We start from the raw sequence: 72089 nt of genomic DNA, 5'->3' as shown, positions 1-72089 counted from the left end.
TAACACATGGCTGACCTTCTTTCAACAGCGAAAACAAAACCATAATGCAGGTCCTTACATTGATGAAAAACTGATGACTGTAGACGCTAACAAAGTAGTTAGACTGCCTCATGAAAATAGAAACTGAAATGTGATCATAAAGTTAGCATCTTGGTTTGTACAGCAATTTTGCAAAACACACTCAAATTTCAATCAATTAACCTCTCTTAAAAACATAGGTTAGAATATAAAATAAAATATTGCATTATAAATCTTGAGTGTATTATGCTGTACAGATATAAAGAAACTTGATTAAGATGATGCCTGAAAGAGAAATGAGCTGCAAGAAAAAGTGATTCACCCTGGATTTTGATACTTTCATGATAAACAATATCAATATCCTGATTGCATACATGAGAAGTAACATTTAAAAAGAACAAATACCTAAAATGGCACTTTTCAGGCAATAGTTTTACACCAGTAAAACAGAAAGAATAAAATAACTATGTACTGATAGTAACTGGAAGCCTCTGTCTCCCTGTTCTGTCAACTTGGAAATCAGCGCTCATTTGGAAAGAACTTGGGAGACCAACCAGTTATTTAGAATTCAAAGATATCTGCAAACTTTGCCACTGCTGAAGAAACAAAGCACCTGCTGAACAGTCAGGACTCAGGCTAATCTCACAGCTCGAGGTTGCTGAGAACATTAAACTGAAGTGGGCTTTAATAAAAGCAAAATGCTGCAGATGCTGGAAAGCTGAGACAAACACAGAGAATGCCAGAGGAACTCAGCAGGTATGACATCATCTGTGGAGAGAGAAACAGAGTTAAATGTTTCATGTCTGGTGTGAGTTTTCTCCTGAACTCTACTTGAAAAACACAATGTTCCAGTTCTGCAAAGTCATACCAGACTCCAAACATGAACTCACTCTCCACAGGTACTGCCAGCCCTGCTCAGACTCCAATGAGTGGAAGAGCCTTGGGAAAAGTTGATGGGCAGAGAGATCTGGGAGGGCAAGTCCATTGTACCCTGAAGGTTGCTGCACAGGTGGATAGAGTGGTCAAGAAGGCAGATAGTATGCTTGCCTTCATTGTAGCCTGTGTTTGTTGCAATTCTGCTGAGAATAGACAGCCTTGTCTCCCTCTGGTTAAACTTATTACCTATCTTTATGTGTGTGCTTGATGTCAAAGATTTATTATTCTTTTCCAGTTAGGAGGCAATAATGAAAATGAAGCTTTGTAATTTGGCTCCTTTATTTGGATCTTGATAATTATATTTCTTAAGTATATTTCCAGGATGTGTCACTGGCTAGCTCAGCATTCATTGACCAGAAGGCAGTTAAGGGTGGGTCACTTTGCTGTGTGACCAGATCAAATGTAGGCCAGACCAGGTATGGAGAGAAATTTCCTTCCTTAAAAGGACATTGGTGAATCAGATAGGTTTTACTACTCCTCCCCCCACCCCCCAGCAATCAGCATTAGACCTCTAATTTCAGATTTGTAATGATCTGCATTCTGTTCCAAGACCCTGATGTACTGATGCACCTTTGTAATGTATGATTTTCCTGTGTAGCACACAGAACAATACTTCTCGCTGTGTCTCAGTATGGGTAACAGTAATAAATAAATTTGTCAAGGTGGAATCGAACATTACCTGAGTCTCTAGTTTAATAGTCCAGCAATAACACCACTAGACCATCATCTCCGCTCAAAAAGATGATCACCTTTTTTAAAGTATAAATTGGAAAATCCTGCTTTAAACCAAGGAGACCACATACAGAGATGTTTGCTGTTTGAAAGACCATATTTCTTAGGGCTTTGACAGTTATATACACAATGTTATTCATTTCTGGGGGAACAAGGACAAAGTCAGACATTACAGTCCCTGTTGGTTTCTGAACTAAGGGACAACTGCCTGACAACAAGATTTTGATTGGTTCAAGGCATTTGACAGAACCCGTGTGTGCAAGCAATGCTGCAAAACCTCCCAACCTGCAAAGACGAAACCTCTTTCTTTCCCGTTGTGGAGAGTAGCAACAAAAAGTCTCCTGGTAGCTGTTCTTTCTTACTAATTCCTCTGAAACTGCTCTCTCTGCAAATCACCTTCTTGAAAGGAAAAAGGGAAACTCATCTTCAGGGGCACAGAGTTAATGAATGAAAGACAGCATCAGTGTGCAATCAGCAAAGGAATTGGAAAAAACTGAAAGATTATATCTTCATATCTCCGATAATATGCGGTCAGTTTTGCTATAACGTTCAGTTCTCATGCAATCCCATGTTATACCAAAATCACGTACTAGCAGTTCCATTTAAACTAGGGGGGCTGGAATCACGTTATAAGCAATAGACACCTTAAAACTTCACATTATAGAAACAGTGTCCCCAGTGCATCAATTGTGTTATAGCAAATGTGTATGAACGAAACGTGCATTCTAGGAGAACAACCTATCATAATATAAAACAAAGAACTACAGATGCAGCCGAGCCAATGTCTTGTACAATTTTAACATGACTTGCCAGCTCTTATACTCAATACCCCGTCCAATGAAGGCAAGCATACTATATGCCTTCTTAATCACTCCATCCACCTGTGCAGCAACCTTCAGGGTACAATGGACCTGCACTCCCAGATCTCTCTGCCCATCAACGTTTCCCAAGGCTCTTCCATTCATTGTATAATTTGCTCTAGAATTAGTCTTACTTAAATGCATCACCTCACATTTGTCTGAATTGAAAACCATCTGCCACTTTTCCTCCCAACTCTCCAGTCTATCTATAACCTCCTGTATTCTCTGACAGTCCCTTATGTTTTCTGCTACTCCACCAATCTTTGTGTCATCTGCAAACTTACTGATCATACCAACAGTGCCCTCTTCCAGATCATTTATGTCTATCACAAACAACAGCAGCCCCAGCACTGACCCCTGTGGAACACCACTGGTCACCTTTCTCCATTTTGAGAAACTCCCTTCAACTACTACTCTCTGTCTCCTGTTGCTCAACCAGTTCTTTATCCACCTAGCTGGAACACCCTACATACCAGGTGACTTCACTTTCTCCATTAGTCTACCATGGGGAATCTTATCAAACACCTTACTAAAGTCCATGTATGTGACATCAACAGTCCTTCCTTCATCTATCAACTTGGTCACTTCCTTGAAGAACTCTATTAAGATGGTAAGGCACAATCTTACCTGCACAAAACCATGTTGCCTATCACTGATAAGCCCATTCTTTTCTAAATATAAATAGATCCTATCCCTCAGTACCCTCTCCAGCAACTTTCCCACCATCGACGTCAGGCTCACTGGTCTATAGTTACCCGTAATATCCCTACTACCCTTCTTGTACAGGGGGACATTATGAGCAAACCTCTAGCCCTCCGGCAACTCACCTGTATTTAAGGATGCCACAAAGATATCTGTCAGGGTCCCAGCTATTTCCTCTTTTGTCTCCCTCAGCAACCTGGGATAGATCCCATCTGGTCCTGGGGATTTGTCCACCTTAATAACCTCTAGCATACCCAACACATCTTTCCCTACTTATGCCAATGTGATCCAGACTAATCAAACTTCTATCTCTAATCTCAAGATTCATCATGTTCCTCTCCTCAGTGAACACTGATGCAAAGTAATCATTCAGAATCTCACCCATTCTCTCAGGTTCAACACAAAACCTTCCTTCATTATCTTTTAGTGGACCAATCCTTTCTCCAGTTACCCACTTGCTTCTTATATAAGAATAAAATGCTTTGGGATTCTCCCTAATTCTGCTCGCTAAAGCTATTTCATGACCCCTTTTTGCCCACTTGATTCCTCATTTAAGACTTGTCCTATTCTTCCAGGGCCTGTTCTATTCTTAGCTGCCTGGACCTTATGTATACTTCTCTTTCCCTCTTGGCTAGTCGTACAATTTCTCCTGTCATCCTCGGTACATGAATCTTGCCCTTCCTATCCTTTGCCTTCAATGAGACATGCCTATCCTGCACTATCTTTGAAAGCCTCCCAATATCAAATGTGGACTTGCCTTCAAATAGCTGTGTCCGATCCATATTTCCCAGCTCCTGCCTAATTTTGGTATGATTGGCCTTGGCGCACTTTAGTACTCTTCCCTTAGGACCACTCTCATCTTTATCTGCAAGTATTCTAAAACCAACAGAATTGTGGTCATTGTTCCCAAAGAAATCCCCCACTGCAACTTCTACTGTGCGGGGGAGATTGTGCCTTACCAACTTAATAGAGTTCTTCAAGGAAGTGACCAAGTTGATAGATGAAAGAAGGACTGTTGATGTCATATACTTGGACTTTAGTAAGGCATTTGATAAGATTCCCCATTGTATTGGACCTGGTACTGGCTCGTTCCCCAGTACCAGGTCCAATATGGCCCCTTCCTTCGTTGGACTATTGACATACTGCTCTAGAAAACTCTCCTGGACGCTTCTTACAAATTCTACCCCATCCAGACCTCTGACACTAAGTGTATCCAGTCAATGTTGGGAAAATTAAAATCTCCCATCACTATGACCCTATTGCATCTACATCTTTCCATAATCTGTTTACCTATTTGTTCTTCTACCTCACGCTCACTGTTGGGAGGCCTACAATACAGCCCCAACAGTGTAACTGCTCCCTTCTTATTTCTCAGCTCCACCTATAATGCCTCACTACCCAAGACCTCCATAGTGTCCTCCTTTAGCACAGCTGTGATATCATCCCTGACCAGCAATACAGCTCCACCCCCCACTTTTACTTCCCTGCCTATCCTGTCTGAAGCGTTTGTATCCTGGAACATTTAGTTGCCAATCATGCCCTCTGGAATGGCAATAATGTCATACTCCCAGGCACCAATCCAAGCCCTAAGTTCATCTGCCTTACACACTGTATTCCTTGCATTAAAGTAGATGCATATCAGCCACCAGTTCTTTTGTGTCCATCTGCTCTCTGTCTACTCTTCCCTTTATTAATGTTAGCTTCATGATACTTACAGTCTCCAGTCTCCACCTCATGCCTACTTGTTTTCTCTTCTGGTTCCCAGTCCCCTGCCACATTAGTTTAAAATCTCAGCAACAGAAACAGCAACAGCAAAAACTCCCCCAACAACATTGGTTCTAGTCTGGTTCAGATGTAGACCGTCAGAACTTACTAAACTCCTGTACTCCTGACAGGCATCGTTGAATTGTGTTTCCCCAATTTAAGACCATAAGACATAGGAGTGGAAGTAAAGCCATTCGGCCCATTGAGTCCACTCCGCCATTCAATCATGGCTGATGGGCATTTCAACTCCACTTACCAGCATTCTCCCCGTACCCCTTAATTCCTTGTGACATCAAGAATTTATCAATCTCTGCCTTGAAGACATTTAGCATCCCGACCTCCACTGCACTCCGTGGCAATGAATTCCACAGGCCCACCACTCTCTGGCTGAAGAAATGTCTCCACATTTCTGTTCTGAATTGACCCCCTCTAATTCTAAGGCTGTGTCCACGGGTCCTAGTCTCCTCGCCTAACGGAAACAATTTCCTAGCGTCCACCCTTTCCAAGCCATGTATTATCTTGTAAGTTTCTATTAAGTCTCCCCTCAATCTTCTAAACTCCAATGAATACAATCCCGGGACCCTCAGCCTTCCTCGTATGTTAGACCAACCATTCCAGGGATCATCGGTGTGAATCTCCGCTGGACACGCTCCAGTGTCAGTATGTCCTTCCTGAGGTGTGGGGACCAAAACTGGACACAGTACTCCAAATGGGGCCTAACCAGAGCTTTATAAAGTCTCAGTAGCACAACGGTGCTTTTATATTCCAACCCTCTTGAGATAAATGACAACATTGCATTCGCTTTCTTAATCGTGGACTCAATCTGCATGTTTACTTTCGAGAATCCTCGACTAGCACTCCCAGATCCCTTTGTACTTTGGCTTTACGAATTTTTTCACCGTTTAGAAATTAGTCTATGCTTTTATTCTTTTTTCCAAAGTGCAAGACCTCGCATTTGTTCACGTTGAATTCCATCAGCCATTTCCTAGACCACTCTCCCAAACTGTCTAGATCCTTCTGCAGCCTCCCCACTTCCTCAGTACTATCTGCCTGTCCACCTAACTTCGTATCATCGGCAAACTTCACTAGAATGCCCCCAGTCCCTTCATCCAGATCATTAATATATAATGTGAACAGCTGTGGCCCCAAAACTGATCCCTGCGGGACACCGCTTGTCACCGGCTGCCATTCCAAAAAAGAACCTTTTATCCTAATTCTTTGCCTTCTATCAGACAGCCAATCCTCAATCCATACCAGTAGCTCACCTCAAACACCATGGGCCCTTACCTTGCTCAGCAGCCTCCCGTGAGGCACCTTATCAAAGGCCTTTTGGAAGTCTAGATAGACCACATCCACTGGGTTTCCCTGGTCTAACCTACTTGTTCCCTCTTCAAAGAATTCCAACAGGTTTGTCAGACACAACAGATGGACAAATTTCTTTTGTCCATCCAAATATCCACGTCTTATTTGTCGTTGTGTGCGTGTGTGTGTGAGAGAGAGTGTGTGTGCATGCGTGCGCGTGTGTGTGTATGTGTGTGAGTGTGTGTGTGTGTATATATACAGGAAAGAAGGATTTAAAAACGATAGCGCTTAAAGTGTAGACAGTTATACGTAAGCAAAACATGTTTCTTTTCTGTCATTGGATCATTTTAAACCAATCAGAATGAATAGCTGATTTCTTGCTAAGTACAAAAACCTGATGAGTGTTTTCTTTTAGCCTGAGTTCACCTTTCAGGTAATCTGGTGACCTCAGTTAGTATGAATACATTTTTAACCTTTTGTGATGAACCAGGCCAGAGGGACTTGATTTATAGCATATTATCTCCAAAGAGTTGTGATAGCTGTTTACTAAAAAAAATCATTAAAATACTTATTGTGAAGGGGTTAAAAAGAGAGGAGATGATTCCCCTTCCTCACCTCACAATCTATGCTCAGAGGAATGGAAATTTCATAATCATCATACAAGTTAAGAAATGGCAACAATTTTGCTTTGGAGTACTGTATGCAGTTCTACACATTATGAAAAGGGTATAGAGACTGAAGAGAAGGTGGGAAGAAGATTTGCAAGACTCAGACTGAGAGAACATACCGTGGAGTGCAGGTTCATAACTCCTTGAAAGTGGAGTCACAGGTAGATGGGATAGTGAAGAAGGCATTAGGAATGCTTTCCTTTTTTGGTCAGAGTATTGAGTACAGGCATTGGGAGGTCATGTTGCAGCTGTACAGGACATTGGTAAGGCCACTTTTGGAATATTAAGTTAAAAATCACACAACACCATGTTATAATCCAACAGGTTTAATTGGAAATACTACCTCCCAGAGCGCCGCTCCTTCATCAGGTGGTTGTCTTTCCTGCTTGCCTGCATTTCTGTAGAAACTTGATGTCTGTGTCGATATGTGCGATCCTCTTGGAGATCCTCTCCACTTTAAGCCGGCGGTTAGTGGTGTCGATAGTAATCATGATTTGGAGATGCTGGAGTTGGACTGGGGTGTACAAAGTTAACAATCACACAACACCAGGTTATAGTCCAACAGGTTTAATTTGAAACATTAGCTTTCAGAGCGCCACTCCAACCACCTGATGAAGGAGCGGCGCTTCGAAAACTAGTACTTCCAAATAAACCTGTTGGACTATAACCTGATGTTGCGTGATGTTTAACTTTGGAATATTGCATGCAATTCTGGTCTCCCTCCTATCAGAAGTATGTTGTGAAACTTGAAAGGGTTCAAAAAAGATTTACAAGCATGTTGCCAGGGTTGGAGGATTTGAGCTGTAGGGAGAGGTTGAATAGGCTGGAACTTCATTCCCTGGAGCATCAGAGGCTGAGGGGTGACCTTGTAGAGGTTTATAATATCATGGGTAGCATAGATAGGGTAAATAGACAAGGTATTTTCTCTGGAGTGGGGGAGTCCAGAACTAGAGGGCATAGGTTCAGGGTGAGAGGGGAAAGATATAGAAGGGACCTAAGGGGCAACTTTATCACACAGAGGGTGGTTCGTGTATTGAATGAGCTGCCAGAAGAAGTGGTGGAGGCTGGTACAATTGCAACATTTAAAAGGCATCTGGATGGATATATGAGTAGGAAGGGTTTGGAGGGATATGGGCCAGGTGCTGGCAGGTGGGACTAGATTGGGTTGGCATGGACGAGGTGGACTGAAGTGTCTGTTTCCATGCTGTATGTCTGTATGACTGGACAATTTTTCAGAAAACATTGAACAGTTGGGGCTCTTTTATTCCTGAGAAAAGAGGTGAACTTTGGGTGACCTTATAGATGTTTTTCAAACAATAGAAATATTTGAAGGATAGACATTGAGGGAATGTTTCCATGTGTATCTGAAACTAGAATCTATACATTTACTAAATCATACACAGAATTCAAGAGAAGTCTTGTCACTCAAACACTGGGGAGAATGCAGCACTCATTTCTGTCAGGAATAGTTTGATGCAGTTTGGGGGAGGAGAAACACAGAAGGGAGAGAAATTTGTTGTGAGGCTTGGCTCTAAAGGGAGATGAGGAGGCCTTTATGGAGAATAATCAATTTGGCCTGATAGTCTACTCAGGACTTATACACTGAATTGTATGGACCTGGGGAGTGTTGCTGAACAACAGACCTTGGAGTGCAGGTTCATAGCTCTTTGAAAGTGGAGTCACTGTAGATAGGATAGTGAAGAAGGCAATGTCATGTTGCTGCTGTACAGGATATTGATTAGGCCACTTCTGGAATACTGCATTCAATTCTGGTCTCCCTGCTACAGGAAAGATCTTGTTAAACTCAAAAGGGCTCAGAAAAGATCTACAAGGATGTTGCAAGGCTTGAAGGGTTTGTACTATAGGCGGACGCTCCATAAGGCTGTTTTCCCTGGAGCAGCAGAGGTTGAGGGGTGACCTGACAGAAGTTTATAAAATCATGAGGGGTATTGATAAAGTGAAAAGCCAAGATCTTTTCCCCAATGTAGGGAAGTCCAAAACTAGAGGGCATAGGTTTAGGGTGAAAGACGAAAGATATAAAAAGGAGCTAAGGGGCAACTTTTTCAAACAGAGCGTGGTGCATGTATTGAATGAGCTCCCAGAGGAAGTGGTGCAGTTGGGAACCATTACAACATTTAAAAGGCATCTGGATGGGTATATGGATAGGAAAGGTTTAGTGGGATATAGGCCAAATGCTGACAAACGGGACTAGATTAATTTAGGATATCTAGTCGGCATTGACAAGTTGGAAAGAAGTGTCTGTTCCCGTGTTGTACAAATCTATGACACTTAGTAAAGTCATGATCATTGCAATCTCTCATTACAGAGAGGTGACTGCTGGTGAGTTTAACCAGAGGGTCACCATACCGTAGATAAGGCATGAAATTGAGATGGCAGAACTTTATCATAACTTCAGCCTGTGCAGGAATTGAACTCACACTGTTAATGTCACTTTATATCATGAGTCAGTCATCCTTGAGCTGGATTTATGGAATTATGTCATATTCTTTCCATAAGACAATGATTGCTTGTGCTATTCTATCATGAGTGCAATAAATTTAGGCAGCAGATATAACATTGTCTGTGCCTTGACAATAAAAGATTATTTTTTCTGACACAATAAACTGATCGCTACTGATCTTGAATTTTGACAGAAAGCAGAAAATATTTGAGAGGATCCACACATCGATTTGAAATGATTTAATATACAAATCCACCTGGCTTTCCATGTACACTGAGTGTACGATATCCAAATAACAGGGGGATTATAAACAATTAGCTATTAATGCAGCTGTAGTATGGAAATTTAGATTGGATTCTGTACAAGCAGTTAGATCAAACACAGATCTCTAAATTGGCTTTACACACTTGGTATGGGACAGAGAGATAAGCAAAAATGTTGAGGTTCACAACAGAATACAAATCATGATTAAAAGCAGGAGTGCAGAGCAGAGTTGATTTGATTTGATTCGATTTATTGTAGTCACATGTATCTAAGTACAGTGAAAAGCTATGTTTTGTGAGCAGATTTGGCTGAGCATTACAACAAGGATATACACATCATAGACAGAGTGAGGAATACAAGGTTACGCCAGCACAGGAGGTGCACAAGGCAAAATCACCATCAGCAAGATCAGCATTATTGGTATACAGTTACAATTTGCATATAATAACCTAAAAGAACATAGAACATTACTGCTCAGTACGGGGCCTTCAGCCCTCGATGTTGTGCTGCTCTGTGAAACCAATCTGCAACCCACCTAACCTACACTACTTCATTCTTGTCCATATGATTATCCAATGACTACTTAAATGTCCGTAAAGTTGGTGAGTCTACAACTGTTGCAAGCAGTGAGTTCCACGTCCCTACTACTCTGAGTAAATAAACTACCTCTGACATCTGTCCTGTATCTATCACACCTCAATTTAAAGCTACATCCCCTTGTGTTAGCCAACATCATCCAAGGAAAAAGGGTCTCACTTTCCACCCTATCTAACCCTCTGATTATCTTATAAGTCTCAATTAAGTCACCTCTCAATGTTCTCTCTAACGAAAACAGCTTCAAGTCCCTCAACCTTTCCTGTTAACACTTTCCCTCCATACCAGGCAACTTACTATTAAATCTCTTCTGAACCCTTTCCAAAGCTTCCACAGCCATCCTATAATGTGGTGACCAGAACTGTATGCAATACTCCAAGTGCGGCTGCACCAGAGTTTTGTACAGCTGCAGCATGACCTCATGGTTCCAAACTCAATCCCTCTACTAATAAAAGCTAGCACACCAACTGCCTTCTTAACAACCCTATTAACCTGGGTGGCAACTTTAAGGAGTAAAAAGTGAGGTCTTCAGATGCTGGAGATCAGAGCTGAAAATGTGTTGCTGGTTAAAGCACAGCAGGTCAGGCAGCATCCAAGGAACAGGAAATTCGATGTTTCGGGCAAAAGCCCTTCATCAGGAACTTTAAGGAACCTATGTACATGGACAGCGAGATCTCTCTGCTCATCTACACTACCAAGAATCTTACCATTAGCCCAGTACTCTGCATTCCTGTTGCTCCTTCCAAAGTGAATCACCTCACACTTTTCTGCATTAAACTCCATTTGCTGTCTCTCAGCCCAGCTCTGCAGCTTATCTATGTCCCTCTACAATAAAAACATCCTTCGGCACTGTCCACAACTGTACCGACCTTAGTGTCATCTGCAAATTTACTAACCCATCCTTCTATGCCCTCATCCAGGTCATTTATAGAAATAACAAACCATAGTGGACCCAAAACAGATCCTTGTGGTACACTTGTAACTGAACTCCTGGATGAACATTTCCCATCAACCAGCACATTCTGTCCTCTTTCAGCTCGTCAATTTCTGATCCAAACCACTAAATCACCCTCAACCCTATGCCTCCATATTTTGTGCAGTAGCCCACCATGGGAAACCTTGCCAAACGCCTGACTGAAATAGGTAAAAACAATGACTGCAGATGCTGGAAACCAGATTCTGGATTAGTGGTGCTGGAAGAGCACAGCAGTTCAGGCAGCATCCGAAGAGCAGTAAAATAAACTCCTCCTTGCTGAAATAAATGACTTATTAAGTGGTGACTTTTAATGCTTAAATGTTGCACAGTAAAGTAATGGACATAAACAGACTTGCATTTTTACAACAGCCTTTTCGAACACAGTTCATTCATCACGCCAAGTTCTTGTGAAAACAATGTTTTAAAATTTAAGCTTTAGAACCGCCTTGGAACACCAAAGGAACTGTGCTTTTGTTAGCTATTCAAATGTTTAATTACCTTGAGCTATGGTTAATTAATCACTAGCTTTAAGCTTGCTGCAGGCTGTAGGCGGTGCTGGCGTAGTGGATCAATAGAACACAGACCTGTGGGAATGTGTGCTTGAATCCCACTTCAGCAGGGGTAAAGTTTCAATCCAGTAAATAGATGGATTGAAACAGTGGCCATTATTGTGAGAAGCTAAGTTTGTTGCAGGTCTAACTGCAATTTGATTTTGTTTGCTACCTCTCCCTTACAGTTGAAGTCTGCAATGTCCCTGAAAGGCTTTGCAGATCAATTATTCAGTTGGAAACATGGGTGATTTCCTGATGGTATTTAATAGATGAATAAAAAATACCACAGGTGATGTGGAAAAGAAACATTCAGATGTGTGTAAAGGCATTTTTAACGTTAACAAAAGTTTGTTGCAGTAACAGAAAAAAAAACCTGAATAAAAAGGAAAAAGAAAAAGCAGTTTGTTGTAGGAGATGCTCCATTGTAGATTAGTTTGTTTCGGTGCAGTGATTACATCCCGGTCTCTGAGCTAATAGGCATGGGTTCGAGTACTACCGGCTCTGAAATTGGATCATAACATGCCTGAGACAGTTGGTTTTAAAAAATAATTTTTTAAAAAAACTTAAAGTGATTTTTGCAATGTGATGCAGTGTCAACACCCATTTCTCTGAAGCAGGAAGTCCAGTTTCAAGTTGCCCATACTCCAGCTGTGTCTAATAATATCGATAGGTAAAGTAGTGTAACTTCTGAAATCATACTGATGCAAGGTAAATGAACTCACACCAGTGTATAATTGTTTCAACCAAGAGCCGAGTCAACAAGAATGAAAACTATGTGAAGGAAATATATAATTGTTTTTGTATTAGCTAAAATGTACATACAAGAATGAAATGTGCCTGTAAACAATGGTAGATGTTACAGACAAATAGGTAAGGTGCTATGAGGATGTAGGTTAAGCCAGATATGCCTGTACTAACAGTAGTTATAAGCATCTGTTTCCCACTTCTGCAAAAACAAAAAACAAACCTCAATTAAAAGGTCATAAGGCTCAATATGGTTGAGGAATGGGAGGAAATGTCACAAGTAAGGGAAACAGATGGCAGTGAAGGAGGATATACCTAACAATGGACCACAGCAGGATGTAGTGAAATGGCCGAGTAAAACTTGTACTTTGTTATGCACAAGGTCGGATAAGGCAAGAGATAAACAATAGTAATGGGCACTGGGTTTAGACTAGTGGGAGGAGAGAAGGAGAAATGAATCCTATATAAGATATGTACTTGCTAAACTCTGCGTGTCTATTTTAGGCACCATGCTTGCAAGTGTATAATAAGCACACTGATTGCTTCAGATCTTGTCTCGGACTGAAATTATTGAAGTAAGTGAACTTCGTTTCTCACATCTCTGAACAGCTGATGAGGAAAATCTCTACGTTTTCTGCATTTCTTGTTTAAGAACATTGCCGGTCCCAGCCTGTGTTTAGAAAGTTAAAATCCCCTACCATAACCACTCTATTATTTTTACAGATAACTGAGATCTCCTTACAAATTTGTTTCTCAATTTCCCACTGACTATAATTCAATCCCAATAAGGTGATCATCCCTTTCTTATTTCTCAGTTCTACCCAGATAACTTCCTTGGATGTATTCCCAGTAATATCCTCTCTAGGTTCAGCCGTAATGTTATCCCTGATCAAAAAATGCCATTCCCCCTCCTGTTATGCCACCATTTCTAACCTTCCTACATATATACTCTTGAATATTAGGCTCCCATTCCTGTTTATTCACAGAATGCAGCATTGCTGGCTAGGCCAGAAATATTGACCATCCCTAATCACCCAGAGGGCAGTTAAGAGTCAACCACATAGTTTTGGTCTGGACTCATGTAGGCAAGACTGGGTAAAGATGGCAGACTTTCTTCCTTCAAGGGCATTAGTGACCTAGATGGGTTTTCTTTTCCTGACAAACAACTCATTGTCATCATTAGGCTCTTAATTCCTAATTTTTATTGACTTCAAATTCCACCATCTGCCATAGCAGGATTCGAACCCGGGTCCCCAGAATATTACCTGGGTCTCTGGATTAAAAGTTGAGAAATCACTTATTGTCATTGACATCCTGCTGTAATGGCAGAGGTGCAACAGTGAATTTGTTTCCACAAGTTCCCACCAAACAGCAGAATGATAAATATATTTTTTTTAAAAAGTAGTCTTTGTGATATTCTTCTCAGTCAGGGAACTGAGGGGTTATGGGGAAAGAGTAGGAAAGTGGACGTGAGGAATGTTGGATCAGTTGATTCTATTGAATGGCAGCAAAGACTCAAGGGGCCGAATGGCCTTCTCCTGGCCTTACTTCTTATTGTCTCATTGTCTTATGTTGTTGAAGGGAGAAATGTTGGTCAGGGCATCACTGGGGGATCAGGGCGACATTCCCCTTAAAATATTATCATGGGGGCTTTTGTTTTCACTTAAAGCGAGCAGTCAGAGTCTAAGACTCCACATCCATATACAACAAAATCCCCGAAGAAAACTTGCAAAGATGACACATTGATCTGACTAGTATACCTCAAAGTGCATCTCCAGCACATTCATTTCCAGGTATTCCTGTTTTATTTAATAGTGCTTCCCTCTGGTATGTGTAATGAAATATTTCTGCAAGTCATAGCAGCCTTCTGCTGTTCATTCACACTGCCCTCAACACTACCTGAGAATTATTTAACATTTGTAGTTATGTTTAAATTGGGTCTAATTGGTTTGCCTTTTGGCTGTATGCAGAGTATGTTTAAACATCATTTCATTAGCTCAGCTTACTGTGAACATGAACGACAGGCTGCAGAACTAACTCATCTGATTTAATGTTTCACTGGATGATCTGAAAGTATTCTTTGTCAGCAGATTATTACCATAGTAACACACAGTACTTTCAGTTTTTTTTAGGTTGAGCCTTTGATAGGGATGAAAAACAAAATTACATTCCAGGAATTCACTCAAAGCTTCCCATCAGTGCAATATATACACCTCCAGAAGCATTGTTGAAAAAGCTGGTACAGAGTCAGAGTCATTGAGGTCTACAGCATTAAAAAAAAATCACTCTTTGGCCCCTTGCACTTGTGCCAGTCACAAGTAACCATCTAACTATTCTAATCCCATTTCCCAGCACTTGGCCCACAGCTTGGTATCTCTTGGCATGACACATGTTATGAGGGTTTCTGCCTGTCCCACCCTTACAGACAGTGAGTCCCAGATTCCTACCACCCTCTGGATGAAAAGATTTTCCTCACATTTTCTCTAAACCTTCTACTCCTCACCTTAAACCTATGTGCCCCTGTCACTGATCCCACAATCAAGGGGAAAAAGTTTATTTCTGTCCATGCTATCAATGCCCCTCGTCATTTTATGCATGTCCCCTCTCAGTCTCCTCTGCTCTCAGGAAGGTAACGCCAGTCTGTCCACTCTCTCTTCATCACTGAAACTCTCCAAACCAGGCAACATCCTGCTAACTCTCCTCTGCACTCTCTCCAGTGCAATCACATCCCTCTTATAATATAGATTCCAGAACAGCACACAACTCTCTTGCTGTGGCCTAACCAACATTTTGTGCAGTATGATTGGACCATTCCCAATTCCAAGCCTGTTAGTACCTAATTGTAATATCAAAGACAAGAGAGACATATAGAATATTAGAGTATCAGAAGTGGCCATTTAGCCCACACAAGTGTTTCAACGCTTTGGAAAGAGATAATACTCCCACTGCTCTGATTATTCCACATGGTACAGCAAAACACTACTGTTTTATCCTCGTCCTTTTTGGAAGTTAAACTGGACTTGTTTCCAGGCAACACATTCCTGAATTTCACAATTTATTGTGTAAAGAAAATGATGGATAGAGTGAAGAGGAAAAGAAGCCACTGCCTATATACATATTGACAGAAAGGAAGAAAAAACCTTATAAAATAAATGGTAATCCCAGTTTAGGGTTAGGACTCTGATGAAAGGTCACTGGATTCAAAGTGATAATTCTGCCTTTCTCTCCACAGGTGCTGTCAAGCCTGTTGAGTTTCTCCAGCATTTTCTGTTTCTGTTTCAGATCTCCAGTGGGTCTGCAGTTCTTGGTGTTAGTTTAGTCAGTCAATGGACATCCTTTCCTTTGTGGTCTTCAGAATCAGAGAAGTGTTATGGCTCAGAAGGAGGCCATTCAGCCCATCGTTTTTCCAGCCAGCTCTTCAAACCATATGTCTTGGTAAGCTTCTTTGCAAAGGCTGTGAAATGTTTGCAAACCCCATGCTGTTTACAACTCCTTTGATGGTGTCTCTCATCTGCCATGGTTTACATTGTTCTTCAATCTAGCTTCTGACTTTGTAGAACATAGAACAGTACAACACCAGAACAGACCCTTTGGCCCACCCTGTCTATGCTGACCATGATGCTATTCCAAACTAAGCACCATAATTAACTATCCCTTGTGTTTATATTTTCTAAGCAACCTGTTCAGAAATGTTAGGACTTGAATCCAAGTCTGCTAGCTCAGAGGTAGGAACACTACCACTGTTAATTACATTCCACATGATTATTTACCTTGTGAATATCTGGTTTTATTAAGCCATAAGATCTATTACTTAGGTTTCTTAATAAACACAACTTTAAAAAAAAATTAAATAAAGCTTATCCAATAAAGATGGTTAATGGAGTCAGTAATCTGGAAATATAAACAGTCATCTCTCTAAAATATCCCCCAAACACACACATATTCATGAAGGTTAAAAAAAAAGGAAAAGCAGATGACTATGCAATGATTGGCTTTGTGAAGTCAAATATTTAGGCCCATTGCTTATCTTGTGTGCAAAAGAATAAAGAGTAAGATATTTTGGAGGATGTTCCTCTGATGCTCTTGTAGATGCTGTCAAATCACTCATCAGGCAGAGTTGTCTTTGAAGTCTTTTAGACATCGCTTGCTCCTGAAATACAACCTGAAGATATTTCCTTCATCACTCTTTTAAAAAATAGTGCTTCATGCTGAAAGGTTTGTCTTTTCAGAAATGGGAGGTACCAGCTAGGCAGCATGTTCTTAGCAGGCTTTCCTCAGCTGGATGAGATAAACCCAAGCCAATAATTATTCAAACAGCTTCATCAGGTGCTGTCAGGAAATGAAGCTCGGCAATGGTTATCACTGGGCATGTTAAGAAAAAAGAACTCTAATATCCACAGTGGACTTTCAATGACCTCTTTTAAAGACAAATTTCCAGGTGCCTCCACAAAACTTGAAATAAATCTATGTTCCACAAAAAGAAAGTGAAATCCTCCGAGCAATCCAATGTATCTTCACAACAATGATCTAATGTATGAATTATCGGATATTGAATTCGATCAGTCAATTCAATATCTGAGACTTTTGTGGCATGGAAGAGGTTTAAAATGTTATAAAAAAAAATCACTGAGTTAACTCGGTCACAGGGATCTCTTGACCACATCCAGGTTATCACATTTCATGAAACCAGTGTGGATTAGAACAAAGACAATCTGAGCTGAGATTAACATTTTCCCAAAGGCAATGGGGCGACATCAAAACATTTTCATTTATTTGTTTGTCACCATCATGATGGTCTTCACATATTGGAGATAAAACATCACCTATAATTACCAAGTCTAGACACAATGAACTCAGCAGACAGATCATACAAACAAGCTGTTACTTCAAAGGTATATTGGCTCAGAAGAGGATATGGGTTTTTGACTGCCGAACTGATATAGGTCGGAGGAAACATTCTTTTCTATGTGTCTCTCAAGAAGAAAAGCATCTAGTGACAATGCAGAGTAGAAACAAACATTAGGAAATGGAGGATGTACAATATAACTGCAATATTCATGGTTGTCAATGGTCTAAGAAACCAACTCAGATTTTTGAGAAGATTTGTAGGTCAGGTTGATGGTAAGTATGTAAGTTAGCTCACTGAGCTGAGGTTATACATCAAGAGTACCCAACGACTATAATCTCCATATTCATTTATGTTGGGTATTATGACTACAACTGGGTACGACTGTAGCAGTTCAAGAGGGCAGCTCACACATTTTTAAATCCCCTTTTAACTTTGCACAGGTCATCCTGCTCTTGTGTGTGTTTCGTGAATGCAAATTCACTGTAAAGCAATTGATGAATCGGGGATGCTGTTTCTAAAGAGCAAACTTTTAAAACGTGCGTTGGCTGTAGCATGATTACATCACCAACACTTTAAGTGCTGTTTCTGACACACAATGTTTCTATAACACAGGGTTGCACAAGAACACAACCATCACATTATGAAGAACTACCTGTGTGTATTTGAGTATGTGAGGACCCAAATGATTGGATGAAGACCATATGCTTAACCCCACAAGTTCATTGTTTGTTTTGACATGAGCAATTAATAAATTTGTTCTTTCTGTAAGGAACATAGGGATATTGGAACAGGAGTAGACCATTTAGTCTCTTGAGCCTGTTCCACCTTTCAATGAGATCATGGCTGATCTGTTACCTAACTCCACATATCTGTCTTTGGCCCATATCCCTTAATACCTTTGCTTAACAAAAGATTACCTATCTCAGATTTAAAATTAACAACCGATCCAGCATCTACTACCATCTGTGGCAGAGAGTTCCAAACCTCTCCCACCCTTTGAGCATAGAAGTGTTTCCTGACATCTCTCCTGTTCCAGAATTGCCAGCTTGTGGAAATAATTTATCTACCATGTCTTTTCCTATAAATATCACAAAGACTTTCATCAAATCACCCCTTAACTTCCTAAATTTCAGGGAAAACATGTCTAACTTGTATAAAAACTGAAAGAACTGCAGATGCTGTAAGTCTAACACAAAAATAGAAATTGCTGGAAAAAGCTCAGCAGGTCTGGCATCATCTGTGGAGACGAATCAGAGTTAATGTTTCAGGTCTACTCACTCAACCTGAAATGTTAACTCTAATTTCTCTCCACAGATGTTATCAGACCTGCTGAGCTTTTCCAGCAATTTCTAAGTTGTATAATCTCTCCTCCCGGGTCGGAGACAGCGAGTGGGGATAAATAGTTCTTTTTCAGTTGACAACATGTAACTGGTGGGGTCAGTGATGGAATCACAACATATATGTTAATAACTTAGAGGAAGGAAGCGAATATATTGCTGTCAAATTTGCAGACAACAGGTTGTGAGAGGAACACAAACAATTTTCAGAGAGATGTTGTAGATTAACAACTGAAGACAGCAACCAACTATAATGTGGGAAAATGTGAAGTTGTTCATTTTGGAAGGGAGAGCAAAAGCACAGAATATTATTGAAATGGAACAAATCTGCAAGCTAGCAGATGGGAACAGTAGGTAATCAAGAAGGTTAATGGAATATTGACCCTTATTTCAAGGGGGTTGGTGGATAACAGTGGGGAGGTCTAACTGCAATTTTATAAGGTGCACATCTGGAGTGCTGTGAGCAGTTTTGGTCCCCTTAATTGAGGAGAGATATTTTATTGGGGATAGTTCACAGAAGGTTCACCAGGATGATCCCTGGTATGGAGGGATCATTTTATGAGCAAAAGCCAAACAATTTGGGACTCCGGGAATTTAATTGATATCATTGAACCATGAATGATTCTTCAGGGTTCTGACAGTACAAATGCTGAGCAGATGTTTCCCCTCATGGGAGAGTCTAGGACCAGACGGCACAGTCTTAGAATAAAGGGACACCAATTTAAGATGGAGATGAGGAAGAATTTCTTCTTTTAGAGGGTTGTGAGTCATTGGAACCCCTTACCACACAGAGCTGTGGGGGCAGAGTCCTTGTCTATATTTAAGGCTGAGATAGATAGTTTCTTGATCAGGAGGGGAATCAACAGTTACAGGTGTGGTGATTGTAACAAAGTCAGCCATAGAATATGAGATCCATGATTGGGGCTGTTAACCTGGTTCAATCAGGGAGCCCTGGCTGACAGATAGGAGCAGGGGTGTCAGAGGTTCCATTCACTCTGAGAGGATTCACCATGTATAAGTAAAAGGTGACTTGTTGATGGGGTAAGGGCCTCTGTGGTGAATGCGCAGGAAAGTGGATGTGAGAAATGTTGGATCAGCTGTGATTGTTTTGAATGATGGAGCAGGCTTGAGGGGTTGGATGGCCTATGCCTGATCCTTTTCCTTATTGCTGTATAATGTAACCCTGATGTCCAGGTATCATCTTTGTAAACTGATGTGTTACTTCCTCCATGGCCAATATATCCTTTCTACAGATCAAGAAACCTATGCTAGCTATATACACTGGGAGCCTAAGTACATTTTTATTGGGGAAAGATATATGCTCAAGCTGAAAAGAATTTAAATCTTTGTTACCACCAACTGACGAAATTGGAAAATAAAAGAGTTAGATCTTCTGGCCTGATCAGAAAAGTAGATCACTGCAATGCCTTTTTGAGGAAAATGTTTCATAAATCTATCTTTGTTCCTTGATGGTAGACTTAGCAAATTTTTCCTGAAGAATCATTCCTGAAGAAGGGCTTATGCCCGAAGCGTCGATTCTCCTGCTCCTCGGATGCTGCCTGGCCTGCTGTGTTTTTCCAGCATCACATTTTTCAACTCTGGTCTCCAGCATCTGCAGTCCTCACTTTCTCCTTTGCAAATTTTTATTATTTATTCTACCTCTAGACCAATATTTCCCAAATGAGTAGGCACAAATAAATCTTTCATTAGCAAGTGACTGAAACACAGCAGTTGAAACATTTTAATCAGTGAAAATGATGTAACATCAATGGTGAAGCATAACCAGTCTTTAATAACCAACCAGGAATGTAAACAGTTTACTTTCTACATTATTTTTGGAAATTATCTTCCAATGATTTGTGGAAAAAAGTATAAAGCTACTTTTTCATGTTATTTTGTACAAACTAAATTTAATCTTGTTTTCTTAACAGAGAAACCAAAGATATCACTCTACAATTTAATTATCAAGTTAAACAGAAACAATTCTGATAACTTAGTTGAGAATATGTATAATAAAGAGTTTCCCAAACACAATGAAATAACAGCATCATGCTCCTTCGATCTGGCATGTATGTTGGTTTTAACCACCATTTTTCCATGTAGAGCTCTCCTTTGATAGCTCATCTAGTAGAGCGGAGGACTGGAGTGTATTGCAAACCTGCCATCCTTGGGTTGCCGGTTCAAATCCGGCTTGAAAGAGTCTGCACTTCTTTGGGGTAGCACAGTATTTAGCATTGTTGCCCCCAGCACCAGGGACCCAGGTTCGATTCTACCCTTGGATTATGTGGAGTTTGCACATTCTCCCCATGTCTGAATAGGTTTTGTTTGGGAACTCCAGTTTCCTCCCACAGCCCAAAGATGGGCAGGTTAGTGGATTGGCCGTGGGAAATGCAGTGCTACAGGGATGGGGGGGGTGGGGGAAGTCTGTGTGGGATGCTCTTTGGAGGATCGGTGTGGACTCAATGGACTGAGTGGCCTGCTTCGACACTGTAGGGATTTTAGCGGTGGCACAGCAGCTCAGTGGCTAGCACTGCTGCCTTATAACGTCAGGGTCCTGGGTTTGATTCCACCTTGGGCGAATTGTGCGTGTGGAGTTTGCACATTCACCCAGTCTCTTTGTGGGTTTCCTCCCACAGTCCAAATATGTGTAGGCTGGGTGTATTTTCCATGGGGAAATGTAGAGTTACAGGAAGGAGGGTTGCAGAATGCACTTCAGAGGGTTGGTGTGGACTTGATGGACCTGCCTCTACAATGTAGAGATTCTATGAAAAGGCATGGAAACAGAGCCTCTGAATATTTTGAAGGCAGAGGTAGTTTCTGGCTAAGCAAGGGGATGAAAGCTTACTGGGGTTGATGGGGACTTTGAGTAATTATGTCAGCCGAGATCTTATTGAACAATGGAGCAGATTCAAGGGAGGGAGGAGCCCCCTCCAATTCCTAAATCATGTATCTGTACTTCCACCTCTTCCAACAAGGACATCATCCCCTTCAGTCCACAATCAGCATTCTGAAAGGATTGTTTCTCCAGGAGAGCCTGGTCTACCCCTCATTCACATCCAACCCTATCGCCTTGTTATCTCCCCAAGTACCATTCCACACAACCACAAGAGGCGTAACACCCTTTTAATTCCTCTTTCCTCATTGTCCAATGCCCAAATGTTCTTTTCTGTGCAACCTTCTACTAATCTTTCGTTGACAGTCCTATGCTTTAAAAGATGGGTTTTGTCCTGATTTCTTTCAGAGAGAGATTGGGAGATAGGTGCATGTGAGGAGATAAACAATGTGTGAAGCCTTGGGTTTATGGTTAAGTTGCAACAATAAAAGCAGCCTGAATAGGTGTAATCAAGCTCTCTCAGATAAAGGATTTTTAGCTAGCTTTCAGCAGTTGCTGTTGGAGTCTCAACAGGGTTGGAAGTGCAGTAAAGGTCACCTGGCTGCTATTCTGAGTTTTCTCTTGATGTTTTTTCTTCTGGGTTGCTGGAGTTACCTGTTAGATAAATCTATTTTCTGAATTTTGCCAAAAGGTGTGTGTATGGGATGTTACTATATTGGAACAGTTAATTAGTAAGAATTAACTAATTATTTAATTCTATTATTTTATCTATTATTCTGTTAAGTTTTCGAATAGAATAATTTACCTTTATGTTACTCTTTCTTTTGTTGTATGTTTGCTATAGTCATGATTTGGAGGAGCTGGTGTTGGACTGGAGCAGACAAACTTAAAAATCACACAACACCAGGTTATAGTCCAACAGGTTTATTTGGAAGCACTAGCTTTCAAAGCGCTTTGAAAACGACAGCTTCCAAATAGATTTGTCGAACAGTAACCTGGTGCTGTGTGATTTTCAACTTTAGATATAGTGTTTGAATAAATTGTGTTTTCCTAAATGTTGAGCAGTTTGACCAAATAAATTGCATCCAGAACACAGTACTTTATATTTTCCTTTAAAGTAAAAAGTAGTTATGGCCCAGGCTACCTTCTTAACATATTTTGAAGGGGTCTATTCTGGTCTGGACTAGAACAGCTGCCATTCTCATATTTTTGACCTCCATTTTAATTCATTCCTCCTGTGAAGACCAACAGTAGCTTGAGGAATAACAATTTATCTTCCAATTATTCACTTCACACTCTTCTGGACTAAACATTGTGGAATGCAATCTCACCACGAACTCAATACCCCATTCTGGTATTTTGTTGCTATGTGCTGGTCATTTTTTAAATTAACTCATGGAACATGGGCATTGCTGACTGGACCAGTATTTGTAGGGCATCGCTGGCTAGACCAGCATTTGTGGGGCATCGCTGGCTAGACCAGTATTTGTAGGGCATCCCTGACTGGGCCAGTATTTGTGGGGCATCGCCGAGTGGGCCAGTATTTGTAGGGCATCCCTGACTGGGCCAATATTTATTGCCTGTCCCTAGTTGCTCTTGAAAAGGTCTGAATTATGTTTGTCATGTTTCATTGTTTTTCAACAGAGCTGTTCGTCAACATATTGATAAAAATAACATACTGCTGGAAATTTGAAACTTACACAGAATGGTGGAGTATCTCAGCAAGCCTATAGCATCTGTCGAGAGAGCGAAACAGAGTTAATGCTGAGAGTCTGGTATAGAGCCACAAAGGTCCACAACACAGGAGAAAGCCCCTTTGGCCCATTGAGTCTTTGCTGGTTAAAAACAGTAAGCTAATTATTCTAATCTCATTCTCCAGCACTTGGTTCAAAGCTTTGTACGCCTAGTGTGACTCTTCTTCAAAGTTGTTCACTATTCTATCTTTCACACTCACTCTGGATAAATGCTTATGCTGTGACTATTACAACTCCCTTTGTTTTTAGGGGGTTACTGTATGGAAACAGGCCCTTCAGCCCAACTTGTCCATGCCACCCAGTTTTAATCTAGTCCTATTTGCTTGCACTTGGTCCATATCCCTCCAGGCCTATCCCATCCATGTCCCTGTCCAAATACGTATTAAATGACAATACTGTGCTCGCCTCCACCACTATGTCTGGCAGCCCATTCCAGACACTCACCAGCCTCTGCATTAAAAAATCATGACCCTTTTGCATCCCTCTTGTCTCACCTGAAACCTCTCGTTTTAGATTCCCCTACCCTGGAGAACAGCCGTTGATTAGCTACTTTATGTGTGCCTTTCATGATATTATGGCGATCACCTCTCAGTCTCCTATGTTCCAGGGAAATAAATTCCCAACCTGTCCACCCACTCCTTATAACTCAAACCTTCCAGTCCACGTAGCATCCCAGTAAATATTTGTTCAGATATCTTTGTCATTTTATCTCTCACTCTATCCCAGACCATCCCTTTAGTTTCCCCTCCTCTCCCACATTCAAAAACATAAAGCTCTGCTTTCTTTCAGTCCTGAAGAAGGACAATATTTAATTTGAAAAGGACTCTTATTTTTCTCTCTCTCACAGATGATTTTTCCAGCACTTTCTGTTTTAATGTTTCAGACTCTGTCTCCATCGATCCAGACTCTCACATTTACAACGATCATGTCGGTGAGGTTTTAGTGCATGATCTCTCAAATATTCAGAAATAGGAGTGCATTATTGTTTTAGCTTTGGAATAAAAATAACAGGTTGGATTATCAACTGGCCACTGAACATGAAACTGCCTTGGACTGCTGCCCATTATCAAAACCAAGGCAATTCAAATAAAATTAATTTAGATGGTGATAAAAGTCAGCCAGTTTCTGTAACATTCGATAAATCTGAATTTGACTTACACTCAGATTGCAATTTACAATGAATATGTGAAATACTCCTTGATCTAGTTGGGTTTTGTTCTATGTTACTTTCATTTGGTATTTCATCTGAGAGGTTGTCTTTACATGCACATATATTAACTTAGTCCATGTTTTTCAAAATCTCATCTTAGTATAATTGCTATGAGAAAGTGAGGACTGCAGATGCTGGCGATCAGAGCTGAAAATGTGTTGCTGGAAAAGCGCAGCAGGTCAGGCAGCATCCAAGGAGCAGGAGAGTCAATGTTTCAGGAAGAACGACTCATGCCCGAAACGTTGACTCTCATGCTCCTTGGATGCTGCCTGACCTGTTGCGCTTTTCCAGCAACACATTTTAAGCTATAATTGCAATGAGGCCCATTACAGCAACTTACAAAGGGCAGCTTTATCACATGAAGTTCTTCAAGACTTACCACAAAGTGAAACACTTGTAAAAATTTGTAGTCTTGCTTATGAGCAAAATTCAGGCTGGCTTGTAACTTGCTTAACTTTTTTTTATGTCTTTAATACCAATATCAACAAATAGTTAAAATTATTAGTATATGTGTAGTAAAAAAAATCCATTCCATTTTATTGATTGTGATCTGATCAAATTATACATATACCTTTTGTAATTGAAAACAAACTCATTTGGAAATCAAATATAGGCTAGCCAACAGTAAAAGCAAATACACTATGAATGCTGGAAACCTGAAAGGTACAGAATGCTGGAAAAACTCAGCATCTGTGGAGAGGGAAATAGAGTTCATGTTTTGAGTTTTGGTATGACTGTTCTTCAGAATCCTCTTCTTCTGTTCTGAAAAACAGATATAGAAATGAAGACAGTCCCAAGAAAGTTTGTTAAGCTGATCAAAGCTATGGAGGGACTGTCTTACAAGGAGAGATTGAGTAGGTTGGACCGTATTTTTTGAAACGTACAAGATTCTCAAAGGACCTGACAGTGTAGATTCAGAAAGGTCGTTTCCCCTCGTGGGAGAGTGTAAGGCCAGAGGGAGTAATCTCAGAATAAGGATCACTGATTTAAGACAGATGAGGAGGAATTTGTTCTGAGAGTAGTGAATCTACGGAAGGTTTACTGCAGAGGACTTTCATGGTTTCATTGTTTTATATATATATTCATTCATTCAAGATTGAGATAGACATTTTTAATCAGTCAAGGAATCAAGGACTGTGGGGATTTAGTCAAAAAAAAGTGCAGAGCTGGAAAAGCACAGCCAGTCAAGCTGCATCCGAGACGAAGGAGAGTCGATGTTTCCAGTGCAAGATTTTCATCAGAAATGTCAAGAAAAAGGCAGGCAACTGGAGTTGAAGATGATCAGATCAGCCATGATCGCACAGAAAAGCAGACTCAATAGGTTGAATGGCCAATTCTGCTCTTATTAGAATTAGAATTTCTACAGTGTGGAAACAGGACCTTCAGCCCAACAAGTTCCACATCAACCCTCCAAGAGTAATCCACCCAGACCCATTCCGCTACCCTATATTTACCCCTAACTAATAACCTACCCTATGGGCAATTTAGCATGACCAATTCACCTAACCTGCACATTTATGTCTTGTGGTGTTACGATCTTAACAAAAGCCATTAAAAGTGGCTCTTAACAAATATCAGATTATAGTCAAAACTGGAAGGAGACAGAACTGAACGTGACTTGAGATAAAGAGATAAATTGAAATCACATCAAACTGAGAGTGAGTACTTCTTCCAACAGGGCAGTACTGGAAGGGAAGTCGTACTGAATTAAACATTTCAACCAAACAGCAAAATACTTCACATTCTGCAAATGTGAAACAAAAGCAGGAAATCTGATTCCGTATCTTCAATGAAGCAGTTAGGGTTTGTGTTCCTATTAGCCCGCTGATAAAATGGTCACTGGGTACCTCAGTGGTTTCAATGGTAATAGTTACTGGCTGCAGTTACCACTTGTTTCAATGATGATAGCTGATCTCCTAATGATCTTCTCTTTAATCTCAGACAAGCACTCAAAGTATACTAAACTGGAAAGGACACAAATGTAAACAGACAAAAAGAGAATTTAAAAAATATACAAGCACAGAAATGGGAAGAAGGGAGAAAAAGACAGAGAGAAGAGCAGAAACTGACAGGAATGACATACAGTCCCAACAAGAAAGGGAATCATTAACAGAAAGGTTAAAAGCAACACAAAAATGGTGATGGTGGTATAAAGACACACAGACAAAAAATAAAAAGCAAAAGTATAGAGGTTAAACCCTAACATTTTGCTCTATGCTCAGATTTTCCTTTATTATCTGACGATTTATCTCTTTCTAGATATTTGGGATTTTAAATAGCATTCGGGCTAGTTTCACATTTGCAAATCCGCACACAAGAAAAAGCATCAAGGTGATATGTGGAAAAGCATTGTAAGTTATGGAAAAGTGTAACCACAAACTAGACGCGATGCCGGAGCTAAAACAAACTGTCCTGATTATCTGATATCTGGATGCTGCTGAATCTTATTATTTTTTCTGGCACCTACATATTTTCTGAACCTGAATATCATATTCCTTCCTTCACATTGTGAGTCCATTCCCCAAATCTATAGGAACTGTTTGCATTTGCAAAATCAGGTGGATACAAGTTTAGAAAAGGATAAAACTTGTTACCAAATCGTCTATTGATCACCTTAAAGTGCTTTGCTAAATTTGCTAAAGGAAGATTAGATGGTAGAAACTGTAAATATTTAAGGAACTTGCATTGCTGAAATAAATGACATTTTCTTTTGTAGTCCTTTTTTTTCATCTTTCCTCTGAACATCAACGATAACTGCATTTTACAGTTTGTTTATTTTTAAGAGCGGGCGACTTTCACTCGTCGTGTACTCGGATTCTTTAAAAAGAACAATTTGCACCATTCTAGATAGCTGGCGTTTGCCAATTAAGTCAATGTATGATTAATTATGTGGAGGGAAAAGACCGTCGGTTCCTGAAACCCAATACTTCCTGCACATGACAATTCAGAATCTTAGCAACAAGAGCTAGTTGCTGTGACCAAAGGATGGCACGTAAGCATGTTAATTAGTCCCTTACCCCTGATTCCTGACAGACAGGAACCTCCCGCGATCACTCTCGATCACTTGCTGCTGCTTGTAATGAGTATCCTCTGTGCGTTTTTTTAAAAAAAGGCTAGTCTAAAGCCCACTTTGACCAGTTCCATTGCTTCTGCAGGTAACAGCGCAGTCAGAAAGGAGGAAGCATCAGCGAAATGAACGCTTGCCGAGGTTCAGAATGGAACACTCAATGTGAAGGTGTACTCTCTATCAGTCAACATAATGTGATAAGTACAGCTCCTCCCCTCCCTCTCTATCTGCATCTGTAATCTTTCACAGGCTCCCACCCTGATGGGCTCAGCCAATCTCAGGGAGCTGATAGCAGGCAGTCGTCACTTGCTGGCTCCTCGCTCCTCTCTCTGGTGTTCCATACAGCAGGCTGTGTTGTAAAATGGAATATGATAGAGACACAGACGCCAGGCAGACCCCACTCTGCGCCTGTACTTTAAAAGTTCAGAGAACGTGAGAGACACCAGCCGATGGCCAGCACCCAACAACAGCAAGGGAAATGTGCATTGGTCCAAACATAACATTTTTCTAAACTGCAATCAAACATCATCGGGATCTTGCAGCCAATTGTCCCTTTCTTCAGATTGGAGGTACTTTTTTAAAAATATATATATTGTTCAATATGATTTGCATGTGTTGCCTAACTTTTTTTTCTGTTACTGTTATCATTGCAATAACCCTTTTGCCAATTCATCAGTTACCTCTATGCTTAGTGAGTTAAAATTTGGCTAGTCATAAAAGTTATTTTTGGAAAGGAAGCTAAATGTATACAAGAATCCACATGCAATGTTAAAAGTATTACCCACTTGCTGTGACAAGGTTAACAAAAGGTGAATTTCAGATTTGACAACTAGGTAACAAATAACAATTGTTAAATTATACTGTGTAGATTGATCAGGATGGTTTGCGCAACAAACTACTGTAGGTTAGCTGCTAACTATGTGAAATAGTTGTTAACTAATTTTAATCTGCTTGACTGTTTCAGTTTATTAGAGCTGGGGTGAATTTGGTGATGTTTATTTTCCTAGTGACACGCCCAGTCCGACGGGAATGACTCCATGTGCATCCTATGTCAAGGGCCACTGGAAGCCTGTTGAGAGATGGCCATGATGTGCTCACAGCGCCCAGTCTTCTCCTCTGTCCTCCGAGGTCTCCCCTTCACACCCCAAAGACTAGTGCTGCTGCTGCTGCTTTCTGCCTGTATGGCGGGCAATGCTTCAGGAACCTGCCCTCCAGTCTGCATCTGTGCGAGCGACATCACCACTTGTACCAACAAGAACCTGACCACTGTGCCAAGGACGCTCCACAAAGTTGTGACCAGCCTGGATGTTAGCTATAACAGCATCCGCCTCCTTGACTCTAACTGGGCCCCTGCTATTTTAGACAGACTGAAAACCCTCATTCTCAATCACAACAGCATTGATTTCCTCTCCAGAGGGGCCTTTGCTTCTACCCCCCAGCTGAGGTATCTAGACCTGTCCTCCAACAAGCTGAAAACATTAGGCAACTCATCGTTTCGAGGTTTAAACTCTCTGGAGACCCTCCTGCTTTACAATAATCAAGTGGCCCAACTTGGCGCTGGAGCTTTCGAAGGTTTGTACAAACTTCGTAAGTTATATCTCAGTCAGAACCTGATCGCCCACTTCCCTTTGCACTTGTATAAAGGGCAGTCCAGCCTTCCACTGCTCGAACTCTTAGATCTGTCCTTCAACAAGTTAACTTCTGTGCCAGTCCTCCAGGTAACTGCACTGTCTGTTCAGCTACAGAGCGGTTTGTATCTGCATGCAAACCCATTTATTTGTGATTGTTCTTTCTACACTATGGTCACTTACTGGTATCACAGGCGGTTTAGGTCTGCAGTGGATTTTAAAGATGACTACCGATGTTATTTTCAACTTGACTCCACGAGAAGTGTTAGTATTTTACTGATCCATGATGACCTTTTGAATTGCTCCAATAGTACTGTGAACGGCTCCTTTCATGCTTTAGGGCTGCGATATGAGGCTCACTTGGGGGAAAGACTGGTGATAAACTGCGACAGCAAGATACTGGATCCAAATACAAATGTTCTCTGGGTCACACCAAGGAATAATACATTGCAGCCAGGCATTCAAGATCAGGATTTGCGGGTATTATTGAATGGAAGCCTTGAGATTCAACAGGTCCGACCTGAAGATGCAGGCATCTACTCTTGTATAGCAATTAACAGCAAACGGATGTTAAACGAATCAATCGAGGTAATGCTGAAGGTGCATAACTTTACACAAACTGGGCAACGCTTGCAGACCTTTAACACTGCCTTTACCACACTCTCTGCCTGCCTTGCCAGCATTATTTTGGTCCTGATCTATCTTTATTTGACACCTTGCCGCTGTTGGTGCAAATCCAAGCAGAAGCCCAGGAAGCCGAATGGAAATAGTGCCCACTCTTCGATCCTGAGCGCCACTCCCTCCCATGAAACTGCCGGCGCAGATCGGAAAGTCAGCGCTTGCAAGCGGGTGGTTTTCCTGGAGCCGGTGAAAGAGCCTCTGAAAGGTCAGAACGGGAAAATGAGACTGCACCCCGCCAACCATGCCATGGCGGAAAAGATCCTGAGGGGCAAAAGGGGCAAAACTGACATTGACGCGATCAGTTCTGCGTTCTCAGATAAGCTCATCGTAGCATAATCTGAATATCAGGGAGATTGCTACCAATTAGACACACTGAGAATCGGCTGGAATTTCTGATAAATCCTGTTTGTGGAAAGCTGAAGGCTGGATTGAAGGATAACTTTGCTGCATTGAATGTTAATCGGGCTATGTCACCTTGGAGAAAAGTTTTACAAATCCACTCCATTCTTGGATCCTTCATGAGGGTACAAGTACACACTGCTCTACTTTCTAAATTCTGCACATTATCCTGGCTCTTTTGCTTGTCATAAGTTATAAATAAATTAAAACGCAATGAACTTGACAGACAGGTGAAATGCCATAGTGAAGTTGTTTTACAGGAATGTCTGTGCCGCATGTTTACAAGCCTTCTATCAAGTTGGCATAGCCCTTCTTTTTTAGAAGGTCTCATTGTTTTGGACTGCTGTTTTACTCAATCCTTAGAAGCCAAGAGTACAATGAAGCCTCATTTAATGGTTTTGCGTCTGCTTCATACACACCGGCAGATAATATGCAATGCTAATTTTGCTCTAATAACTAATGAAGCTGTGTGAAAAGATTAATCTTTGCCACAAAAACTCAGCACACTCTTATAATATTCAATTTGTCATGGACCTTTGCCACAAATTACATTTTTAAAAATTCCAACGACAAACCCATTATTCAGACCTGCTTGATGACAATAAACACGTACTGTATTGTTTATCTTCCTGCTGTACAAACATTGAGTAGAGGCATACATTTGTATGGTAGAGTATAAATTAAACTTTTTGTACAATGATTTAAAGCATTGCCCACATTGCTAGTTTATGCATACATTAATTTATCCCATGCGTAGGGAATTGGGAAGTTGCAATGATGTCAGTTGTCATTTCAATGTAGCATTAATAAAGTGGAAAGGTTACCAGCATTAAGATCACCAGTTCATAGGCTTCAATATTCTTGTCGATGTACTGAAAGCCTCCAACTGGAGGATTTCAGTTCGCTGACCCAGTAAAATATCAGACTTTGCAGTCGGAAAATGCAATCCGAAATTTCAGTCTCACAAGGTACTGATGTTTGTCGTTCCCTACCGTATAAGCTTCATCAGCTCAGTCTCCGCTACAAGATGCTCCAGGGACATGTTAAATGAAAACCCTCCAGTTATTTCTTTTTTTTGAAGCTCAGACATGCCTCTCAGTGCTTACAGCCAAGTTATAGTGATGATGCTGCCTGAACAGACAGTTCTGTCTAACTTAATTGAACAGGGAAAGAGGTGGAACTGTGAAAATAAATTAAATAATCGTAAAAAAAAATCTATAATACATTATGGAATAAATTATTATTTATAATCTTTGAACTGAAATTATTTAATTAAAGAATTTATTTCAAATCTAAAAATGGATGGAAAAACACTAAACATTTACTTTGAATGTGAAACAAATAGTTTTTACTGATATATTTAAGAAAAATATAAAGGACTGTAAATGTATTTTGTAGTATCAACTCACTGTAGGAGATATTTATCTTTGTTACCATTACCTTAGAGATTTTACTGTACAATGTGTATAATAACCAACATGCCCTTTGATATTCATTGTCTTAGTTTGCAATATCTGGTTCTCAGTTGTAGACTTAAAACAGAATTACGCTGAATTATTAGAAATACAAAATCAGAGAAGTAGAAGACTTCCTCACATTTGTCTCTGTTTTACCTGCTGTTAGATGTCTCTTAACTGCATTCTCCAAATAGAGATGAATGCCCAGCCCATGGTGGACTTGGTGATGGAGGGGGCATTTAATCAGTTGGGAGGATGGTGGATGGGTGCTGCCTAGATACAAACCTTGGAACAAGAGTAGGTCACTTAGGCCTTCAAGCCTGCTATGCCACTCAACAACTGCATAGAAACATAGGAGTAGTCCTTTTAGCCCTCAGTCTACCCCACCACTCCTTGTGATCATGGCTGATCATCCAACTCAGTCCCCTTTTCCTGTTTTCTGTCCAAACCCTTTGATCACTTTATCCTTAAGAATTATAATTCTGTCAGATCACGGCTGAACTGATTTTAACCCTAACTCTACATTCCAGCAGATCTTTGATAATCTTTCATCTCCCCTCACTCTCCCGCTCTGATTTAGAAACATAAAGAGGAGGAGGAGTGAGACATCCAGCCTTTCAAACCTGCTCCTCCATTCATTACAGTCATGGCTGATCATCCAACTCACTCGTTCCTATTTTTCTCGCATTTCCTTCGATCTCTTTAACCTCAAGCACTATATACAACTCCTTCTTGAAATCCAGCAATGTTTCGGCCTCTACTATTTTCTGTGACAGGGATTTCCACAGGCTCCACTCTTTGACTGAAGAAATTTCTCCTCCTCTCAGTACTAAATGATTTATTCCATATCCTTAGACTGTGGCTCCTGCTTCTATATATCCCCCATCATCGAGAATATTCTTCACACGTCTAGTTTTGATAGAATTTTATACATTTTAGGAGATAGAGTCATAGAGATGTACAGCACTGAAACAGACCCTTCAGTCCAACCCATCCATGCTGACCAGTCATCCTAGCTCAATCTAGTCCCACCTGCCAGCACCCGGCCCATATCCCTCCAAACCCTTCCTATTCATATACCCATCCAGAGTCCTTTTAAATGTTGTAATTGTACCAGCCTCCACCACTTCCTCTGGCAGCTCATTCCATACACGTACCGGCACATAAAATCCTAACTAATTCAACCTCTCCTCATACATCAGTCCTAAATCCTCGGAATAATTTCTGGTAAACCATTGCTACACCCCTCCTTCTATAGTAGGAACGTGCTTCCTCAGATAAGGAGGCAAAAGCTGCACAGTATTCCAGGTGTGGTCTCACCAAGTCTCTGTATAATTGCAGCAAGATGCCCCGCCCCTGTGCTCCGATCCTCTCGCTATGAAGGCCAGCATATCATTTACCTCCTTCACAACCTGCTGCGCATGTATGCTTACTTACAGTGACTGGTGTATGAGGACACCCATATCTAGTTGAACATTCCCCTCCCTCAACTTCTAGCCATTCAGATATTAATATGCATTCCTGTTATTGCTCCCAGAGTGCAAAACCTCACATTTATCCACACTATACTATCTATCATGCATTTGCCCACTCACTCAGCTGTCTAAGTCACATTAAGGTATCTCTGCATTCTCCTCACAGTTCACTCTCACTTCCAGCTTTGTGTTGTCTGCTATTACAATTAGTTCCCTCATCTAAATCATTAATATATATTGTGCTGATCCCTACGTACCCCACTAGTCACTGCCTGACATTCAGAAAAAAAATCTTTTATTCCTTCTCTTTGTTTCCTGTCTATCAACCAGTTTTCTGTCCATTTTTCTACCCCAATACCATATGCTTTTAAGTTTACATGCTAATCTCTGAAATACAATTTTTACCAAAGTCTTCTGAAAGTTCAACAGACCGCAACCACTGGCTCCCCCTTACCAACTCTACTAGTTACATCCTCGAAGAATTCCAGTTGATTGATCAAGCATGGTTTCCCTTTCATAAATCCATGCTGTAAACCTTCATATCAAGCTCTAGCATCGTCCTCATTATCGACATCAGACTGACTTGTCGACAATGCCCTGTTTTTCCTCTCTAACTCATTATAAACAGTGGGGTTACGTTATTTCCACGGTCACTTCCTTAAGTATAAATTATCAGTTTTTGGGGATTTTATCCACCTTCAATCTCATCAGTGTTCCCAATACCACTTCCTTAGGTCATGCGGATTTCCTTCAGTTCCTCTTTCTCACTGAACCTTCTGCTCCCCAGCCTTTCTTGTGTGTTATTTGTGTCCCGCTTTGTGAACACCGAACCAAAAGTGTCTGTTTAGTTGGTTGCCATTTCTTTATTCCCCATTCGGACTTCCCTGGTTTCTGACTGAGGGACCAACATTTGGTCCGTGCTGGGGAAAGATGGCTTTTGACCGCCCCAAAGCTAATTGTTAACCAGGCCATTTTAGGATCCGAGTCTACTGCTGCCAATATTCAGCCAACAGTGGGCAAAGGGAGTTGGGCAAAAATTCTGACAAACAATCCCTCTCCGGTTTCTGCTGGTGGTGTTGGGGCTGGGGTATTTGCACCCTGCTCAGTTCAAGGGAGAAGTCAGACTACCTTAAGTGTGAGATCTTGCACTTGCTGCTGATCCCACCCTTACCCAGGATGATCCCAACCCTGCGAACCCCTCCTGGAGACACCTTATTTGTCCGTTAGTGCGTCTGAGCCCAAGATTGCTGCATTACCAAGTCTGGCCACTACCACTCTCTGCTGGTGCTGTTGAGCAATGAAGAGCTCTGATTCATGAACAAGTGAGACATCTGCTACCAGGGACCTTGATCCAGGGAAAAAGTTTAGCTAATCCCTGGGTTATGTACCTGAGTGGCTCTCCAGATCACTTGCTACCCACATTCAAGCCTTTAGATTCTCACTGGTAGAGAGAATCCTATCTGAAATAAGCATGCCGAGCACAAATATAGTTAAAAGCATTGACCTCATTGCAATTCTGTTCCTGTAGGCTTTATACACCAACACAGCTGAGCTGACAGTGCCAGGCACAGATCAACAACGAATGCATCTGGGGATCAACATTACTTTTCTTAGGACTTGGCAAACAGCAAATGATTTATGTCTATCCAGAAGTTTCTCAAGTACCTTCTAATAAACCTTCCATTCGCCTGCCCCTTCACAAACTCAAATGGTAATTTCGAAAATATGTTCACCAGGTCATACTTTTATATTCATGTACTCATGTTTCTTTTTGTGTAATTTTGAAGACAGATTGATTGTGCGTGTGCAGAAAATAATTTGCACCAAAAACTTGATATTCTCGTCCGTTTGCTGAGAAAAAGAATAATCCAATGCTGGAAATTTCCAAAATCAAACTGATTTTATTTCCATTGAATAAAATGGTTTCCGGAGACTGACAGTAGAGGGAATATTACAAAAACTGGTCTCCGTTTTAATGGGGGGGCCAACTGGGTGGTATCAGTTTAAATGTCACCATCTTCTGGAAGATTGAGGCACAAGATATTTTAATTCTTGCTTTTATTATCTACTGTCAGCAGGGAGAAGTCAACCTCCAAGGGTTAGAGATTGCCTCATCCATTGAGGCAATCTCCAGTTCCTCCTAACTTCATAAAGGAACCATTTATTCAACTCTTTGATCTCTACTATTTCCGTTCTAGCTCCTCACCCGGTAAGTTTGATGATTAAAACTCTGTACTGTATCCCTCAAAGGTGTTCTTGTCTAAATTACTGGTGAGTCCTAAAAAATCCTAAGAGTATCATTCGGATTCTATAAAAATATGTTAAAAACATCAGCTTCCAATAGCTCCAGAAAGGGTGGAAACTTTGGGAGATCGTGTGTGGTGGCGTTTTAAATGCATGACCACCTTCCTAGTTTTGTTAAAAATCACCTTCAGAAAATAGGTCAGAACCAATTATGTTTACAGACCAGTGAGACAAGAAAGCTCAGACTTTTCTCTCTGTAGAGAAGGAGGAAGAGAAGAGACCTGATCGAGTTATACAAGGTAATGAGAAGAATAGATAGAGTTAATAGCTAGAGACTTTTCCCCAGGGCAGGATTGACTGGTATGAGGGGTCATAGTTTTATGATATATTCAGAGGTAGGTTCTTTATGCAGAGAGTTGTGAATGCATGGAATGTGTTACCAGAGGTGGTGGTGGAAGCAGAGTCATTGGGAACATTTAAGCGACCGCTCGACATGCACATGGATAGCAGTAAGTTGAGAGGAGCATAAGTTCAGTTATTATATTTTACATTAGGATTGAACCTCAGCACAACAGCGTGGGCCAAAGGGCCTGTTCTATGCTGTACTTTTCTATGTTCTATGTGGAATCCTGAAATTTGGAAAAAAACTACATCTAAACTATCAGCCCCATTTATCATGCAATTTAATTGGACCAATTTTCTCAACGAGCCTCTTATTTTAAAAACAAAGCAACTCAACTAATCAACGTGCTGATCAGCTACATAGTGGTGCTTTTCCACTCTGGTTTCCAGCATCTGCAGTCCTCACTTTTGCCTACGTATTTCATAATACAAATGTCCTTGAAGAGTTAATAATTGGCAAGTAATTTTCAAAAAATAACCCCCATCCTTAATTATTATTCATCTTACTACAATGAAAGTGCATGGACTGACCTACTTACAGGGAGCTGAACATGTCCAGACATCTTTGTTTATCTGTCCATTCAAATATTATTGGTCTTCAGTGGAGGCCAAGAGAAAATTCCACAGTGATTGATGCTGTGCCAGATCTGTCAGTCTGTTATGGTCCAGGAGGTCTCCTTGATTTATAATTATTGAGAATTCTGTCCTGCCACTTATTTGAGATCATTCTTTTGAGAGCTGTGCTGGGAGTTATTTTTACTGCTGTCCCCATCAGTCTGTGGCAGTCATCTGCACATTAATTTTGTAAAATGTCTAGAAAGGCAAAATACTAGTTGCTTTCTTTAAAAGAAAATGCCAAAGCCTCTTGCATAATCATGTATTTCATTTAAATGCTTCAGCGTTCAAACGCCTGGTATGTTTCCAAACATTGCCTTTGTAAACCTGATCTCTTAATCAAAACTATTTGCATAAACTAAAAGCCTTTTGCCCCAGATTGGCTCCCATAGTTGTGTTTATATATTGCATTGCTATTGGTCCCTACACGACAGCCATCAAAACATTCCAGGGACTGGCAGAGAAAGCAGATTGTTAATTTAGCAGAAACAACAAATGTCACAAAACAAGGAAATCAAATTGGAAGCAGAACAATTTGTTTCTGCTGACAATTACGTTCATTTGGAACACAAAAAAAAACACATAATAAATGTTTCCACTAAGCAACTGAAAAACAAAAGGTAAATATAAAAGAATGATTTATTGTGAGTTTCTATCTAAAATATTGATCCAACTTTGCCACATGTTGGATCAAGCATCATTCTCTGTTTTTAATTTCAAATTTCCAGGATTCACATTTATCCTCTTTTGCATAGCTTCCCTTCATTTGCTTAAACTGATCTCATTCAACAATTCTCAGTGTATTGACAGAGGTTGTTTATTGGAACAATTAATTTCATCTCGGAGTCCAGTTTTTCATCTCTGTGTTATACAACTAATGGAGTAACACTGCCTAAAAACAATCCACCTCTCATCAGCACTGCTGTGCCAGCTGTATTTTAAGAGTTGCTGAAATAGTCCTACTCCTTTATCTTTATAGCCTGCCAGTATTCTTTATCAAGTACATATCTGATGACCTTTTGCAAGTTTGAAGCTGTTATCACCACAGTTTCAGGCAGCATTCCAAACCATGATAATTTGTTACAGAATTTTTAAAAATCCTCTCATCTCCCTTTTGATTCTCTTGTCAATTATTTTAAAGCAATATTTTCTGGTTACCAACAAATCTACTACTGCCACATACTAGCTTCAAAAGAAATGGTAGCTAATTCTTCACTTGAGATATATTTAACATCTAATTTATGACTGTTAGTGTTTTCCAAATTTGATTCTTGTGTAGTTTTGACCTCTGTCTTTGAAGTCAATTCATTTCTATTGTCAACCGATAAATGTTACAATGAGTTTACTTACAAGTGTGGAAACAGGCCCTTCGGCCCAACAAGTCCACACCGACCTGCCGAAGCGGTACCCACCCAGACCCATTCCCCTACATTTACCCCTTCACCTAACACTATGGGAAATTTTGCATGGCCAATTCACCTAACCTGCACATCTTTGGACTGTGGGAAGAAACTGGAGCACTTGGAGGAAATCCACGCAGACACGGGGAGAATGTGCAAACTCCACACAGAGTCGCCTGAGGCAGGAATTGAACCCAGTTCCCTGGCACTGTGAGGCAGCAGTGCTAACCACTGTGCCATCGTGTCGCCCACAATAATCTGGCAAATGCATTCAAGTTTGATGACAAACTGTTACCTCTTCAGAGTTTAAAAGCAGGGAGATTACGTTGCAGCTGTGTAAGGTGCTGGGGAGGCCACACCTGGAGTACTGTGTGCAGTTTTGGTCTCCTTACTTGAGAAAGGATGTACTGGCACTGGATGATCTGCAAAGGAGGTTCACTAAGTTGGTCACAGTTGAGAGGTTTGCCTTATGAGAAGAACTTCAGTAGACTGTGACTATACTCATTGGAATTTAGTAGAATGAGAGGGAGGATCTGAGAGAAATATATGAAACGATGAAGGGGATAAATAAGATAGGGAGGTTGTTTCCACTAGCAGGTGAAACTAGAAGTAAAGGGCAAAATAAGGGGGAGCAGATTTAGGAAAAAGTGAGGACTGCAACTGCTGGACATCGGAGTCAAGAGTAGAGCTAGAAAAGCACAGCAGGTCAGGCAGCATCCAAGTTTCAGGAGAATCGACGTTTCGGACATAAGCTCTTCATCAGGAATGTTAGGACTGAGTTAAGGAGGAACTTCTTCACCCAAAGAATTGTGAGTCTGTGGAATTCCAAGCCCAGTGAAACCTTTGAAGCTGCTTCATTGAATGATTTTAAGGCAAAGATAGGTAGATTTTTGAACAGTAGAGGAATTAAGGGTCATGGTGAGAGGTTGGGTAAGTGGAACTGAGTCCATGAAAAGATCAGCGATGATCTTATTGAATGGCAGAGCAGGCTCGAAGGGCCAGACGGCCTACTCCTACTCCTGGCTCTTATATTCTTCTTCACCTAACCCTATAAATGTATCATTTTATTGTTTTCTCCCTTATTCAGATTTTCCATTAAATGCATTTGTGCTATTTTTCCCTCTCTTAGGAAGGGTCAGTTGACCCGAAACGTTAACTCGGATTTCTCTCCACAGCTGCTGCCAGACCTGCTGAGCTTTTCCAGCAGTTTCTGTTTTTGTTTCTCATTTACAGCATCCACAGTTCTTTTTGGTTTTTAGACCAACATTGGAGATTGACTCTGACTCTATCCAATAAACAATCCAAAGGCATCTCTTACCTTGTACAAGATTATGTTTGTTGCCTTTTTAATCAAGCAATTCCTGTTTGACATTGTCAGAATGGGAAATCTATGAAGCTTCATTCTTACAGATAGTAGTAACTTGTTGCTAGAAATGTTTAAAGTTCTCTACTTTTTTCTTTCAATTTTCTGTTTCTCGATCCAAATTTTCTTGCTTTCCATTTATTTCTCCTTCTGCATTCCTGAGTTGAATCCACTGTTTTTCAATCTACCTCTGATTCTCAATCTTTAAACCTCACTGGTTATAAATAGACCATTGGTTCCATCATTTGCCAAGGTATCAGGTGCCCCCTTGGTCCCAGTCACACTATTAACAATGAATTTGGGGGGTTGCAGAAGAATTGCAAGTTGAATTGGGAGGATAAAAACCTTACCAGATGCCAACATCCAGAGAAACCTGGCCCCATTACAAATCCACTGATGTGCTGCCCACATATCACGAGCTGAAAAAAAAACAGCTCTGCATCAGCACTCCCAATTTATTCCTTTTCCATCTGTGAATAATTTGGTTCTCACTGCCTCTGCACAGCCTCGAACCATATCCCAGGCCCCTGAAACCATGAACAGGGTGTAGTGGTGGAGGGAGAGATGATTTGTCCACTATGTGGATTAGAAAGCCTTTCCCTCTCAATGGGTTCACGGTTTTGTTGCATTGAGAGCGGCAGAAAATCTGTTCTCCCGTTTGGAAAGCTTTGAAAAGAAAGTGAAATCCAAAAGGCACTGGCGAAAGAAGGCAGAGACATTGGTATCTCTAGCTGAGCAAGTGGCAGTGTCCCCATGTGTCTCTGGCCCATGCCACTCTAGATGGTCGTGAGTTTGGAAAAAAAAGACAACTGAGGAGTTAGCAATGGTCCTGTTATTAAACATCACCGAATCTCAGAAATGTTGTGATGCAAAAGGAGATCATTCAACCTATTGCACCTGTACCAGCTCCTCAAACAAGCATCATCATGTAGAGCCATTTTTTAAAAATTGTGCCAATACCCTTGTGGACTACTTCTACCCCAATAACCATCCAGTGCCCTCCTGAATGCCTCAATTATAGAATCAGAGTCATACAGCGTGGAAACAGACGCTTCGGTGCAACTCATCTGCGATGACCATACACCCCAGTCTGACCAAATCCCATCTGCCAGCACTTGGCCCATATCCCTCCAAACCCTTCCTGTTCATATACCCATCCAGATGCCTTTTAAATGATGTAATTGTACCAACCTCCACCACTTCCTCTGGCAGCTCATTCCATACATGCACCACCCTCTGCATAAAAATGTTACACCTCAGGTTCTTTTTAACTCTTTCCCCTCTCACCTTAAACCTATGCCCTCTAGTTTTGGACTCCCTTACCCTGGAGAAAATACCTTGGATATTCACTCTATCTTGAAGGCAGGAAAATGAGGGTGAGGAGCATATCAGCCAAGATCAAATAGCGAAGTAGACTCAATGGGCTGAATGGCCTAATGCTGCTCCCACATCTTATGAATTTATCCGTGCTCCTCATGATTTTATAAAGTTACCCCTCACTCCCCAGGTCTCCAGGGAAAAGAATTCCCAGCCTATTCAGCCTCTTAATCTTAAATCCTTAAATACTCCAGCCCGAACAAAATCTTGTAAATTATTTCTGCATCCTCTCACATTTAACAACATTCTTCCTAAAGAAGAATTGAACTTGCCTCCAGCACATTTTCAGGCAGTTGGGAGAATGTTAGATGCTGTTATCAGTTCAAGCCTGAATGTTGCTTATGGGTACAACTGCATCGGTGTCTAAGGATTTACAGGCATAATGTGCAATCGTCAGTGAATGTCACTGCTTTGACTTTATTTTGGAGGAAGGGCATTGATGAAGCAGTTGAAAGCGGTTTGATTTAGGACACTGTCCTGAGGAATTCCAGCAGAAATACCCTGGAACACAAATGATTGCCCCAGAGCAACAATACATTCTTTGCGATAGGTAGAACTTCAACCAGCAAATAGGTAAGGGTTCAGGTTCTCTATAGGTATATCAGGGATAAAAGAATGACTAGAGAAAGATTAAGGACAGTCAAGGATAGTAGTAGGACATTGTGCATGGAGTCTGAGGAGCTAGGGGAAGCGCTAAATGAAAAATTCATCAGTATTCACACTGGAAAAAGACTATCTTGTCAAAGAGAATACGGAGATACAGATCACTAGACTAGATGGGATTGAGATTCACAAGGAGGAGGTGTTAGCAATTCTGGAAAGTGTGAAAATAAATAAATCCCCAGCGCTGTATGGGATTTACCGTAGGATTCTCTGGGAAGCCACGGAGGAGATTGCCGAGGCTTTGGCTTTATGTTGGGTCATTGTCTATAGGAATAGTGCCAGAAGACTGAAGGATAGCAAATGTTGTTCCCTTGTTCAATAAGGGGAGTAGAGACAACTCTGGTAATTATAGACCAGTGAGCCCTATTCAGTTGTGGGTAAAGTGTTGGACAAGGTGATAAAGAGAGGACTAATAATCATCTGGAGAGGAATAAGTTGATGGAAAATGTTCGTCCTAGAGTTCAGTTGTTATTGGTGTCGGGCAAGGATCTGTTTTGGGTCCACTGCTGTTTGTCATTTTTATAAATGACCTGGATGAGGGCGTAGAAGGATGGGTTAGTAAATTTGTAGATGACACCAAGGTCGGTGGAGTCGTGGACAGTGCTGAAGGATGTTGCAGGTTACAGAGGGACATAGATAAGCTGCAGAGCTGGGCTGACGATGGCAAATGGAGTTTATTGGAGAAACATGTGAGGTGATTCACTTTGGAAGGAGTAACAGGAATAAAGAGTACTGGTCGTATGGATGAACAGAGAGATCCATGTACACAGATGCCATTCAGGTTGTTAGGGTTGTTAAAAAGGCATCCGGTGTGTTAGCCTTTATTAGTAGAGGGATTGAGTTTCAGAGCCATGAGATCATGCTGCAGCTGTACAAAACTGGTGCGGCCGCACTTGGAGTATTGTGTACAGTTCTGGTCACTACATTATAGGAAGGTTATGGAAGCTTTGGAAAGGGTTCAGAGGAGATATATTAGGATGTTGCCTGGTATGGAGGGAAGGTCTTATGAGGAAAGACTGAGGTACCTAAGGCTGTTTTCATTAGAAGGTTGAGAGATGACTTAATTGAGACATATAAGATACTCAGAGGGTTAGATAGGGTGGATATGCATAGGGACGAGAATGGAATTGTGAAGGTTAGATGGGCTTCAGATTGGTTCCACAGGTCGATGCAATATCGAGGCCCGAAGGACCTGTACTGTGTTGTAATCTTCTATGTTCTAGCAGTAACCCCCTAAGAAATCACTAATGGGTGTGTCAGCAATGGTGGTGCCATTAAATATCATAGGAGATACTTAGATTCTTTTCTCTTGGAGTTGATCACTGTGTTGCAATTCCATGGCGCAAACATTACTTGCTACTTATCTGCCCAAGTCTGAATATTATCTGCATCTGGCCATATTTGAGTACAGACTGCAGCATGTGAGGGGTGGTAAACAGTGTTGAGCATTGTCTAAAACATCACGAAGCATCCTCACATCTGGCCTGATGAGACAATTAATGAAATGTCTGGGATTGTATCTTTATCCTGAGGAATTCCTGCCGAGACGTTCTGTCACTGAGATGACTGACCTCCAACACCCACAACCATCTTCCTTTGTGCCAGGTATGACTCAATCCATCTATACTCTTGGCATCATCCCAACTATGCCTATCACGATTAACCATCGACTTTGAGCAGTAGTCAGATAAAAATGCAAATTTCTAGATAATGCTCTGCCTGCATGCAATAGATGCAAAAACAAATAAAAAGCCTTTTTCTGAACCTGCCAGGGTCCTTTAGATCGATCTGTTCATATGGGTCTACCACAACAAAAGCTTGGGTTTTTTTTGTGAAATAATGTGCCAATGTTTTGGCAAATCTCCATGCCAATATCCATAACTATTTAGTCCTCATTTGATAACTTCTTGTAAGTTGATAATTAAACGAGAGAATGGTTAACTTCTGTCATGACCGTATTTAAGATCACAATGTAAGTGGGGCGTATCGCACTTGTTCTGAAGTTAAAGTTTTGATCTGAAAATGGCAGAAAATGTGATAAATCCCTATCCTGAAGGACAAGAATCCTCCAAAGGTATTACCTACTCCTGACTGGCAAGAGAGTATGCACCAAGCAAGTTTAAAAGTTGCTTTCTTGAATCTCAAACACATTGGATTTCAACATAGCATGAAGTATATAAACCCTTTATAATCTTTTCCATCATGCACAACCCAGCAACACCACATCATATTACAACTGACCTTTTTGAAGGTGAGGGTGATCAGCAACTAGTTGAAGCAAGCAATCAGGAAGCTTGCTTAACATGAGATTACCCAGCTGCTGAGGATTTATAAAATGGAAGCACACATAATCACTTCTCATTACGGTGAATAGGTACAACTGTCAGATGTTATATTAGAGCAGATTAGATTGATGAGGATGTATAGCTTAGCTTCTGCAGGGAACAAATAGTAATTGGGGTACCTTGACAAACTTCAGTTGCTGACAGAGGTTGATTTAAATTTAATTTGTTCAGTAGGAGCACAGAAGAAGGATATTAAAGTGAACAAAGGGTGCACTATAATGCATCGTCTTTAGTTATTTAAACCCTATTCAATTCCCTAGCCTCAGAGAAGCCTTCCCAAATTAATCATGTTACTGCATTATGGATGTTTCATCGGCTTCAATGCATTAGCACATTTAAATCTATAACCCTGTCTCCATTTTCTCTGCTGTTTTGGTGCTGACAAGAGAGAACGTACTTTCAGGAAGCTTTTTCTTTACAACAGTCAACTTTCTCTGCACTTGCAATGTTTTTCACATTTTGTCTCCACTCTGCTTCATTTGAGAATGACCTGGAGTTGCTGGTGTTGGACTGGGGTGAACAAAGTCAGAAGTCACATAACACCAGTTTGTCATCCAACAGGTTTACTTGAAATCACAAACTTTCAAAGCACTGCCCCTTTGCTAAGTGATTTGTTGTTTCAAATAAATCTGTTGGACTATGAACTGGTGCTGTGTGACTTCTGACTTCATTTGAGAATGTGCTTGTAAAGTATTGACCTTGTCTAGCTGTACTCTGGTGAGATCCCACTCGTATGTCATTGGGCTCCCATCGTCCATGTGTGAGATTCCCTGCTGGCAGGATGAATTCATAATTGGTTCTCATGAGCTTGGGATTTCCATACTCATTTTTATAGCCTTTGTGATAGACTTTATTGGGGTTAAATGGACAGCTCCCTAAAACATGGAAGGCATTTGAGACGCACAAATTACACCAGTCAGTGTGACACAGGGAACATGCCATCTTTGCACTGCCTAGTTACTATTAAGATTGTAACCCGTAGAAATCAATGCCAGAGTCAACCTGGATGTATCTAATAAATTCACACAGGTTTTCGGAATTAGTAAATGCATCTTTGACTATTCCAAGCACTGTATTATTAACTTTAGACAATACCTGACTCACCAGACCACCATGTTCCAACTGTGACAATCAGGCAGAAATCAGACAAGGGAAGTGATGGCCTTATAGTGTTAATACAAACACTTCATCTAGACACCCAGAAAAATGTTCCATGGACCTGGGTTCGAAATCTGCCACGGCAGATGGTGGAATTTGAATTCAATAAAAATTAAGAGTCTATTGATCATCATGAGATAATGGTTGAGGAAAAACCCATCTGGTCCTTTAAGGAAGGAAATTGTTTAGCTGCTCTGGCCTACAGGTGACTCCAGACCCTCAGTAATGTGGCTGACTTTTAAGTGTTCTCTGGGTAATTAGGAGTAGGCAATAAATGGTAAGTGATGCTCCTGTGAATGAATAAACTAAAAGACATAGCTTTCATAGCTGCATATGACCTTCACACATTCATTGCTAAAAGCCTCACACTCATTTAAACACTGGTGTTGGTTCAATCACCCAAACAGATTACATGAACACATTAACACAACTCCTCTCACTTGCAGTTAAACGTGACAGACAACGAGACCCCATAGATGCTAAGTGGTGGGGGTTGAGTCTGCTTGTATATCTTTCGCCCAGTGAGGAAACAGTGCTTGCGACGATTCAAACAGCCTTGATGGAGTCTGTGGCAGTGATGTGGCTGTAACCCTTGAGGATAAGACCTTGTTCATGACCAATCCTTCTCCGTACATTGCATTTTCCTCTTCACCTCACATTGACTTCCAACATAAAGCTGCAGGTGGATCAAACATCTTGTTTTTTTCCACATGACCCTCTCCTGCGCTACGACCACAGCCTTGCTGGGGTACCTTTTTCTCTTCAGTGAATCACCCTGCCTGATTCTCTTTGGTAAGGGAGAATCAATATGGCTCTCCCTCCTTGACTAGACCTGTCCTGTGGAGCATTGGATGAGAAACAATGAGATGTTGCCTCTATTGTCATTAACCACAACAAAGCAAAGATTGGGGAAACTTCCCAGCTTCAGCACTGAAGATCTGGCCTCCAGAACAAACCTCACCCTTCACCATGTTGTTGCAGGAGAGATACAACACAGACATAGAACATTACAGCGCAATACAGGTCCTTCGGCCCTCGATGAAACCAATCTGAAGCCCATCTAACCTACACTATTCCATTCTTGTCCATATGCCTATCCAGTGACCATATAAATGCCCGTAAAGTTAGCAAGTCTACAAATGTTGCAGAAACTAACTCTGACATCTGTCCTATATTGGTCACCCCTCAATTTGAAGCTATGCCCCCTCGTGCTAGCCATCACCATCCACCCTATCTAACCCTCTGATTATCTTATATGTCTCTATTAAGTCACCTCTTAACCTTCTTCTCTTTAATGAAAACTGCTTCAGCTCCCTCAGCCTTTCTTCAGAAGACCTTGCCCCCATACCAGGCAGCATCCTAGTAAATCTCTTCTGAACCCTTTCCAAAGCTTCCACATCCTTCCTATAATGCTGTGACCAAAACTGTACACAATACTCCGAGTGCGGCCACACCACAGTTTTGTACAGCTGCAGCATGACCTCATGGTTCTGAAACTGAATCCCTCTTCTAATAAAAGCTATCACACTGTATGCCTTCTTAACAGCCCTATCAACCTGGGTGGCAACTTTGAGGAATCTAAGTACATGGACACTGAGATCTCTCTGCTGATCTACATGACCAAGAATCTTACCAGTAGCTCAGTACTCTTTATTCCTATTGCTCCTTCCAAAGTGAATCACCTCACATGTTTCTCCAATAAGCTCCATTTGCCATCTCTTGGTCCAACTCTTCAGCTTATCTATGTCCTTCTATAACCTGCAACATCCTTCAGCACTGTCCACAACTCTACTGACCTTAGTGTCACCCGCAAATTTAGTAACCCATCCTTCTACACCCTCATCTAGGTCATTTATAAAAATGACTAACAGCAGTGGTCTTAAAACAGATCCTTGTGGTACACCCCCACCAGTGACTGAACTCCAGGATGAACATTTCCCATCAACCACCACTCTCTGTCTTATTTCAGCTCGCTAACTTCTGATCCAAACCGCTAAATCACCCTCAATCCCATGCCGTGTTTTGTGCAATAGCCCACTGGGAGGAACCCTTTAAAACGCCTTACCGAAATCCATATAAACCACATCAACCGCTTTACCCTCATCCATCTGTTTGGTCACCTTTTCAAAGAACTCAATAAGGTTTATGAGGCATGACCTACCCTTCACAAAACCATGTTGACTATCCCTAATCAACTTAATCCTTTCTAGATGATTAAATCCTATCTCTTATAACCCTTTCCAACACTTTACCCACAACCGAAGTAAGGCTCACTGGTCTATAATTGCCAGGGCTGTGTCTACTCCCCTTCTTGAATGACGGAACAACATTTGCTATCCTCCAGTCTTCTGGCACTATTCCTGTAGACAAGGATGATATAAAGATCAAAGCCAAAGGCTCAGCCATCTCTGTGCTGGCTGCCCAGAGAATCCTAGGATAAATCCCATTCCGCCTAGGGGATTTATCTTTTCCAGAATTGCTAACAATTGTTACTTGTGAACCTCAATCCCATCTAGTCTAGTGGCCTGTATCTCAGTATTCTCCTCGACAACATTGTCTTTTTCTAATATGAACACTGATGGAAAGTATTCATTTAGTGCTTCCCCTATATCCTCTGACTCCACGCACAACTTCCCACTACTATCATTGATTGGCCCTAATCTTACTCTAGTCATTCTTTTCCTCCTGACATACTGATAGAAAGCCTTAGGGTTTTCCTTGATCCTATCCACCAATGACTTCTCATGTCCCCTCCTGGCTCTTCTTAGCTCTCTCGTTAGGTCTTTCCTGGCTACCTTGTAACTCTCAATCACCCTAACTGAGCCTTCATGTCTCATCCTAACATAAGCCTTCTTCTTCCTTTGATAATAGATTCAACTTCCTTAGTAAACCACAGCTCCTGTGCTCGACTTCCTCCCTGCCTGACAGGTACATACTTATCAAGGACTTGCAGTAGCTAGTCCTTGAATAAGCTCCACATTTCAATTGTGTCCATCTCCTGCAGTTTCCTTTCCAATCCTAGGCATCCTAAATCTTGTCTAATCACTTCACAATTGCCTTTCCCCCAGCTGTATTCCTTGCCCTCCGGTATATACCTATCCCTTTCCATCGCTAAAGTAAACATAGCTGAATTATGGTTGCTGTCACCAAAGTGCTCACCTACCTCCAAACCTAACACCTGTCTGGATTCATTACCCAGTACCAAATCCAATATGGCCTCGCCTCTTGTTGGCCTATCTACATACTGTGTCAGAAAACCCTCCTGCATACTTTGGACAAAAACTGACCCATCTAAAGTACTTGAACTATAGTATTCTCAGTCAATATTTGGGAAGTTTAAGTCCCCCTTAACAACTACCCTGTCACTCTCGCTCTTATGGAGGTTCATCTTTGCTATCCTTTCCTCTAATCTCTGGAACTATTCAGAAACCGGGAGAAGACTCCCAACAAGGTGACCTCTCTTTTCCTGTTTCTAACCTCAGCCCATACTACCTCATAGACGAGTCCTCAAATGTCCTTTCTGCCACCATAATACTGTCCTTGACTAACATTGCCACACACGTCCACCCCCTCTTTTACCATCTTCTCTGTTCTTACTGAAACATCTAAATCCCAGAACTTGCAATAACCATTCCTGTCCCTGTTCTACCCATGTCTCTGAAATGGTCACAACATCAAAGTCCCAGGTACCAACCCATGCTGCGAGTTTTTTTTACATTAGATTACCTACAGTAGGAAACAGGCCCTTCAGCCCAACAAGTCCACACCGATCTTCTGAAGAGTATTCCACCCAGACATATACCCCATAATTACCCCTGACTAACGCACCTAATACAATGGGCAATTTAGCATGGCCAATTCACTTGACCTACACATCTTGGGATTGTGGGAGGAAACCAGAGCACCCGGAGGAAACCCATGCAGACATGGGAAGAATATGAAAACTCCACACAGACAGTCGCCCAAGATGGGAATCGAACCAGGGTAGCTGCTGGTGCTGTGAGGCAGCAGTGCTATCCACTGAGCCACCATGCCACCCCCTCCCCCTCCCCCTTATTCCCCTCCTTTAGTTTACTCACCTTATTCTAGATGATCCTGACATTGAAGTAGACACACTTCAAACCAATTTCTTGCTTGCTGGTGCCTTCTCACAACCCTGAAACCTTATTTCAGACCTCATTACACTCAACCTCCTGTATAATCGAACTACAATTTAGGTTCCCATCCCCCTGCTGAATTAGTTTAAACCCACCTGAAGAGCATTAGCAAATTTCCCCCATAATATTGGTACCCCTCTGGTTCAGGTGAAGACCACCCTGTTTGAGAGGTCCCACCTACCCCAGAAAGAGTCCCAATTATTCATGAATCCAAAACCCTTCCTCCCTGCACCATCCCTGTGGCCACGTTTCAACTCCTCTCTGTCTCTCTCTACTCCTTATCTCACTAGCACGTGGCACCAGCAACAAACCAGAGATGACAACTCTGCTTGTTCTAGCTCTAAGTTTCTACCCTAGCTCCCTGAATTTCTGCCTTAAATCCCCATCTCTCTTCCTACCCATGTTGTTGGTTCCTATGTGGACCACGATGTGGGGCTGCTCCCGCTCCCACTCAAGGATCCCAAAAACACGATCAGAGACATCACGAACCCTGGCACCTGGGAGGCAACACACCAACCGTGAGTCTCTCTTCTTCCCACAGAGCCTCCTAACTGTCCCCCTAACTATGAAGTCCCCAATGACTAATGCTCTGCTCCTCTTCCCCTTTCCCTTTCGGGCAACAGGGACAAACTCTGTGCCAGAGACCTGTACCCATGGTATATCCCTGGTAAGTCATCCCCCCCCAACAGTATCCAAAATGGTATACTTGTTGTTGAGGGGAACAGCTACAGGGGATCCCTGCACTGACTGCCTGTTCCCCTTCCATTCCCTGATGGTAACCTATCTACCTTCTTCTTGTACCTGAGGTGTGACTAGCAACCAGTAACTCCTCTCAGTAACCCCCTCCATCTCCCGAATGATCCAAAGTTCATCCAGCTCCAGCTCCAGCTCCAGTTCCCTAACACGGTTTTCAAGGAGCTGAAGTTGGCTGCACTTCCCACAGTCAGCAGGGACACTAGTAGTGACCCTTATATCCCACACACTGCAGGAGGAACATTCAGCTGCCCTAACCTCCATTCCCACTGTTCTGCTAATCTGAAACAGAACTGGATTGGCTGTATGATTATCACAGCTACAAGAGCAGATCAGAAGCTAGGATTTCTGCAGTCAGTAAAATCACCATCACTATAGAGAGCCAGGGGCTGCCTTCTATTGGCAGTTTAACTTGGGGATCAGCACACTGTTGAGGGATTAGGTTGAGAATTAGTGATCTGCATGGTCACTGCATTGTTGGCATCACCAAGCAGCTGTCTAGCCAACTGAGCTAACCAACCCTTGCAATGAACCACCACCATCAGCAAGGCACCAGTCAGGAGTGTGATCAAATACCTTCCAGTGACTTAAAAGAGGAGGGACTCTACAACACTGTAGGTCAAACTATTTCCTTTGGGCTGCAGTGGTTCAAGAGGGAAGCTCATTGACATGGTCTGATTGGCAAATAAGGATGGTCAATAAGTATTGTCCTTGCCATTGATACCTGTATCGAGTCAGCAAACAAAAAACAATAAAGCACTTCCTCTGACACTCACAATCGAATCAGCAGTACACTTTCAGAAGTTGAGTCCTTCAGGTCAAGTTACAGACATCTAACTTTAAACAGAATTCAGATTTTTTTAAAACAAAAACATCATCTACAGGATATAAGCATTGCTGGGTAGGCCAGCATTTACTGCCCGTCCCTAATAGCAGTTAAGAGCTGACCACAGCGGAATTTGAGCCCAGGCCCTCAGATCTGATTTATAGGCCATCGCCTCCCCTGTTGTGAGTATAAGTCTCATTCTGTGAAATAAATTGCATGTGTTTAAAGCCAGAAATAGCTGGAAGCCAAGGCTGTTCAGTTTTATACTGTGACTGTGAGGGTATTGATAATGTTCTGTCATGAAATGCATTGTGTGCACTTCACAGAAACATTGGGAAATTAGTCTTTAATATTATTTGTAATTGTAGCTTTTTTCCAGATGACCGCTGCTGATCCTTTCAGTGGGTGGTACTGGGTAAGGTTTATTTGAGCTAGTCAACTGGCACCAAATCTCCTTTGTGTCTGCTTTATCTTCCACTAACTAAATGAGTAGTATTAGAGAATACAGTAGTGGTATCCATCTATACTACTACGTTGAGTATCCCCCTAAGTAGCGATAACAAGAGGCACTGTTCTGGGATAGTAAGTACTATTATTGATTAGGACTTCAGGGAGTTAATACAGGTACTTGTCCCATCCAAGAATGAACACAGCTAATTAACTTGAAATCAAAATCTTTAGGGTCATTGCTTTGTACAACATCTCCCCCATTGTGAGCTCATTGTACCAACATGTATAAAGCAATTTTACCTTTGCCAATATCCCAGCTCCCTTCAAACCTCGAACTTCACAAATATAGATCATCTGGATGCTTCACACATTTCTTAAAACACATTTGATTTCGACTTTGGAGAATTGTAGTTTCTTGCCTGAGGAGTGTTGGCCCTGGTTCTGATCTCTGCTGAAGGATCTTTTATCTCCTGGATCTCCTTCACAGCAGACATATTTCTTTGTCGGTGTTATTGTTAGTCCATGATCTTACCTGGAAGACACTTGAACAGCTGGATTTCTTTCTTGGAAAAAAGCTGCTCTGTGAAAATAAATGCTTTCTTCCTTGTAATATTCCATATTTCTGTTTCAGGAAATAGCTTTCTAAATGGAAGAGGGAATCTCTCTCTTTTTTTCCTCTTGCCATGTCCTGGATGCTGGCACAGGGGAGTTTCTCCTCTTGATCATGTCCCAGATTTGTGGCCATGCGCCTGGCTCCCATGGAATGATAAGCAGCTTAGCTTGATTGAGATGTTAAGTCATCGTTTTGGTTGTTTCACTATTGAAGTAGACTTTTAGATTAGACTTACAGTGTGGAAACAGGCCCTTCGGCCCAACAAGTCCACACCGACCCGCCGAAGCGCAACCCACCCATACCCCTACATTTACCCCTTACCTAACACTACGGGCAATTTAGCATGGCCAATTCACCTGACCTGCACATTTTTGGACTGTGGGAGGAAACCGGAGCACCCGGAGGAAACCCACGCAGACACGGGGAGAACATGCAAACTCCACACAGTCAGTCGCCTGAGTCGGGAATTGAACCCGGGTCTCAGGCGCTGTGAGGCAGCAGTGCTAACCACTGTGCCACCGTGCCGCCCATTTTCTTCTGACTGTCAGAGGATTGAATGCATCCAACAGTTTCGGTGAACTCTGTGACTTCCTCCATGTTGACAATGGTAAACATCTGTTTTTTTGCCAACATTAAGTGATCTCACTGGATTGTTTGTTTCTTTCTGTTCTGTTTGTGCCATGGGTTGAGAAGCCCAGTGAAGTCGCCTACTGGTTGCCTCTTCACTGGTTGGTCAAGGATAGCTTGCTCAGGGGCCAGTGTTTGGATGGCAGTTTGCTTCTGGACAGTTGTTCTCTGGGAGTTTGTCACTCTCCTCAAACTCTCCAGATGATGTAAAGGTTGTCATGCATGGAAACTCAAATAAAGTTGGTTAATTCGGAATAGTGTACAGATTTGCCACTCTTTTGAGTGAGTTGGGATTTAGTGTAACTTGTTGTATTTCTGCGATTCTAATAGTTATTCCATCTGCACTATGTAGTCACACCACTGTGAACTGTAACTTCTGCTTCTTTAGACTTGGTAACTAGTCTGATACGATAGTAACATTTGTTCCTTCACTAGTCTCAGGATCATTGGAACATAAGAACTAGGAGCAGGAGTAGACCATAAGACCATAAGACATAGGAGTGGAAGTAAGGCCATTCGGCCCATCGAGTCCACTCCACCATTCAATCATGGCTGATGGACATTTCAACTCCACTTACCCGCATTCTCCTCGTAGCCCTTAATTCCTCAAGACATCAATAATCTATCAATCTCTGCCTTGAAGACATTTAGTGTCCTGGCCTCCACTGCACTCTGCGGCAATGAATTCCACAGGCCCACCACTCTCTGGCTGAAGAAATGTCTCCGCATTTCTGTTCTGAATTGACCCCCTCTAATTCTAAGGCTGTGTCCACGGGTCCTAGTCTCCTCACCTAACGGAAATAATTTCCTAGTGTCCACCCTTTCCAAGCCATGTATTATCTTGTAAGTTTCTATTAAGTCTCCCCTTAATCTTCTAAACTCCAATGAATACAATCCCGGGACCCTCAGCCATTCCTCGTATGTTAGACCAACCATTCCAGGGATCATCTGTGTGAATCTCCGCTGGACATGTTCTAGTGCCAGTATGTCCTTCCTGAGATGTGGGGCCAAAAGTGGACACAGTACTCCAAATGGAGCCTAACCAGAGCTTTATAAAGTCTCAGTAGCACAACCGTGCTTTTATATTCTAACCCTCTTGAGATAAGTGACAACATTGCATTCGCTTTCTTAATCACGGACTCAACCTGCGTGTTTACCTTTAGAGCATCCTCGACTAGCACTCCCAGATCCCTTTGTACTTTGGCTTTATGAACTTTCTCACCATTTAGAAAGTAGTCTATGCTTTAATTCTTTTTGCCAAAGTGCAAGACCTTGCATTTGCTCATGTTAAATTCCAACAGCCATTTCCTGGACCACTCTCCCAAACTGTCTAGATCCTTCTGCAGCCTCCCCACTTCCTCAGTACTACCTGCCTGTCCACCTAACTTCGTATCATCTGCAAACTTTGCTAGAATGCCCCCAGTCCCTTCATCCAGATCATTAATATATAATGTGAACAGCTGTGGCCCCAACACTGAACCCTGCGGGACACCGCTTGTCACCAGCTGCCATTCCCAAAAAAAACCTTTTATCCCAACTCTCTGCCTTCTGTCAGACAGCCAATCCTCAATCCATCCCAGTAGCTCATCTCGAACACATGGGCCCTCACTTTGCTCAGCAACCTCCCATGTGGCACCTTATCAAAGGCCTTTTGGAAGTCTAGATAGACCACATCCACTGGGTTTCCCTGGTCTAACCTACTTGTCTCCTCTTCAAAGAATTCCAACAGGTTTGTCAGGCACGACCTCCCCTTACTAAATCCATGTTGACTTGTTTAATCAGACTCTGCTCTTCCAAGAATTTAGAAACCTCATCCTTAATGATGGATTCTAGAATTTTACCAACAACCAAGGTTAGGCTAATTGGCCTATAATTTTCCATCTTTTGTCTTGATCCTTTCTTGAACAAGGGGGTTACAACAGTGATCTTCCAATCATCTGGGACTTTCCCTGACTCCAGTGACTCTTGAAAGATCTCAACCAACGCCTCCGCTATTTCCTCAGCCACCTCTCTCAGAACTCTAGGATGTATCCCATCGGGGCCAGGAGATTTATCAATTTTAAGACCTTTTAGCTTTTCTAGCACTTTCTCTTTTGTAACGGCAACCATACTCAACGGAGCCCCCTGACTCCCTTTAATTGTTGGGATATTACTCATGTCTTCCACTGTGAAAACTGACGCAAAGTACTTGTTAAGTTCTCCTGCTATTTCCTTATCTCCCATCACTAGGCTTCCAGCATCAGTTTGAAGTGGCCCAATGTCTACTTTTGCCTGTCGTTTGTTTCTTATGTATTGAAAGAAACTTTTACTATCATTTCTAATATTACTGGCTAGTCTACCTTCATATTTGATCCTCTTCTTCCTTATTACTCTCTTTGTTATCCTCTGTTTGTTTTTGTAGCCTTCCCAATCTTCTGATTTCCCACTGTTCTTGGCCACTTTATAGGATCTCTCTTTTTCTTTAATACATTTCCTGACTTCCTTTGTCAGCCATGGCTATCTAATCCCTCTCCGGATAATCTTTCTTTTCTTGGGGATGAACCTCTGTACAGTGTCCTCAATTATACCCACAAACTCCTGCCATTTTTGCTCTACTTTCTTCCCCGCTAGGCTCTGCTTCCAGTCTATTTTTGTCAGTTCCTCTCTCATGCCCTCATAATTACCTTTATTTAACTGTAACACCATTACATCCGATTTTGCCTTCTCTCTTTCAAACTGCAGACTGAACTCTACCATATTATGATTGCTGCTTCCTAAAGGTTCCCTTACTTTAAGATCTTTTATAAAGTCTGGTTCATTGCAAAGCACTAGGTCCAGAATAGCCTGCTCCCTTGTGGGCTCCATGACAAGCTGTTCCAAAAAGCCATCCTGTAAGCATTCCATGAATTCCCTTTCTTTGGATCCACTGGCAACATTATTTACCCAGTCCACCTGCATATTGAAGTCTCCCATGATCACTGTGACCTTGCCTTTCTGACATGCCTTCTCTATTTCCCGGTACATGTTGCATCCCTGGTCCTGACCACTGTTAGGAGGTCTATACACAACTCCAATTATGTTTTTTTTGCCTTTGTGGTTCCTCAATTCCACCCACAGACTCCACATCATCTGACACTATGTCATTCAGTGCCATAGATTTAATTTTGTTCTTAACTAACAAGGCAACCCCACCCCCTCTGCCGACCTCCCTGTCTTTTCAATAAGTTGAAAATCCTTGGAGGTTTAACTGCCAGTTCTGACCCCCCTGTAACCACACCTGTGATGCCTACCACATCATAATCATTCACTATGATCTGTGCCATTAGTTCATCTGCTTTGTTATGAATGCTACGAGCATTTAGGTAAAGTGCCTTAATGCTAACTTTATCATTAGAGATATTGGAAGTCATAAGATGTCCTAAGTTATCCTTCCTTTTTGCTGCATTCCCAGTCTGCCTCAAGTTTAGATCCGCCTGCACATATGCTATCCTGTTGCTTATCTTTCCATTTAACTCCATACTCCCTGTCGCTTTCACTTTCCCTTCCCGCCAACTCAGAAGTTTAAAGTCCTACTGACCACCCTATTTATCCTCTTCACTAGAACATTGGTACCTGATTGGTTCAGGTGGAGACCGTCCAACGATACAGATCCCCCCGTTCCAAAACTGATGCCAATGCCCTATGAAGTGGAATCCCTCTTTCCCACACCAATCCCTTAGCCATGTGTTTACTTGCCTAATTTTCTTATCCCTATGCCAATTGGCACGTGGCTTGGGCAGTAATTTGGAGATTATGACCCTTGAGGACCTGTACTTCAATTTCCTGCCTAGTGCTCGTAATCCCCAAACAGGTCCTCCACCACAGTCTTCCTATGTTGTTAGTACTAACGTGGACCACAACAACTGGATCCTCCCCCTCCCGCTCCAATATCCTTTCAAGCCGGTCGGAGATGTCCTGCACCCTGGCACCGGGCAGACAACACACCATGCGAGACTCCCGATCTGGCTTGCAAAGGATACTATCTGTCCCCCTAATTATAGAATCCCCTATAACCACTACTTGTCTATTTGCTCCCCCTCTTGAATGGCCTTCTGCACCATGGTGTCATGGTTAGTTGGCTCATCCTGCCCAGAGCCCTTTTCCTCATCCGTACAAGGAGCAAGAATCTCATACCTGTTGGACAAGGTCAAGGGCTGAGGCTCCTCCACTCCTGAACTCAGGTTCCCCCTACCTGCCTCACTTACAGTCACATTCTGATGTCCCTGATCACTAACTGAATGTGAATTACTTAATCTCCCAGGTGTGACTGCCTCCTGAAACAAAGCGTCCAGGTAACTCCCCCCCACCCGGATGTGCCACAGTGTTTGAAGCTCAGATTCCAGATCATCAACTCTGATCTGGAGTTCTTCCAGCAACCAACACTTGCTGCAGATGTGGTCACTGCCATTCACAATGGGATCAGTGAGCTGCTACATCATACAGCTACAGCACATCACCTGCCCAGCCATCTCTGCTTAGTTAATTACTTGGTTACTTTGTACAGGTTAGAGTTAGAATACTTTCTGATACCTCTCTGCTATAGTCTTTCCCTAAAAAAGAATTAATATATATATACAAAAACATCTGTCCCACCAAGCTTGCTCTCCCATTCAATAAAATCATGGCTGATCTTTTTGTGGACTCAACTCCACTTACCCACCTGCTCACCATAACCCTTACTTTCTTTACTGTTCAAAAATCTATTTTTGCCTTAAAAACATTCAATGAGGCAGCTTCAACTGCTTCACTGAGCAGGGAATTCCCCAGATTCACAACCCTCTGGGTGAAGAAGTTTCTCCTCAACTCAGTCCGAAATCTGTTCCTTCTTATTTTGAGGCTCTGCCCCTAGTTCTAGTTTCACCCTCCAGTGGAAACAACTTCCCTGCTTCTATCTTATCTATTTACTTCATAATTTTGTATGTTTCTCTAAGATTCCCCCCTCATTTTTCTGAATTCCAATGAATACAGTCTCAGTCTACTCAATCACTCCTCATAAGCCAACCCATTCAACCCTGGGATCAATGTCCTCTGCATCCCCTTCAATGCCTAATTAACTGAATGTGCATTGATGTTGACAAGTTCTGTCTCCTCTGAATTATCTGGATTAGTTAATTGTTTTAGGAATATCTTATGTATTTTCTCCAATGAAAGCATGATGTCATATGCAGATTTCCTTTCTATTAGTGGTCATGTTCTACTATGTGTAGAATTATTTACATGTGTCACCAGCAGTATTTCCATTGCTCTAAAACTGTCCTTTCCTTCCACACATCTTCTGGAAGTGACCTACAATTTTGCAAATGAACCATTCTTAAGTGATGGCTAGTGCCTGTGAGGCTTTCTTGTTCACATAACTAAAAGTGTTTTTTACTGCATCAAATGTTTCACTTTTTCTCTGTGTAGGCTAATTATGTGCCTCTCAAGTTTCTAAACCTTATAAAATTAATAGACTCTTTGCTTCTCAGGATATGAATCTTACTGGCTTTTGCTTCCAGGGCAATTTAAATTGATTTCCCAGAAGCTAAATCTTCCTTCGACTGTAAGAATTCTGTTATGAAGACATGGGGGTAAGTTAAGAGAGTTAAAAGCAGCAGATATACCGGACACAGCACCAAGTGTACTCAAAAAGGTAACAATGTAACACTGAGTCGAACAACTCAATTAATTCGTTGCTTGGGGACAAAAACAAATTCAAATTTGCCCAATCAGTTTAAATTATACCCAAAACATATCAAACTCCAATCAAGTTTAAATGGAGTATATTGACAATCTTGAGAGCAAATGACACAATCCGATGCTCTGGAGTATAAAATCAGGGAAAATTGAACTGTTGAGAGGAGAACTGCCAAGACCTCACAGGCAAACAGACTGCCTGAAAAAATAGCTCTCTTAAGAAGGTACCTTTTCAATCAACAACCTGTAAAGCAGAAATTCCTAACCAGAAGAAATGAAGACACAGGAGGATCTGAAAACAAGAACCGAAAGCTGTCTGGTTTTGAGATAAGAAGTGTTGTTTTATAAATCTTAATTGGGAGTTTTATCAGGCTAGTATTACAGAAGGGAAGGAAAAAGATAGGTTAGAGAAAGAAATTGTAAATAGCGGTTAGTTAATTATTCTCTGTTACACTTTCAGAAATAAAGTTGTTAATTGTTACTTTAAATAGTTCTTGGCCACTCGATTTTACAGATTACTGCAAGGGATACATCTTTTCTGTGTTGCTGGTTTTAAATTAAGCAGGAGTGTTTATCCCCTGTCGTAACAAATCTGACAGTTTCATCAAGAATTTCAACCATGTTTCAATCTGTTGTGATGTCTGATTTCAAAGTTCCATGTTCACAGTTTTCCACTTATTTCCATGCTCATTAAGGAAATTGTTTATGGATTTTCCAGAAGCTGAACTCTTCTGTTAGTTGTTCTTAAACTGAAACAATTGTTCTAAGCTTTTAGGACATCTTCAAAATTATCTTAACATTCTTTGATGCTTTGTCTGTTTATAGCATCATCTGCAATTGTGGACCCACTGAACATATTATTGTGTTAGCTTGTTCAGTTTCAATCTTCAGTTTGAGGCAATGTTGTATCTTAAGAACTGCTACCTAGATTAAGTCCATATTAATGTTACAAAGAAAATTACAGCACAGGAACAGGCCCTTCAGCTCTCCAAGCCTACACAGATCCAGATCCTCTATCTAAACCTGTTGCCTATTTGCTAAGGGTCTGTACCCCTCTGCTCTCTGCCCATTCATGTATCTGTCTAGATACACCTTAAATGACATTATCTCGTCCACCTCTACTGGCAATGCATTCCAGGCACCTACCACCCTCTATGTAAAGAACTTTCCACACATATCTCCCTTCAACTTTTCCCTTCTCACTTTGAACTTGTGACCCCTAGTAATTGAGTCCCCCACTCTGGGAAAAAGCTTCTTGCTATCCACCCTGTCTAAACCTCTCATGATTTTGTAGACTTCAATCAGGTCCCACCTCAACCTTTGTCTTTCTAATGAAAATAATCCTAATCTATACAACCTCTCTTCATAGCTAGCACCCTCCAGACCAGGCAACACCCTAGTCAACCTCTCTGTACCCTCTCCAAAGCACCCACATCCTTTTGGTAGTCTAGCGACCAGAACTGTACACAATGTGGTTAGATCCATCTCTGACCTTGAAGTTCCTAAGAGATATTCTCCCTTTTTCCTACTTCAGTACAATGAGTAATCTTATTCCAGTGGAAAAAATAAATCTGTGTTACTCCAATATTGTTATAATCTTATATTCTTGATCTTTCGTGTTATATTCATTGATGTTATATTCTTTAATCTTAATCTTTAATCTTCGATGCAATGCTGCATTTTAAGAACTGCTACCTATATGGAATCCATATTGGTGTTACAAATAACAAGATGTTCTTTCATCTTATATTCATCAATGCTATTTTAAGTTGAATGACGAATATTTACCACGGTCGTATTGCAGAATTCCTTTTACTTTCCAGTCTGTTCAAATCTGAATTTCTCTAATACTGCATTATTCAATAAATCTTTAAATTGGGTTGTTGTCTGTTCTGTGGTAATTTACTGCTTTCTGGGCATTTCTTACCTTTTGAGCAATCTGACGCCATTGAGAGTTTTCTGCTGTCTGCAGCCAAGTTGGAGCTTTTCTCCTTCATCCTGGGACAAGTGAACATTGTCTATGCTTCACAGTCTAAAACACTGAGCACTTTTTTATTCACAGACTTCTTACTCTTGAGATTCTTACACACTTGATGCAACTGCAACACACCAACTTTTGAAAACAAGCAACCAAACTTATTAAACACAGTACAGTCCAGGCTTACTGGAGGAACCTTTCTCACACACCTTGCAGAGCTTACAGAGTCATGGCAAAAAAAACTCCCTCTGAACAAAGGAAACAGTTAAAATTTATTAAAGCTTGTACAAGCTAGGTGACATCCCCTTTATATAGGTCAGTTGGTCATGCTTACAGATACTCTGGCCACTCCCCCACAGTCACATGCCCCTCAAAACAACCCCCAGTTACTCACAGTCACATGTTACCCCAGGTACAATGGCAGGATGAGGTCATCCTCAGAGATAATGCTAATGCCCTAATCCTGGGGAATCATTATGCAGATGCTTTCCTGATTTAGTGTTTTCCCAAGACAATACAGGTGCAACATACCTCTGGCCAGAAAGCATTTCTGAATGGAAGAGATTGAATTAATAGTTTAACTTGACAATGGCAGGGGAGTAATGTCTAAACGAAGTGTAAATTACAATGGATCGTCATTCGCATTCTTTCATGGCTTTTGTCCCCATCCAAAGACTGGTGCAGTTTAACCCCTTAATAATATTACATTAATGTCCAGAGAGATAGTCCCATTTAACCTTCTAACATTACATTTGAAATAAAGTCCTCTGGCTGTGGCCTTCCCACTAAAATCACAGCTTCATTACTACACCCTGGACCTTTTAAATTTTTAATTTTTCCAGATCATACATCTGATTCTAGACTCATTCAGTAGCGTTTTTAAAAATGAGCTTAATTTCAGCTTGAAATAAGTTCATCAACCTTCTCAATTCTATAGCTCTGGTGTAAATTCCTTTTCTGACCCTTTCACTGTATTTTGCCGCTATACTTCCTGAAGTCTGTTCTCAAGGGCGATGATGTCCGTTGTGAGAGGTGAAAATATCTTTTACACTCCCTTGCCTTCCATTTTTGGTATTTATATAATTTTTCATACAGCTATTCTGAAAGAATGGTCTCTGACTTGAGCTCCTGGTGCCTTCAGTTGGTTTTTGCAGAGACTCTTTATGAAGACTTTTATGAAGGTTGGATTTCTTCCTTTATTCCAACCCCCTCTCTTGCTCCATGTCTATTACCAGCTTCTGAATGACGTTTTGCCTTTGGCATGCTGAGATTGCTTTTCCTTTTCCATGGCTGCTGCTGTCTTTCTCTCTGTTGGTAATTGCATTAGAACAGCTGACTGACCATCTCTTTCTTCTTAACACAGCAGTGCTCTTGAAGTGATAGATACACCTTCTTCAATATTTTTACCTTTTTCTTTATCGTCTGGATTAATTCTCATACTGGGTTCAGATCCCCGTCACTGCTACCATGAGCTATTTTCTGAGACAAATTGTCCTGGTACCCTGTTATATTTGCCACTTCCACCAGTTTGTGTTACTAGGTAAGGGTTGTTTGAGGTAGTTCACTGCTTCTGATCCTCCTTTATCTTTAATGTATCTTGGGCCTATCTGATGAGCAGTGGGAGAGGAGGCACCACCTAAGGGTATCCACAGAGGGCAATATTCTTAGCTGTTAAGAAGGTATACTGTATGCAATGCATCTAAATTTGTTCAGGCAAAATTGCTTGGGCTTTAGGGAGCTGGTACAGATACATTAATTGAAAGTTAGTGTGAAACTCCTGATCTCCCTGCATGTGGCACTAGTAGAATGTGTGCAGTCTTTACAACATGAACATTAGTACTTTCAGCACCATTAACAATAACCGTTGCAATTGTTCAATCAAAGAGCTGTACCGAATCTATATTGATTATTCCTTCAGCAATTAAGGTTTTTATTTTGGATTTGCAGCATCCACAGTAATTTAGTTCTACTTACTGATGGGAGACTTGGTACTGCGCTCCTTAATTTGATGTTTGAACAACTTGAGCCTTTACAACTTTCCAAAATGTAATAAAGTACAGCATTCAGCATGTTTCTGAAAAGTAGCCCTTCCTTCAGTCAGCATCATTCTAAATCAGGAGCTGCCTTCATGAACCACAGCAGTCCATTACCTCCTAAGGGAGGGAATTCCAGGATTTTGACCCAGTGACACTGAAGGAATGACTATAAATTTCCAAGTCAGGCTGATGAGTGGCTCTGATGAAGAGTCATCCAGACTCAAAACATTACCTTACTCTCTCTCCATGGATGCTACCTGACCCACTGTGATCTCCAGCATTTGTTGTTTTCAGTCCTGAGTGGCTTGGTAGTGGCCATGGGTTTGGAAGGTGCAATCTAAGGAGTATTGGTGAATTTCAGTGCATCGTATAGATAGTGCGTACTGTTGCTCCTGGGCGTCGGTAGTGGAGGTAGTGGATACTTGTGGATGTGGTGCCAATCAAGCCAGGGCTGCTTTGCCTAGATAGTGTCAAGCTTCTTGAGTGTTGTTTGAGCCACACCCATCCAGTCAAATGGAAATATTCCATCACACTCCTGACTTGTGCCTTTTAGATGGTGGACAGGCTTTGGGGAATCAGGGATGAGTTACTCATCGCAGTATTCCTAGTCTCTGACTTGCTCTTGTAGTCACTTTTTATGTGGTCAATCCAGATCAGTTTCTGGTCAATAGTAATCCCCAGAATGTTGCCATAAGGGCATTTAGTGATGGTAGCACCACTGAATGTAAAGAGACAATAGTTTGTCTGTTTTTAGATGGTGCTGTGAATGTTACGTGAAGCTTGTCAGTCCAAGTTTGATATTGTAGCGGGCTCCAGCTGTATTTAGAAATTGTCCACCTCCGTATCTGAGTCACAAATGATTACAAAAATGGGGAAATTGTGTTAAAGTCGACCAGAAATTTGCTTCAGTTACTGTTGGGCTAGTGTGTGCAGTTCAGGTCTCCATGCTATCGGAGGGATGTGATTGTATCGGAGGGGCTGCTGCAGAGATTCACTAAGACATTGTCCGGGATGGAGCGTTTTACATATGAAGAGAGGCTGCAGAAACTCAGCTTGCTTTCTTTGGAGCAGAGAGATTAGAGAGGGGATCTGATAGAGAGGTACAAGATTGCGAGGGGCTTGGACAGGGTGCAGAGAAAGCAGTTGTTCCTTTTAGTTGAAAACAAAGGGGTATAATTTTAAAATGAAAGGCAGGAGGTTTAGAGAGAAAACATTTTTTTTTACCCAGAGGATGGTGGAGGTCTGGAATACACTGCCTGGGTGGATTTTTGAGGCAGGTAACTTCATAATCTTTGAAAAGAACTTGGCTGAGCACTTAAAGTGTCAACATTCAAGGCTATGGACTTAGTGAAGGAAAATGGGACTAGTTGAGATTTAGTGCATCTTTGATGGTCCAAAACTGATGGGCCGAAAAGCATCTTAATGATTCTGTGAATGGTATTGAACATTGTGCCATCATCGATGAACATCCACATTTCTGACATTTCATGGAGTTCAATGAAGCAGCTGAAGATCTGAAGAGGATTGCGCCTTGGTGTGATATTATGTTATCAGATCATGTTCACTCGCGATGCGAGGGATCCTGTTTTAAATAAATAGTGGTGCTGTTTGGAATACAGTGTGGTCCTATTTTTCCACCCACATATTTAAAAAAAACTCTTTCACCTGAAAAAAGGCTAGAAAAGTAATAAGAAGCACAGCAAATAAATAATTTATCCACTTTAAATAAACTGAGAGACAGTGACCAGCAAATCTGAACTTGTTTACTTGATCTGGCCAGTTAGCACAGTGTTGTTAGGATGATGGTATCACAATTAGACCAGTTTTTTTTACAAATGTTGCTAAACCAAAGAGACCTGCTGTTTGTGATACATTTTTAATGTGTTCTGTTTTCAGAAACTGTAAAATGTGGGCCAACGCAACCTTAGGACTTGTAACCTGACAACTATATATTAGAAATAATGCAAAATGCCTGATCCATTTTACAGGTATGCTTCAAACCAATCAAAATCGTTTCTGACACACTGTACGCTGTAACAGTATCGACTTCAATTTCCAATTGGGAGCACGATTGGTTGTTTTAAAATGATTCAGAAGTGTTATGCTCCTCTTCAGATTTGAGTGGCCTTTGGAAATATAATTTGCAATGTGCACCTAGAAATGTTGTGGTGTCTGCCTTGTTCCTTTAATAGCATTTTCACTTCTGTGTCAGGAGACCTGACCTTCTACTTTGACCTTAGTCTGGCACTTGACTACAGGACTGCAGGAAGGCAGTAACCCTGGAGATTCCGCACGTTGAGTCTAATGTCCGACCGTCCTTGTTTGTCTTTATAAGAGAACAAAATGCCAGAGCCCCAGAGGAAGAAGAGCATGGGATTTCTCTAGTGCCCTGCCTAACATCCTTTCCCTCAATCAACAACAACTTGCCACTTTGTGGTGCCTTTAACATCTCCAGAATGATTCACCTTCAAAAAGACATACCTGTTACTATGCTCGTGAAACACAATGGAAGCATTGTCGAGATTGGACTGGTGCTGGAAAAGCACAGCAGTTCAGGCAGCATCCAAGGAGCAGGAAAATCAACGTTTCGGGCAAAAGCCCTTCATCAGGAGTAGAGGCAGGGTGCCTACAGGGTGGAGAGATAAATGAGAGGGGTGTGGGGGTGGGGAGAAAGAAGCATAGAGTACAATAGGTGAATGGGGTGGAGATGGAGGTGATAGTTCAGAGAGGAGGATGGGGGAAGGTAGCAAAGAGTACAGTAGGTGAATGGGGTGGAGATGGAGGTGATAGGTCAGAGAGGAGGATGGGGGAAGGTAGCAAAGAGTACAATAGGTGAATGGGGGTGGTGATGGAGGTGATAGTTCAGAGAGGAGGGTGGGGGAAGGTAGCAAAGAGTACAATAGGTGAATGGGGGTAGGGATGGAGGTGATAGGTCAGAGAGGAGGGTGGAGTGGATAGGTGGAAAGGAAGATAGGCAGGTAGGACAGGTCATGAGGACAGTGCTGAGCTGGAGGGTTGGAGCTGGGGTGAGGTGGGGGAAGAGGAAATGACGAAACTGGTGAAGTCCACATTGGTGCCCTGGGGTTGAAGTATTTTGAGGCAGAAACTTTGTTAACTAAGTGCAAATGATTTAAAATCTTGAACTCATTAGTCAGGCTGGCATGTGCAGCACGGGATTGAGGGAGTGCTGCACGTTTTTCACATCAGATGTTGAATCAAAACCTGGCAAGGCCACCCCCTAAGTGTGCCAAGACCCTATGGCGCTCATTAAAGAACAGGAGGGAATTCCAGACACTGTTCATCACTCAAACAATGCCATTAAAGATGAGTTATCCGGTTACTATTTTACTGGTGCTAGCAGGAGTTTGCCTTTCACAAATTAACTGCACCTCAAATGTTGGTGAAAGTGGGTACTGCAGAAGCTGGAGATTAGAATCAAGATTAGAGTGTTGCTGGAAAAGCACAGCAGGCCAGGCAGCATCCGAGGAGCAGGAAAATCAGCGATTCGGGCAAAAGCATTCTGATGAAGGACTTTTATCCGAAACGTCGATTTTCCTGCTCCTCAGATGCTGCCTGGCCTGCTGTGCTTTTCCAGCACCACTCTAATCTTGCACCCCAGATGTACCACAATGGCTAGAAAATGTTTTGAAGCATCCTGAGTTGTGAACTGCGTGAGAACAATACAAATTCTTTCCTCTTTTCTATCATGTAATTGTGAACTCACTCCACCCCCCACAACCTGCCCAATGATTGAAGAATTCAGAGCCAGGGTCACAGCCAAAGAATGGAGGGTGAGCCACAGAACATAGAGCATAGAACAATACAGCGCAGAACAGGCCCTTTGACCCATGATGTTACATTGACCTGTGAACTAATCTAAGCCCATCCCCCGATACTATTGCATCCTCATCCATGTGCTTATCTAAGGACTGTTTAAATGCCCCTAATGTGAGTGAGTTAACTACATTGGCAGGCAGGGCATCCCATTCCCTTACCACTCTCTGAGTAAAGAACCTGCCTCAGACATCTGTCTTAAATCTACCACCCCTCAATTTGCAGCTATTCCCCTTTGTACAAGCTGACAGCATCATCCAAAGAAACAACTCTCACTGTCCACCCTATCTAATCCTCTGATCATCTTGTATATCTCTATTAAATCCCCTCTTAGCCTTCTTCCCTCCAATGAGAACAGACTCAAGTCCCTCAGCCTTTCCTCATAAAACCTTCCCTTCAGACTAGGCAACATCCTGGTAAATCTCCTCTGCACCTTTTCCAATGCTTCCACATCCTTCCTGTAATGGGGCAACCAGAACACGGATACAATATTCCAAGTGTGGCCGCACTAGCATTTTGTACAGTCGCAGCATGACATCACGACTCCGGAACTCAATCCCTCTACCAATGAAACTGAGCATACCGTATGCCTTCTTAACAGCACTATCCACCTGGTTGGCAACTTTCAGGGATCTATGTACATGGACTCCAAAATCCCTCTGCATATCCACACTGCCAAGGATCTTTCCATTGACCCAATGTTCTGCCTTCCTGTTTTTCTTCCCAAGTGAATCACCTCACATTTATCTGCATTGGACTCCACTTGCCATCTCTCAGCCCAATTCTGCAGTTTATCCAAGTCCCTCTGTAACCTGTAATATTCTTCAACACTGTCCACTACTCCATCGACTTTAGTGTCGTCTGCAAATTTACTAATCCATCCACCTATGCCTGCATCTAAGGCATTTATAAAAATGACAAACAGCAGTGGTCCCAAAACAGATCCTCGCGGCACACCACTAGTAACCGGACTCCAGGCTGAATATTTTCCATCAACCACCACTCACTGCCTTCTTTCAGAAAGCCAGTTTCTGTGGGCGGCACGGTGGCACAGTGGTTAGCACTGCTGCCTCACAGCGCCTGAGATCCGGGTTCAATTCCCGACTCAGGCGACTGACTGTGTGGAGTTTGCACATTCTCCCCGTGTCTGTGTGGGTTTCCTCCCACAGTCCAAAGGTGTGCGGGTCAGGTGAATTGGCCATGCTAAATTGCCCGTAGCGTTAGGAAAGGGGTAAATGCAGGGGTATGGGTGGGTTGCGCTTCGGCGGGTCGGTGTGGACTTGTTGGGCCGAAAGGCCTGTTTCCACAATGTAAGTAATCTAATCAAAACTACTAAATCACCCTCAATCCTATGCCTCCGCACTTTCTCCAACAGCCTTATCAAAGAGGTACCAATATTCTGGGGGGGGCGAGATTCGCTAAGGCTATTGGGGTGAGTTTAAACTAATCCAGCAGGGGGATGGGAACCAAAATTGTAGTTACAGTATGGAAAATGTTGAGAGTAGGGAGGTCCGAAATCAAGTTTCAGGGACACAAGGTGGCACCAGCAAGCAAGAAGTTGGATTGAAGTGTGTTTACTTCAATGCCAGGAGCATCTGGAATAAGATGGGTGAACTTGCATCATGGGTTGGTACCTGGGACTTCGATGTTGTGGCCATTTCAGAGACATGGATAAAGGAGGGACAGGAATGGCTGTTGCAGTTTCCAGGATTTAGATGTTGGTCAAGGACAGTGTTACAGTTGCAGAAAGGATGTTTGGGGACTTATCAACTGAGATAGTATGGGCTGAGGTTAGAAACAGGAAAGGAGAGGTCACCCTTTTGGGAGTTTTCTATAGACCTCCAAATAGTTCCAGAGATGTAGAGGAAAGGATAGCAAAGATGATTCTCAATAGAAGCGAGAGAGACAGGGTAGTTGTCATGGGGGACTTCAACTTTCCAAATATTGACTGGGAACACTCTAGTTTGAGTACTATAGATGGGTCAGTTTTTGTCCAGTGTGTGCAGGAGGGCTTCCTGACACAGTATGTAGACAGGCCAACAAGAGGCGAAGCCACATTAGATTTGGTACTGGGTAATGAGCCCGGTCAGGTGTTAGACTTGGAAATAGGTGAGCACTTTGGTGATAGTGATCACAATTCTGTTATGTTTACTTTAGTGATAGAAAGGGATACCGATCTTTACATCGCTGAGGCTAAACGCCAGCTAGCATTCACCTCCTCCTACTGCCCCCTTGACCATGACCCCACCTCCCACCACCAAACCATAATCTCCCAAACCATCCATAACCTCATCTCCTCAGGCGATCTCCTATCCACTGCCTCCAAACACAGTCCCACAACCCCACACTGCCCGTTTCTACCTCCTGCCCAAAATCCACAAACCTGACTGCCCCGGCCGACCCATTGTCTCAGCCTGCTCCTGCCCCACTGAACTCATCTCTGCATACCTCGACATGGTCCTGTTCCCCTTAGTCCAAGAACTTCCCACCTATGTTCGGGACACCACCCACACCCTCCACCGCCTCCATGATTTTCGCTTCCCCGGACCCCAATGCCTTATCTTCACCATGGACATCCAGTCCCTATACACCTCCATCACCCATCACGAAGGACTCAAAGCCCTCCGCTTTTTCCTTTCCCGCCGCACCAACCAGTACCCTTCCACTGACACCCTCCTTCGACTGACTGAGCTGGTCCTCACTCTGAACAACTTCTCTTTCCAATCTTCCCACTTCCTCCAAACCAAAGGAGTAGCCATGGGCACCTGCATGGGCCCAGCTATGCCTGCCTCTTCATAGGATAGGTGGAACAGTCCATCTTCCGCAACTACACTAGCACCACCCCCCACCTTTTCCACCGATGCTCTCCACCGCATCTCCTCCACTTCCCGCTCCTCCACCCTTGAGCCCCGCCCCTCCAATCGCCACCAGGACAGAATCCCACTGGTCCTCACTTACCACCCCACCAACCTCCATATACATCATATCATCCGTCGTCATTTCTGCCACCTCCAAACGGACCCCATCACCAGGGATATATTTCCCTCCCCTCCCCTATCAGCGTTCCGAAAAGACCACTCCCTCCGTGACTCCCTCATCAGGTCCACACCCCCAACCAACCCAACCTTCACTCCCGGCACCTTCCCCTGCAACCGAAAGAAATGCAAAACTTGCGCCCACACCTCCCCCCTCACTTCCCTCCAAGGCCCCAAGGGATCCTTCCATATCCGCCACAAATTCACCTGCACCTCCACACACAGCATTTACTGCATCCGCTGCACCCAAAGTGGCCTCCTCTAGATCGGGGAGACAGGCCGCCTACTTGCGGAACATTTCAAAGAACACCTCTGGGACACCCGCACCAACCAACCCAACCACCCCGTGGCTCAACACTTAAACTCCCCCTCCCACTCCACCAAAGACATGCAGGTCCTTGGACTCCTCCATCGCCAGACCATAGCAACACGACGGCTGGAGGAAGAGCACCTCACCTTCCGCCTAGGAACCCTCCAACCACAAGGGATGAACTCAGATTTCTCCAGTTTCGTCACTTCCCCTCCCCACACCCTGTCTCAGTCCCATCCCTCGAACTCAGCACCACCTTCCTAACCTGCAATCTTCTTCCTGACCTCTCCACCACCCCCACTCTGGCCTACCATCCTCACCTTAAAGTCCTTCTACGTATTGCATTTCCAACGCCCCACCCCCAAATCCCACCTCCCTACTTTTTATCTTAGCCTGCCTGGCACACCCTCCTCATTCCTGAAGAAGGGCTCATGCTCGAAACGTCGATAGTCCTGCTCCTTGGATGCTGCCTGATCTGCTGCACTTTTCCAGCAACACATTTTCAGCTCTGATCTCCAGCATCTGCAGTCCTCACTTTCTCCTGATAGAAAGGGATAGGTGTATACTACTGGGCAAGAGTTACAGCTGAGGAAAAGGCAACTACAATGCAATTAGGCAAGATTCAGGAAGCCTAGGATGGGGAAGGAAACTGCAGAGGATGGGCACATTAGAAATGTGGAGCTTATTTAAGGAAAAGTTCCTGTGTGTCCTAGATAAGTATGTACCTGTCAGGCAGGGAGGAAGCTATAGATCGTGGGAGCAGTGGTTTATGAAGGAAGTGGAATTTCTGGTCAAGAGGAAGAAAAAGGCTTATGTTAGGATGAGACATGAAGGCTCAGTTAGGGTGCTTGAGGGTTACAAGGTAGCCAGGAAAGACCTAAAGAGAGAGCTCAGAAGAGCTAGGAGGAGACATGAGAAGTTGTTGGCGGATATGATCAGGGTAAATCCTAAGGCTTTCCATAGGTATTTAAGGAATAAAAGAATGACAAGAGTAAGATTAGGGCCAATCAAGGATAGTAGTGGGAAGTCGTGTGTGGAGTCAGAGGAGATAGGGGAAGCACTAAATGAATATTTTTCGACAGTATTCACTTTAGAAAATGACAATGTTGTCAAGGAGAATACTGATGTACAGGCTACTAGACTAGGTGGGATTGAGGTTCACAAGGAAGAGGTATTAGAAATCCTACAGAGTGTGAAAATAGATAGGTCCCCTGGGCCGGATGGGATTTATCCTAGGATCCTCTGGGAAGCCAGGGAGGAGATTGCCGAGCCTTTGGCATTGATCTTTAAATCGTCAATGTCTGCAGGAATAGTGCCAGAAGACTAGAGGATAGCAAATGTCGTTCCCCTGTTCAAGAAGGGGAGTAGAGACAACCCTGGTAATTATAGACCAGTGAGTCTCTCTTCAGTTGTTGGTAAAGTGTTGGAAAAGGTTATAAGAGATAGGATTTATAATCAAAAGAATAATTTGATTAGGGATAGTCAGCACGGTTTTGTGAAGGGTAGCTCGTGCCTCACAAACCTTATTGAGCTCTTTGAGAAGGTGACCAAACAGGTAGATGAGAGTAAACCAGTTGATGTGGTGCATATGGATTTCAGCAAGGCGTTCGATAAGGTTCCCCACAGTAGGCTATTGTACAAAATGCGGAGGAATGGGATTGTGGGAGATATAGCAGTTTGGATCAGTAATTGGCTTGCTGAAAGAAGACAGAGGGTGGTGGTTGATGGGAAATGTTCATCCTGGAGTCCAGTTACTAGTAGTGTACCACAAGGGGCAGTGTTGGGTCCACTGCTGTTCGTCCTTTTTATAAACGACCTGGATGAGGGCTTACAAGGGTGGGTTAGTAAATTCGCAGACGACATTCAGGTTGGTGGGGTTGTGGATAGTGACGAAGGATGTTGTAGGTTACAGAGAGACATAGATAAGCTGCAGAGCTGAGCTGAGAGGTGGCAAATGGAGTTTAATGTGGACAAGTGTGAGGTGATTCACTTTGGTCAGAGTCACTGGAATGCAAAGTACTAGGCTAATGGCAAGATTCTTGGTAGTGTCGATGAGCAGAGAGATCTGTGTCCAGGTACACAGATCCTTGAAAGTTGCCACTCAGGTTGACAGGGTTGTTAAGAAGGCATGCAGTGTTTTAGCTTTTATTAATAAAGGGATCAAGTTCCAGAACAATGAGGTTATGCTACAGCTGTACAAAACTCTGGAGCGGCTGCACTTGGAGTATTGTGTAAAGTTCTGGTCACCACATTATAAGCAGGATGTGGAAGCTTTGGAAAGGGTGCAGAGGAGATTTAGTAGGATGTTGCCTGGTATGGAGGGAAGGTCTTACGAGGAAAGGCTGAGGGACATGAGGCTGTTTTCATTGGAGAGAAGAGGGTTGAGAGGTGACTTAATAGAGACATATAAGATACTCAGAGGGTTAGATAGGGTGGACAGGGAGAGCCTTTTTCCAAGAATGGTGATGGTGAGCACAAGAGGGCATAGCTTTAAAATGAGGGATGATGGATATAGGACAGATGTCAGAGGTAGTTTCTTTACTCAGAGAGTAGTAAGGGTATGGAATGCTTTGCCTGCAATGGTAGTAGATTCACCAACTTTAAGCACATTTAAGTTGTCATTGGACAAGCATATGGATGTACATGGAATAGTGTAGATTAGATGGGCTTCAGATTGGTATGACAGGTCGGCGCAACATCAAGGGCCGAAGGGCCTGTACTCCACTGTAATGTTCTATGTTCTAAAGGCTTTACTGAAGTCCATGTATACCACGTCAACTGCCCTAGCCTCACTCACATGCTTTGTCACCTTCTCAAAAAAACTCAATGAGATTGTGAGACATGACCTGCCCTTGACGAAACCATGTTGACTATCTGCAATCAAATAATTGCTTGCTAGATGATTATAAATCCAATCTGTTATAATCCTTTCCAGACCTTTTCCTACAAC

The 72089-nt window shown here is 42.1% G+C and overlaps 1 protein-coding gene across 1 annotated transcript; it reads left to right on the top strand.

Annotated features, from left to right (window-relative positions):
• Positions 1-27954: 27954 nt before the first annotated feature.
• On the top strand, positions 27955-30466 carry LOC132824621 (amphoterin-induced protein 2-like). The gene is made up of 2 exons (XM_060839221.1): positions 27955-28191; positions 28630-30466. The coding sequence occupies exon 2, from the start codon at positions 28702-28704 to the stop codon at positions 30265-30267; it is 1566 nt and encodes a 521-aa protein (XP_060695204.1). The 5' UTR covers positions 27955-28191; positions 28630-28701; the 3' UTR covers positions 30268-30466.
• Positions 30467-72089: the final 41623 nt, after the last annotated feature.

The sequence above is a fragment of the Hemiscyllium ocellatum genome, chromosome 19, assembly GCF_020745735.1.
Source record: "Hemiscyllium ocellatum isolate sHemOce1 chromosome 19, sHemOce1.pat.X.cur, whole genome shotgun sequence".
Lineage (NCBI taxonomy): Eukaryota > Metazoa > Chordata > Chondrichthyes > Orectolobiformes > Hemiscylliidae > Hemiscyllium > Hemiscyllium ocellatum.
The sequence above is the reverse complement of the archived record's forward strand: the minus strand, read 5'-3'. Positions and strand labels throughout refer to the sequence as shown.

Excerpts from the sequence above, each read along its gene's own strand:
- LOC132824621 (XM_060839221.1), top strand. The coding sequence starts at position 28,702 with ATGGCCATGATGTGCTCACAGCGCCCAGTCTTCTCCTCTGTCCTCCGA.